We start from the raw sequence: 69,597 nt of genomic DNA, 5'->3' as shown, positions 1-69,597 counted from the left end.
GGCTTGGAGGGAGGTCATACCCCTTCACTACACCACACATTATGTTCTGGTACCATTTTCAAGCCTTACCTATATTACTAATAACACTTTTGATTATAAAAACTGAAAGACCTACAATAATAAAATGTACTGTTTGTTTATTTTCTCAGCTTGGATGATCAAAATGGACTAGTCTGTTTCACTTTTGTTTGTAGTCAGCTTCACTTTCTGAGTCCTAATTGCTATCTTAATACTACAGTGCATGGGTTGCAAACAGTGCAAGCATATGATTAAACTCCTACAAAAATGTTTCATTGAGGGTGTTTTATTTAATGTATTTATTGAATAGAAACATTTATTTTAAATTTTGTCGCATAGCCTCCTCATACAGCCAGCTAGACTCCCTTAGGACTGCACACTCTACCTTTGTACGTAGTAATCTGAGCTACCATCACTTGGACATCTAAGCACCAGAACACCACCTAAGAAGGTGCAAGTTCCCACCATACTTTAATGTACTCTCACATCTTCCTCTGGCTCCTAGGCAGCTAAGTGAGACCCTCCTAGCCTCCTCTACTCATGGACCACGTGGGTGTAGGTCAAAAGGAATCCAAGCTGCTGTAAAGTTTTATATCACCTATGGCATCACCTCTGAATTTGGCCAATTGACTTCAGTGGGGCAGTCACAGCAGTAAGAAAAATGGTTGATAGTGAGTGCGTGGAGGATCTCTCCTTAGATGAATTTGCTGAACCCCACAGTACTTCTCTGGTACATTTATGCTGGGAGCAGGGAGCATTTAACAGCCTCTTGGCCTCTCCTCTCTTCCTTCAATCTCTGCCTGTTCTGTGTCAATTTTAAGCCCACAAGCTGCCTCAGCTGGGTATTAGAGGCTGTGGTATCATAGCTCCTTCAGGACTTGTGAGTTAATAATTAAGAATTTACCTAAGCATTAGAGACCAACTTCCTAGCTAGATCTGGCTAAGACACGGCTAACAACTAATTTTGTTCAGGCAAACCATTTTGTAACTGCAGTAACCATAAGCAGGTAAATCCTACTTATGGGTCTGTGTTTTTGTGTTCCCAGCTGCCTACTAAGAGGTGCCCAGGAGGTTCCGAATAGCATCTTGCCAGGAGCCTTCAGGTGGCACCAAAACTGTATAAAGTGGCCTAGATTGCAGCGTTCCTCATCTTTCATATGATGGTGTGGCCCATGGAGACTACAGGACCCAGCCTTCAATGCTCCATCTAGGACACACGGTTAAAGGTGTAGAGTTTAGCATTGCTGGGACATGAGGTATGCAAATGTGGCACATGCATAATGCATCAGGGCTTTTGGTAGTGAACCCAGCCATCATGAGGAAAGAAAGCTTGGGTCAGATCGTACCTGAATGGGAGACCAGAGACTCCAGCGTACACCTGTCATAAGTTTTCCAGGGACCTGTGCTGGTGATACAATAGGTAATCCCCTTCCTTCTGAGCCACTACTGAACCAAAGGCCCAGGAGGATTTACATCTAGAGAAAATGCTACTAGCTGCCTGTGGCCATTAAAGAACACAAGTCACTTTCTGTATGTGTAGGAGCGTGAACCCAGATGTTGTGGCCAAATTCCACACGAAACTACATCCCACCTACCTACATTCCCCCTGGATGCAGGATTTTGCTTCACATCCTTTCATAAGCTGTTGTGCAGTGCTGTGGCATGGCTGCATTCCATCCAAGAGGTGGCTGCATTTCAGTGGCCAGCAAACTGATCCCCACCAAAGCAGTGTGGTTAATTCATTCACATCCAGAACGCTCTTTGAGATCCCTGGATGAAGAGTGCTGAGGACGAGCAGAGAATTACTCTGTCCCAGAACATTGTGGGGTCATTTTTTTCTTTTTACTCTGCAGTCTGTGGTGCAAGCTGGTGGGCTTGTCTTCTGGAGGGCACATTCTACGGTGCATGGAGTCTGCCTGCTGCTAACCTAGGAATTTGGGCTCTTTAGTTCTCTTTGGCTGTGTAGCTCCTCATGCTTCTGTGAGCGTATTTACAGTGTGCGTAGAGAGTTTGCTGCATTTATCTTACACTTGCCTATCATCTTGTGACCATTGTGTTACTGATTCATTTCCTGTCATCTGACGCCTTGACCTGCCAAAAGATAGATTCCATGACTACTGACCTTCCCTGCTAAACCAGGATAAGCCACAAAGTTTGAAGGTGGAGCCAAGCCAAAAGGTCTGGCTTGGGGGAGCCGGGTCACTGGAGCTGAACTCTGAGCATGGAAAAGGAAGTTCAGAAACTGATCTGTGTGGTCAGTGTGATCATTGGGAAGTGATGCCAAATAAATCTCTGGCAGCTTAGGTCCTCCTCTGGCTTGGACACATAGCTGGTTACTCTGCTCATGCTTAGCCTGAACGTTCGTTGGCTCGCCCATCTCTTAGTTCCACAGTTCTTGTACACAAGGAAAACCCTAGCAAGATCACGCGTGTGTGGACAGAAGTGGGAGGGGGGGGGAGGAGCTGAGAGAGGAAAGCATTAGGAGGAAGAACATGGACATGACAGGCCAGTTAGCATTTCTCTGAGCACTGTCTTCTCCCCCCAGCATACTTTCAGTGTTGGCAGCCAGCACAGTGGGTAGAAGCTTTCCAGACGCTCTTACTGTCTGCTTTACAAACCGGAGGCTGAAAAGCCAGGACAGAGTCAATATGGATCCCTCGCCTTTTGCTGCCCATGGAACATGAACTTAGGTGCATCCGTCCATTCCGTTTCCTTGCAGCATGACGTATCTCTCTGGGCTGGAGCCTGGGGCCCTTTAGCTACAAGAATATTGAGGTTCAAAAACCTCTCGCTTGCTCATCCTCCTCCTGCTCTCATCAGGACTGTGAAATTAAAATTATGTTACTAGAAACCAGATTGTTCTCCAGAAACTACCCCCACCATGTCCCATGCACTGGGATGATGTTTTCCCCTCATGCACACAGATAACTTCTTTGGCGTTATTTTTATATTTAGTTCCTCCCACACGGTTTCCCTCTTTTCGCCAGGGAACAGCAATTCCTTTTAACCCTTCAGGAACCAAAACAGTAACTGAATAAATCCCCAAAGCCCCGATCGCCACACACAGCAGTGGATAACAGTCAAATGATGGGTACAATTTGAGGTCCTGAGGAAGCACCTCACCAGCTCTGTCCCACCAAGTAACCAACCCAGAACGCTGGAACTTGATAAAGGAGCAGTTTTGGGGGCTGAAGTCAGACCAGACTCACCCGCTCTAGAGTTCACCCCTGTGCACTGCAAGGCCTACATACCACTGAAGCCCTCGAAAACCTGGCATCTGGTTCAAACTGAAGTGGGTGGGACCATCTCTGTATTTGCATCTAAGCCTGGGCTGGATGCCTATTAGGCTCTACACTGCCCAGGGCAAGGATTCTCCCTTCATCTGTGTGTGTCCAGTGCCTAGCACCATGCAGAGCCAATCCCGACTGGGGTCATGGGCACCACCGTCATGTAAATGATCAGTAATATTATACCCCTCTCTCCCCTCCACTCCCTTAGTGGAGAGCACCCAGGTCTTTCCCTTTGAGGTACTACAGGAAGACTGCCCAGCCGGAGGCAGCCTATTGCAGGAGACTGTCCATCACGGAACAGTTACCAACAGGGTCTGTTTATTAGAGATTTCCTTAATCCTAGTGGGGCAGGAGGGTTCAGAGCTACCACACAGGAGGATCCCGGATTCCCATGTCCAGGGCTAATTCAGTAACCATAGCCCATAACTGCACTCACGTGGTTTGCAAAGAACATACGGGTTAAGATTTTAGGCTTCCCTCCCGCCCGCTCTGCAGTCCAAGGCAATGCCTCCAAGAAGCCTGTGTGTAACAATCTCCCCAGAGAAGTCCTCGTACGTGCCATTCCAAACCAGATGGGACAAGGCCTTAGAGACCACTCCGCAGGAGAAGGTCCTGCACAGGTGGAAGGAGCATGGACTTGCCGGATGGACTTGCCAGTCTCTTCCAGCTCTAGTTTCCGTGACTACCTCGCCACAAACAGCAGCTCGGCTTGATTTTGCAGCGTTTAAGCGGGCGAAGCGCCCACTGACTTTGACTGGAGTTTGATGCAAGGATGGCAGGGCCCAGGGCGGCCAGCAACTGAGGGCATTGCTCGCTTTTCCCGTGACGGAGACTCCGTCAGCTTTCACTTTAAACAAACCCAGTTGCTGGAATTAGTGGAGTTAGGCTAATGCTCCATACTACAGTCAAGTGCCAAAAGGATCCCTTGAGGGCTGCAGCCTGGAGTCAGCAATGAACATGAGCTCCGACTTCTTCTAGATACTTATCTGGCCCGCCCAGTCATGAATGGATTTTTTCCTCACAGCACCCCAGTGTGATAGGAAAGGGTTACCCCCATTTTACAGATGGGAAACCAAGGCACAGGTCAGATGAAGTGACTTGCCCAAGAACACACAGGAAATCCGTGGCTGTGTGGGCAATTGAAGCCATGTCTCCCAGTCTAGTGCCCTAGCCACGGGACGAGCAGTCAAGCAGTGCAGGACAAAATGCTTCTTGGCCACATGGCTGACCTTCCTTTTCTGACCCTGCTCCGCAATCCTGGGGTTGCGTAGGTCACCATGCCGCTAGGAGTGGTAACGGTTTGGGATTCACTTGCAGTCCGGGTCTCTGATTCAGCACACTCCCTTTTGCCCAGGCAACTCGCCACACCCGCAAAACTGGACAGGAACGGGCATCATGTGGGCAATTTTCTGTACATGTGCAAATGGGACAGCTGGGTTTGGGGTGCACAAAACATATGCGAATGGTGCATTCCGCTGCCGGGATCAGAACCGGCTGTGCATTTTCCAGGGGAGGCTGAAAATGGACCCCTTAATGAGCCCCAAGTGCAGCCCACTTGCCTTCACTGGACTGCTCCTTGGTAACCTTTACCGGCTAAAATGATGAGATTACTCCTGGTCATTCAAACCCGAGCTCTCAGACCCTGCCCACCTACGCCCTGGAATTGCTGCAATTAGTGCTGTGCTTACAGCTGTCCCTGCTCATATACAATTCCACAGTCGTTACAATATATGGACCAGTGCAGCAGCTGGGGGGGCGAAGAAGAGGGCTTGGTTAAACCTGCCTGTGTTTGTCGAGCTCGGAAAGAGTTAACAGCAGAACAACCTGCCATTGGCTGGAAAGGCAACGCCCCTTTTTTCTCTTTTCTCAAATTATTATCGAAATAACAAGTCTGGGCTGTTATCACGCTGGGACCCGGGTGTCAGCTTGCAGGCTGCCTTTTTTCCAATCTTGTTTAATCTTTAACATAAAAATGCTGAGCTGGCTTCTTTAGTCAATTTAAATATTATGCAACCACAGCTAATGTAGTTTGCAGCTGTTTCACAAGAGCTCCCCTGCATCGGGAGCCCACGACACAGACACCCAATCTGCCTTTACCCTCTGGGGCCGAGGGGTCTCTGTCCCGGCTACCTTGCTTCTCCAAGGGGTCTCCAGGATGTTATTCTGCTTCCCCAGGAGATTGCCTTGTTGGTATCTTGTCTGGGGCAGACCAGATTCTCGCTGGAAAGGAGAAGATGCTAGATGGACAGTCCTGGGGCCTGACCTCCTCTGACTGTCCACAGAACCCGTACGGGAAAGGCAGCCGTGGCACAAGCCTCCCCCATACGACCCCATCAACAGGCCTCACCCCTAATTTGGAGTCACCACCTAGATAGGCAAGAGGGACGCTGTAACCTTTTGTCCCCTCTTCCGCCAGCTCAGCAGGGCTTTGCCCTTCTCACTGCCTGCAGCCGGCTCAGCCTGCTAACACCTGTGGAGAAGGGGCATCTTTCACCCTGCATCTTGGATTGGCACATTTTCCTACCCAAAGGACAGAAGTCTGTTTTCCTCAGCTTGGAGATGAGCCACAGGGATCCCCCGAGAAGAGCCTAAGTTGGACAGTGCCCAGTATAAACCAAAGGCACTGAGAAAATCAAAGCAAATGGCATTGCTCTACATGCTCCAGGAGGGCCAGCTCCACTCCTCAGCTCCCTAGACCTTGGCCGTTACATCCAACCTGGCTAGTCTACGCTTCTGGCTCCCCCTCAACTCCCTGGCTGCAAGATGGAGGCAGCTCTGGCTCATCAGCCCCCTGCTGACCAGCTCCAGGAACATGCACCGTGCTCCGTTTAACTCCCCCTTGTGGGGAAAGCTGGAAGGTTGCAGCTGGGCAGGTCAGAGACCCAGAATGCCGGGCTCCCAGCTGCAGCAAGGCAAACCCTGCCGCGAGAAAGCTGAATTCTGTGGTATCTTGGGGACATGCCCAGTTCTGCAGCATGGCGGTGTCTACAAAGCCCTGATCATACCTGGGCAAGTCCCACGAGGCGCACGGTGGAGAGGAGCAGCTCTCCACAAGGGTTTAGGAAGAGATGGGTTTGTGCTGCATGGCTGGACCCCAAACACGGCAGGCACAGTTTCCATTCAAACTCAGCATCACCAACCTCAGATGAGTCAGGCCCCCAAAAATCATGAGATTGAAAAGAAAATCTCCCGATTTTTAAGTCAAATCATAAACTTGGGGTTCTTTTCACTTGGTTTCTGATTTTTGAGCCATTAGGCTGCACTCGGGTCATATTTTGACACTTTTCTACACCTTCACAAGGATTAGAAATTTGTTCTTTTTTTTCATTGAAAGCTGAGATTTTCCCTTAATCCCTGGACTCCAGGAGCTGGGGCTTGACAGCAAACTCCATATACCATGAGGCCGGTGACAAAATCATGAGTACTGGCAACACGGCAGACTGCACCTTTTTCTCCAAATGCTGCTCACACGATGCTGCTCAGAGTGGGTTTGGGAGACCCCTGGTAGTCACACCATTTAATGTGAGCAATAGGCCCATTGCTGGCCTTGGCATAAGTGGGTCCAATTCCCATTGAACTCATCTGACCACTTCCCAGAGCTGTGTGGGAGCCGGGCCACTGGCCCGACTCCAGCATTTTAGCCTCGGAGCGTTGTTGGGTCTTCCAGCCACCGGGCTAGTGAAGTGCAGGTGTGTTGTGGAGAAGAATCCAGACCAAGCTCTTTTCTTTATTCCAAAGACATGTGCAGCCTGTGGGGGGCAGGGAAAGACCTCTGTCTTTCTGACCCTGTAGACTGGGCTAGCTAATGCTTTTAACCCAGGACACCCACAGGTGAAACCTAGACTGGATTCTTGTGCCCATGTGGAATGGATTCTGGTTATGAGACCAGGTAGGAAGAGACTATCAGGAGCCTATCAGGGAAATATGGGTGAAGATGCTGGTTAGGAGGACAGGGTATATCAGAAGAGCACTGTTCTTGGTACCAGATGCCAATGTGAGTGCGGATTGATGCCTCTCCACAATACACTTAGGCCTATTCTGACGAAGAGGCCTGGTCCGAAGGCACACACACCATGGCCCCACAGAGAGACCTTTGCTGCACAGGAATAGGCTGGAACATGCACATCAGAAAAAGTCACAAGGCAAATGTTGATTAAAACGGTCCAGCTTTTCCCCCAGACCACACAGATGCAGCTATTGTTCAGGACATGAAGCCAGCAATTCCCCTTCTACACATCTGTGCACAAAGCCATACGACAGAGATGGGACTATCCTCTTCTTTCTGATTTCTTCCCCATCAGAAGAAGAGAATGGGTTCCCTTATGGTGAGAGAAAGCCCCAGTTCCAATGTGAAGCATTCCAAACTCCAAACTAGGTTTGCAGACATGACGTTCATTTCCTTCAGCGCTCTCCAACCTTCGTTCTGATAACTTGCTCGGGACACCATTTCCCAGCAGAAAATCTTGTCTGTAGCAAGGTCAAAGGGGCAATCCTTGGATGAGCTGAATAATGAAACCATCCCACTAGCATTAGCAGAGCCATGAATCTTAAGGGGCTTTGCAGAAGTGGATGGGGTCAATAGTCATATCACCCCCTTTCCAGGGCACACCATGGCCTGTCTCCCTAAAGTCAGAGCCCCAGTGGGGGCAGTTATGCAACATGCATAGACATACTTGACTCCTTTAGGGGGCCAGATCCTGCAGCCCCGGGAAGTCCTTGGAGCCAGGGCAGTTCTGACGCAGTGAGAAGAACCCAGCCACAGGATAGTTACGCAACCGGCTTCTGTGCACCCGAGCACTCGTCCACGGTGACTCTCCCTGGACTGCCCGGCAAGGGACTTTGCGGGCCGAGCCAGGGTTGTGGCAAGAGGTGCCAGGACTCCCGTGAATCCTGCAGCAACAGGGGGAGTGCAGGAACCACAGATGTGAATGCAGCCCTGAGGGTGTGAAGCTTCACTCCTGCAGTGAACCCTGGATGCTGCCTGTTTGTACAGGATTCACACATGGCTCAGGACTGGCCCCCACATCCTCAGCTATATGTCCGATGGCTCAGCAGGTTCCTCCCTTGCTGGGAAGCTAGCTGAGGAAAAAAGGGTGCCCTGCCAATTTGCACTTTAATCTCTGCCCAGCTTCCGAGCCCACAGGGAGGGAAGCTGTTCTCACCCAGGTGCTTCATGCCCCTGGGACAGTTCACATTTCAGGGCATGTTGCCTTTGCTGGCAGTTAGCCAAATCTAGTGTCTTTCCAAGAGTTTCTGAGCCCACCTAGGTCCTACCATAGCCCATAGGCTCTGGACGTTCCCACCGCGGGTAAACCCAGCCAGCTTGTGACAAATAAAACAGTTGTGCAGCGGGACAGGTTTCAGAGCTAGCTGGCCAGAGATCTGGGTCCTGCTGTAGCCTGTTTCATTGCCATCCAGGAAAAAACAGAGCTGTGAACTGAGCACTTTTGAAGATCTGCTACCCCCTGCCCCCCACCAGCACTTTAAGGATTAAAAAGCTTGTGGCCATTCAGACCTTGCTGAATGCTTTGGCCAGCCCAGGCGTTGCAAACCAGCTGCTAACGAGGACAAAAATCACTTCAGAGCACCGATTGAGATCGGCTAGGCATGAAAGTCAAGCCATTCCCAATGAGAGTTTCCACTGCTCTCGGAAGACTTCATTGTCTTTGACAGTGTATGCTGCTGTCATTGCAGTCAATGAGGAGGGGAAGCAGATAGCTCCTGAGGAACGGGCATCCTAATCCTCCACATCACTATCTCAGCACTGTAACTAACAAACTAGTTGAATGCCCAGGGCCAGAGGCTCAGCTGGTACCAACTGACGTCCCTTCACTGAAGTCGCTGAATGACGACTTCAATAGCCGAAACCCTGGCCCACGAGCGCTAATGTCACGGCACTTGGTTTGGTTCCATCAGCATCATTATTACTCAGGTGTGTTACAGGAGCAGCTGGAGGCTGTACCCAAGAACAGGGCCTCGTTGTGCTAGGCCCTGTACGCTCCGCTAGTGAGAGAGAATCTTTGCCCTGCAGAGTTTACAATGCACAGAGATAAGAGAGACCAAGCATGGGAGAAAAGGAAGATTAGTAGCCCTGTTTTTACAGAGGGTGCCCAGGGTTGCTCAGGAAAGCTCTGGCAGAGCCAGGAATTTATCCCCTCTCTCCTGAGTCCCAATCTAGCACCTTAGCCACATGCTTTTAAATTCAAAGCAGCCACATACAGCGTGCTAATGTTATAACAGGCTCACGATCTGATATGTCCCCTATCAGGGAACTGTGTCTGGCAGAGAGATGGGACCAGATTTCTAGCAGGGCTTTTCTATCGCTAAAGGCTGTGGTTCACCAGTAAGCATCAGTCTGACAAAAATGCACGTGAAGAATGGCCCATTAACTCCCTGCTGCCTGGAAGGCTTTTAGGCTTAACGTACTTTGTGCATAGCGTTTTTAAAAGAAATTCAATAGAGGGTCAAAGCCACTCGGAGATGCTATGTGATTTCGATCCTGTGAAACGGAATGCCGGCTCCGTCTCTGCACTGGGCTTGGGATTTGGGCACTGGGCTTTGGAAGACTATTTAGCCTAATTTCTGCATCATTTAAAAGTCGAGGTGTTAATACAATGGTGAAAGGTCACCAATTGCTTGGTGCCTTGTGCTCAATGTCTATCTTGGCAGGATACTGCTTTGCCAGTTACCATCAAGGGTGCCAGGAGAGCTGGTAAAGGTCACCACTGTTTCAGTGTTTGCAAAGAGGTGCCGCTGCAGGCCTATGTACCCTTTAGCTAAACTGAATGTAAACAAGATGGGAACTTCAATCAGAACCAACTGGAATTAAGCTGATTCCACCAAAGTAACTAAACCACATTCAAATATGACCATATTTGCCTGTTCCCCAGAATGCACGAGGGGGAAACATTTGATACGCTATGTTAATGACACACGTTTGTTGACCCTTGTAGATTGCCTGCTCTGATCACCAGGGGAAATGAGAGTAGTAAATATACCTTGGGACCTGGTGTGCATATTTGTGCATCCCGATTCCAGGGCACAATGGCTGCAATTGCAGTAACACACAGCAAATGCACGCTTTGGCACCTGAGAACGAGGTGCGCAGGTCTGAACATCTGGGCCACGGCACCTTGATAACTCATGGGCAGCTGAAAGGCAGGTAAGTGTTTCCTTAGCTTAGGATAGGACAAAGTGTACAGCCTAATCTATTTAATGGCCTTTGAAGTTTCCCCCATCCCTGAAACATTTCCCTCCAGCAGGGATCCAGAAACTAGCCTACTCATTTGATGCTGGAGAGAGACAATGAAGTGCAAACCCAATTGTCCCAGCTGAGGAATGCAGCGTTTTACCTGTATCAACATCAAACCTTCCCAGGGCAAATCCTGACTCCGCCCAGACGGGCCCACAGAGCTCCAGGGGTTGGGAATAAGTAGGATTTACAAAACTTGGCAGAGGGGTTGCACCTCCAGCAGCCCACAATGCACCTCAGGGCTTTTCAAATGGTCACGCAGGCGCGTGCGCAGGGCGAGGAGGGAGGTGTGCAGGCCTGAGGCTCTCGGAGTGGCCTGGAGTCCAGAGCTCCCCACTCCCTGCACGGCCTGGTCCCTCCAGCTGTGTTCCGGGTTCAGGTTTGTCACAAAGGGAACCATTGCATGGGGCAAATCTACACCATTTTTAGGCTCTGCAGAGCCACTTGTCGTTACCTTTGCATCCGAGCACTTTGGTAATGCAAACATGCTGGCACACTTGAAATGCCGCCACTGTGTTTATTTGAACCCTGAAGCCATCCTAGTGGACACGACAATAAAGTCTGGGTGGGTTTGGGTGGGTTTGGTTTGTGTGTTACAATGTGTCAGGAAAAAATACCCCAAAACAAAACGCAACCACAAGCCCGTTTTTTAGGTGAAAGTTTAAAAAGATGTTTGCTCCAGTATAAAAACACTCTCAGCCCTTTAATGATATTATTGTGTTATTATAGCAATAGGAAACTGAAGGGGGCTGCAGGCTTCCTGACCTTCAACAGCCAGCAGGAGACATCTAGAAGAAAAACAGTAATCCCTGAATCTGGTCATCAGTAGATCTCAAAGCACTTTACAAAGGAAATCAATATCATTATCCCCATTTTACAGATGGGGAAACTGAGGCACAGATCAGCAACGGGACTTGCCCATAGTCACCCAGGCCAGTGGAAGAGCCAGAAATAGAACCCACATCTCTTCTGAGTCCCACTTCAGTGCTCTCCTCACTAGGCAACACTACCTCCCAAAGTTACCTTCCAAACTATCAAAGCAGTGCATGGAGGTTTGTGATTTCTGTTACAGGGTAAGGGCTTTAAAAGGGTGCTACGTTACACAGAAACGCTACATACACAGCACACATTTTGAACAGCACAGCTCGTCAAGCTCTCTGGAACGCAGTCCTCGTCTCCGCTGGGATTCCAGCCAGTGGTGGAAGCCCCCAGGCACGCTTGTCCCGGGCACTGCATGATTTGAACAGTTTCCTTGCAGGTAAGCCGTGCCAGCGGGCAAATCAGAGCCGCATTAGTGCGGCAGCACCAGTGGCTGGAATCCCGGCGGAGACAAGGCCTGGCTTGCTTTCTGGGCAGAAGCACCATTTCTGAGGCGCCATGGGGCAGAGTCCTCAATTCTCTCCTCCTTTGCTGGACTGCGGATTTCCTTACACTGGAAATGCTTCTGTGTAGACGCTCATGACAGCGGGGTGGGGGGTCCTCCCATCAGCGAATTTAATGCACTTCCCCCGAGCGGCGGTAGCGAGCTGACGGACGAACCCTCTCACTGATCGAGCGCTGTCTACGCCAGGGGCTAGGGCGGTTTTACTACGTTGCGAGGGGATGTGGATCTTTCACGCCCTGAGCGACACAGCTGGGTCGATTTAACTCTTGAGTGTAGACCCAGCCTAAGGCAAGGCAGCTGTAGTGTGTGTGTGTGTGTCCACCACGAAAGGGTTAATTTGTACACAGCCCTAGTTTCCCCAAGCAGCAAGCACCAGTGTCTGGGGTTCTCAGGGTATTGTCAGCCAGCGTGGGTTCCTTGTATTAATACGTTGGTTAGTGAGGAGAGGAGATTCCTAGATCCACATAGGGCAGGCGTTAGCCCTCACTCCAGCTCAGCCCTGCAGTTCTGCAGAAATTCTCTCTTAATAAACAGTCCTTATTTTGCTAATTTGTCTCTGGACTCTTCAATATTCCAAGCACTAGAGGAGCCAGTTACTCCTTGTAACCCGTTAGCGGGGCCCCCAACGATAACTCCCAAGCTTGGCACATGGGCGTTCTGGGCCAGCTGCTCAGCCCTCTGTCTGTCTGGCATGCACGGCTCTCGCAGAACAAGCAGTGCACCTGGGGACGCCCCTGACACTGGAGAATCCCAGGGTGGCGTAAGAAGGGCATAGCTGGTTCTCAGCCACCACCAGGGAAGGCTGGCAGCAGGAAGGGCTGTGGCCAAAGTGGCAGTCCCTGGGTAGCGTAACAGGACCTGGAGGACCGTTCCTGCTGGTACTGTTTTGGCTAGGGGCTGAAAGGGCCCTGCTCAGCCCAAGGATGGAGGAGGTGTACAGGTGACTTAGAGCCACCCTTTTCCCCCTGCCCCCAGGCCATGCACTGAGCACAAAGCTATCTGGCTCCAAATCTGCTCTACCTGCTGTGCATTCAGCCCCAAATGGCGAGCTCCACCCATTCACCGCACTGCCTCAATTTCCTGTCCTCTCCTTTTGCCGCTCCAGAGCCTGTGGCCTGCGCCCTCCAGCCTGACTCAGAAGTCTGGCCAACGTTTGCCTGGTTTTGCTACCCCTGAACTGTTATAGCCTTGGGCAGCTCAGGCTGATAATGAGAGCTCCAAGAACCTGGACGGGAAACCCTCACCGTCTCAACTGGAACAAACTGGCAATGTTATCCCATTAAATGTGCATTCTCAGGCAATAAAAACCATCCTGTTTCTGGGTATCTCAGTTGCTGCATTGTTAGCCTGCTGGCTGGGACAGATGCAGAAATTCAGAACAACAGGATTAAAATACATATGGGAGAGTCCTCTTTATTAACTCAGCTGCCCCTTTCCTTAACTAGGTTTCTGTGCCCAGCTTCACTGGACCCTGCAGAAAGACTCAGGCAAGAGAGGTACCTGACCTGGGTGTCTGTGCTCCTAGAATGGGCACAGCCCCCAAGCAATGCCAAACTCCAATGGGCACCTATTAGAATTACTCAGTTCTTTTGCCTGTAGTTTTCAGGTCACCATAGGTCCATGTAGCCCAGCGAACTGCCTCAGACAGTGCCCAGCACCAGCTGCTTCAGAGGAAGGTACAAGGATTTCTGCAGAAGGAGCAATGGGATACCTGGCCCACAGGGAAACTCCCATTAGTGACAGGTTGGCCTGAGACCTGAGGCAGGAGGATTTAGAGCGGGTTGATGTTTTTAGTATTTACCGTTGTGGTGTTGGATGTTCTTGTTGTGCCTCGCCATGTGGCTGAGATCTGAGACAGCTGGAGGTCTCGGTGGAGGAGCACAGATCGTCCCTGGAAGGGGGCAGCTATGCATAAGGGGTTATAAGTCTGTCATGTATATCTCCAACCCATTGGGAGCCGTCAGGGCAATTGTGGTCCTAGCGTCCCCTTCCCACATTTCGCTGATGCTTTCATACAAGTTCTCAGCAGGGCAGTTCTTGGTAGACTTGTCCCTTTTCTTGGGCTTTTTCCAGTTGACATCTACCGCCTCGTAGGCCGGTTCTGGGGCTGGGTTCCTGCTGTGCTCAGTCCAGGATCCAACACTGATAGACTCATAGCAGGGCTCAGTGCGTGAGACTTGGCCCGGTGTGGACTGATACCCCGCCCTGACATCTCCAAGATGGGCAGCTGGCCACCCCTGTTCTCCTTGGCCCGTCTCCCCAAGGTCCATTCCTTCAGAGAGGGACAGAGCAGAGCCTTGGTGTTTCTTCTTCTTGCCAGCTTTGCACACCGTCGAGTACATTTCTTCTACCTAGAAAAGAACACCTCCGGTTACTGGGGATTCCTGTACAGCAGTGGGACAACAAAACCTGCCCGTGTATTCCTGCCTGTGACTCACGCTCTGCCCACTTGCTTTATAAAGTCACCAGTCCCACCCACAGAATTAAGGGCATCCAGGCATTTATGCAGCAAAGGTCAATCTAGACCAGAGGGTAACGGAGCCATGAGACAGAAAAGGTCGAGAACAACTGATCTAGACGTAACAGGCCAAATTCAACCCTGGAGCAACTGAACTGCGCCCATTTATGCCAGGCCTGGTTTCGCCCCAAGACCTGGATTTCAAAGAGGCTCTACATCTACCCGACCTGCCAGCAGGATTAACAGAGGCCCAAAGCACTTCCTAAATCATCAGCCCCTGACCCCTGTAACAGGGGTATTATATCAAGGCACGTTAACTTGAGGGCAATAGCCTAGTACTAATTCAGCAGAAGGCGCGCCCAGCTGCCCGGGGCACCTGAAGCAAGGGTGTGGAAATGGGGGAAGTTGCCTCCATCAGCCCCAGCCCAGATTTGTTACAGGGAATACTGGGCAGCCGTTTCAGTCGCCCTGTTCCTACCCGGGATGATCCTGGGAATTCAGTTCCTTTGATTTGCCTCCCATCCTTCCCTCCGGGGAAACATCTGATCCAAGAGAAACACAAGGAGCCTCCTCCCAGAAGCCTTTAGCCTTGGTGATGGACTGACTCAGCTCCCAATATAAACCCCTGAACAAAGTGCCCAGTATTTCTCAGTGCCCACCACAGCCCCTCCTAGGAAGGCTCATGGTTTTCCCATTAGGACACCATCTACTGGTGAGGTTTCAGGGTCTAAACTTGGCGAACAACCCCCTTCTCCTTTCACTAACTTCCTCTTCGGGCAAGCCCACAAAGCTCCCATCCTAGAGGGATCCATTTCAAAGTCCTGTCCTCACCTGCCTCTTGTGATTATTCGTATTCCTCTACTGCAGGAGGGCCCGGCAGCTCCCCTCGTGGATCAGGGCCCCACAATGTTGGCTGCTGCGCAGACGCACACTAAAAAGACAGTCCCTGCCCGTAAAAGCCCACGATCTAGGTTACAGCAAGAGAGCAACGTGCCACAGGGAGATGAGATGAATGGGGCGGGGGGTGACGTAACAGCAAAGTGAGTAAATTATAGCACAAAAAGCCAAGGTCCTGGAACATCCTCTGCCGAGCTGCGGTCAGTGGCAAGTCCTTTGCAGGCATCACGGTAGCAGCACAGAGGGCCGGGGGCTGTCTGCAGTCCAGCCTGACAGCTTCTAGCGAGGAGACTTTGGCACATGGCTCTCCAGGCAGGTGCAGCATCCTCGGTGGAGGGCTGGTGGCTGTGCAACCCCCCCGCCCCGTGCAGTAACTCAGCCCACGTCTGGCCAATTTAGTCTCACTTTGGGGAGGCGTTTTTCTGACGGGGCTGGGTCTTTGGGACACAGGGTCTGAGCAGGGAGGAGCTCTGCTGCCATGGGGGGGGTGGGGGGGAGAGCCTTGCCCGTATAATCGCTTGTGTACGGCCCAGCCCAGCGCTGCACGGCTGGTCTGTGTAGCAATGCACACGATGGCGCGTTACACCTTCACACTCCACCCGCATGCCCAGGCCCAAGCGAGCTCCTGCACGGGCAGAACAGGCCTCTCTTGGCACCGTTCCCCCAGTGTGGCGTGGCCAAGGGAAGGCCCGCGCCTTGCTAACGGGATGGCGATGCTACAGCGGGGAACGAGCCTCCCAGCCCGGGGAGACAGCCGTGTGCTAGCAAGCTAAAAAGAGCCGGGCGGCAGAGGCTCCGACTAGCCACCCGAAGCTACCCCCTCGGTGCAAGCTCGCGTGGCTAGCCCGCGCTGCTGCCAAAACACCCGCACTGCTCTTTATTAGTGCTCAACAGGAGCCCCGCCACCGGCCATCTGTCTACCCAGCTCACATACCCAGAGCTTAAGCCCCGGCACCTTTGGCCCCAAAAGCCAGGGAGTGGGAGCTGCTGTTTATATTGCTATTTAGCCGTGGGGCTCGGCAAGCGAACGTCACTGGCTCTGGATGCTCCCTCGGGAGATAGAGGAGGAGGAGTTGCTGGCACTCACATTCCCCCGCCCCCCCCCCCCCAGCCCCACCGCCCCCGCCGCTGAGGCTTGAGATGGTAACAATCAGCCTTTTGCTTTCTCTGAAGCTGTTAATGCTCTTCTGCCTTCTGGTCCCTGTAAATGCACAACCCTCGCCAGGGCTGGCTGGAGATGCTGCCATGGACCAGCCAGCAACAGTCCAGGAAACCCCGCCGGACGCTGGAGCCAGAAAGCTGGCGAGACAGGAGGGATTTTAAAAATAACCCAGTGCGGAGACAGAAGGACTGGCAATCTGCTGTTGAATTCCCTCTGTCTCTACACGCTTAGTGGCTCGGTTCCTCCAGTTTGGACCATGGTTTGGCTTCTTGCAAACTGAACCAAGCTGGCCTCCCTCCCTCTCTCCTCCTCCTGAGCCACTTTATCCCAGCCCAAGTCACAGGTGTAGCTAGCTGCTCCTCTGGGACTGAGTCTGGAGTCCTCCGCTCTGCAACCAGAGGTCCACCCCCTCCTGTGGAGAAGCCACTTTTACCCATTGGCCCCTCTTGCAGGCTGCACAGTTATGTATGAGACGTCAAATCCTGTGACTCCAGAATTCCTGAGCTCTTAGTTCCGTGGGGGTAAAAGTTCATTGTGTCATTGCCCGGAGCTCACTAGCTTCCCACAGTTCCACCATTGTCTGCAGTGGAAACAATCTACCTGTCTTCTCCCTGCCCGGTTGCTGGGTCTACCCTCTGCTAGCAGCTCTCAGCTGAGCCATGGCCAGGTCAGCGGCCATCATCCCAACTCACCAAGGGGAAGGAGCATTATCCAGATGGTGCCTGCGCTCTGACAACATAAGGAAGGAGGAGGGAATTGGGCAAGGCTGGAAAAAGGCCTCCTGGATTTCTGATATGTGCAGCCCTATTAGGGGATCCCTTGCCATAACAACAGTCACTGGGCAAGTTCAGCCCTGCTCAAAGTCACTGGCTTACACCTGCCCTGGCCTTGGCCCGTTCTTTGCAGGGATCGCCCTCTGCAAAAATTCAGACCTGGGGTAAACGGTAGACAAACCAACTGAAGTGAATGGATTTGCCTCTGTCCCAGGGACTGGCTTCTGAGGAGCCAGCCAGCCAGCCAGCCTCCCTGTGACCGGCTCTTACTAGGGAGAGCAAGTTTCACCGGCGCATCGTTAAGTGGACAAGTTGCTGAGCTGCAGTTAGTTAGTTAAGGAACACTGGGTTGCAAGGGCTCACAGGTGCCAGGCACCTTCCCCCCAGCCACCACTAGGCAGGCCACCCAGAACAGCTGGAAGTGAGGGGCTAGCAGAACTCGAACCCAGCCCACAGGCACTGTCCACAAGAATCCAGCCTGGGGACGATGACTGGCCCCACTGATTGGCCTGACCAAACCATTTAAGCCAGAAGGAGGCGCAAGGAGTTGTCCAAGAAACTGAGCGATTTCCCAAGTGGCTACTGCTCCCCAATTCCAGCTCTGACCCCTGGCTTAGAATCTGGCTCTGACCACCCTGGCTCTGACCACTAGATCAAACTGTCCCAGTCCTGACACTGGGCTGTATAAAGAGTTATAAAGCGCTCAGTCAGGAGGCCCCAGGACGGAGGAAGCTCCTGGGGAGAGAGAAGCTACTCCCAGTGATGCCACCCTGGAGAGCAGAGGCATCTGCTCAGATCCCCCCCAGAATGCAAAGAGAGAAAACTCCCAAGGAGAAAGACAAAGACAAAGTTGTACAGGGGAGAAGTTACAGAGCTCCAAGCAGTGGAGAGGCCTGGAGACTTAGAGCAGGAAGAGACAGCTTATTTACCTACCATGCTTAATAAACCAGACTCCAGAAGTGGCGCTTTTCACTGTATGCAAGTCTCATTGAACGTACTGAAAGCTTACTAGGGGAAACGGAGGCAGGCAAAACTGTGGTTCAACACTGGGCTGCCAGGGGGCACCTCTGGGATGAGTGCCTGCCATTACAGCCAGGTCTGAATCCAGCACTTTGACTCAATGAAGCTTACACCCAGCCAGCCAGCCACCCACCCAGAGCCGGTATTTGTTAAAAAGGTCAAATATATTTCACAAAAATGTCGACAGAAACAAAATGTTTTTTATTTAATTGAAATTTCCCACAATGTGTGTTTATTGGTGAAAAGACTGCCAATTTTCTGTGGATACAAACATCCCCCACTGGTTTCAAGTGGAAAAAGTTTGGGGGAGGAATAAAAACAAGGGGGAAGAGGCTGGGATTTCACCCACAGCTCAGAATGGTTGGCTGAAAAATTTTGATCAAAATTTAAAATTTTTCTTTTGCAAAAAGTTTTATTTTTCTGAAAAACACTTTCATCAACCCCTCCCCCCATCTCACCCCCCTCCACCCCCACCCCAACTTTTTATCGGAAAGACTTTCACCAGCTCTAAGGGCTATATACACATGCAGATGTGTGCACATGTTTAAGGGAAGTGTTTTCCCTGGGTCATTCCAAGGGGTCTCGCCCTCCCAAACCAATTTTGTATCCCCTCAGCCACCTGTGAAGTTGAATCCCGAGGGCCTGAGCCACGGCTTACCTAAAGCAAAGCAAAGCCTCCTGTTTCCTCCCATCAGCTTTGGATAAGGCCCTGACTGAACTGCCCGATGCCCCAGTGATCCCCCAAGGTCAGATCTGCCTTAGGGATTGTGGTGAACCCTTGTACCCTGCTGCACAGTTGATCCCCTGCAAGCTCATGGCCTCCTGAACTCAGTTGATAAGCTACTCATCAGCCCGGCAGATGCCCGGTTACAACAGCGAAGACAGGATAAACTGTTTTACTCCCTTCCAGAAGCACAGGCAAAATCCAGCCTAAGCCTAATCCAAATCCAGAGTTAATCCAAACCCCCTCCTTCCCTTCTGACGTGTGATTAAGGAAGGTCAGCTCATCAGTACAGGCAGGGACTGTTGGCACTCCTAGGAGCAGAGGATTTAATAGACCTAGAACCTTAGTCCAATAGGCATCAGCACCAGCACCAGCCCCATCAAGCTTTGTTTGAGGCGGACCTGGAATCTTCCTGTAAGGAAACCTTCTAAGGGTCATCTTGCAGCTAGTCTGCACCCAGACTCCCCCAAGAATGAAAGCAACAATAACTGGTTAAGTGTGTTCTTTAGTGGGGAAGGGAAGGAGGTGAGAATCTAGTTTAAGGGGGAAAGAAATCAAGGCCCACGTTTTCAGAACGGCATGCACATTTGCATGTGCATTTACTAAGATTGCGCACACAATTCCCAACGCTTGGGCCTTTCACAGGCACAATATTTACAATTCTGGGGCCCCAGGCTCTAGTTCCACTTAGAACTTTCTGAAAGCTTAAAAATTTTCCAGAGCTTCTGGCTTCCTTCTTGCGTTCAAGTTCTCTTCCCCCATTCCACAGGGGGGACCCAATCTCCATGACAGTGGGTTTGCAAGTCAATTCTCACCTCCTTCACCTTTCGTTACTAGAGGTGATGAGTTTGGATGAATATCCTCAAACTCGCTGTTCCCACACTGTTTGCTTCGACTAGTCATTATTCATGGCGAGTAGTTGGCTGCCAAAATCACATTTCTGCTCCTTGATTGAATAACTGAAACATTTCAAATGGAAGGAGCTGACAAATAATGAATAAAATAGGTAGATTCATAAAGTTTAAGGCGAGATCATTTACCCTGAACCTCCTGTATAACAGGGGCCAGAGAATAAAGCACTCTGCTCTTTGGGGCTTGTCAGTCCTTGAGCTCTGAGTTTCTGCAGCTCCCAGCAATGGCCCCCTCTCGGTGCTATCGATAATAAATATACCCTTCCTGCTGACACTCAGGAGGCTGGCAGGATTTGTAACCATTTCCACAGATCTCCCCAGCCACCTGAATCCCCACAAATAAAGAACAATGCGACCCCCTGGATAATGGCAAGCCAAGCTCGGGGCTTCCATTCAGGGCCAGGCAGTGTGTTCCTACCCACCTAGCACCGACACTGCCCGTCTCCCATCCCACAGCACTGTGAGGCTCAGGGCGGGAGGAGGTGATGGATGTTACTGTACCTTCACCGCTGGGGGGTTACAGGCAGCTCCTTCCCAGCCTTCTGGGTCCGCAGGCCCCACAAAGGATTCACTCTGTGTCTCGTCCTGGAGCTCTGGCTGGAAATTTTTCTTCGCCTTGCGGACGCAGGCGTACTCAGCCGTCACTGCCTTGTCCGCCTCGCTTAGAGGGGATGCCTCCACTGGGGTTCCCAAGATGGGCATTGGTTGAGGCCCTTCCTGAGTCATGGCCGCACACCCGTACAGCGCCTCCGGGGCTGGTTTCAGCGGGGCTGAGAAGAACAGGTTCGAGTAAGTCTGGTCAGGACTCAGGGCATCAGCCGAAGGGTTGGAATGGGGGATCTGGGGCAGCTCTCGGTGCAGCAGGATGCTGAAGCTCGAGCTATGCGCAGCTCCTTCTCCATCCCCCAAAGACCCTGATGGGTAAAGGAAATCCACGCTGGCTGGTCTTTGATCTGGGAAGAGAAGAGAAGAGAAGAGAAGAGAAGAGAAGAGAAGGTGCGTAAGGAATCTGCACTGGCTCTTGTAGGGGACACTGGCTGGCTCTTTCAATGGACTCACCAAGCAGAGTTAGAAAGATAAGTGTTAATAATACCCTGCCCTTGTCAATACCCCTTCACTGGGAAGCTCATTCACAGCGTGAGCGAGTGTCATTGCTCATGATAACGAGGATGGCTTGCACGTGCAACTACCCCGTGTGGACACGTGTGATCGCAGGAATACACCAGCCATCTAGTAGCAGGCAACGCGGCCCTACCAGAGAGGATGTTGGGAGAACCACTACCCTATCCCTGCAACAGGAAGGCTGCGCTGCTCCTCAGGCATAGACACCATCTCCCTTTGCATCGGCGCACTCCCAGCCCCAGAGCCGCCAGATCTCTCTGCACATCAGCTCCAGCTACGGTAGAATTTTACAGCCACTCACGCTCATCCACGTGCTTCACCCTGTTGAGCTCATGCAGTTTGGTGTCAGATTTACTGAGTGATCGGAGCTGCATCTGCCTCAGCAACGACTGCAAAGAAAGGAGGAGACGCACCGGTGAGACTCTCAAGAGCGGCCACACTGGGTCAGACCAAGGGTCCATCTAGCCCAGTGTCTAGACTTCCGACAGTGGCTGGTGCCAGATGCTTCAGAGGGAATGAACAGAACAGGGCAATTTACAGAGAGTGATCCATCCCATCATCCGGTCCCAGCTTCTGGCAGTCAGAGGCTTAGGGACACCCAGACCATGGGATTGGATCCCCCACCGTCTTAGCTGATAGGCCCGTCAATGGCTATCCTCCATCAACTTATCTAATTCTTTTTTTAACCCAATTATACTTTTAGCCTTCACAACAGCCCCTGGCAATGAGTGCCACAGGTTCACTCATTGCCAGTGTGGTGAAGTACTTCCTTTTGCTTGTTTTAAACCTGCCGCCTATTCATTTCATTAGGTGACCCCTGGCTCTTGTCCTACGTGAAGGGGTAAACAACACTTCTTTACTCATTGTCTCCACACCAGTCATGATTGTATAGACCTTGATTCTCTCTCCCCTCAGTCGTCTCTTTTCCAAGTTGAACAGTCCCAGTCTTATTAATCGCTCCTCATATGGAAGCTGATCCACACCCGTAATCAGTTTTGTTGCCCTTCTCTGTATTTTTTCCATATCTAATATCTCTTTCAGATGGGGAGCCCAGAACCACACGTAGCATTCGAGGAGTGGGGGTACCGTGGATTTATATCTTGTCATTGCAAAAAGAACAGGAGTACTTGTGGCACCTTAGAGACTAACCAATTTATTTGAGCATGAGCTTTCATGAGCTACAGCTCACTTCATCGGATGCATACCGTGGAAACTGCAGTAGACATTATATACACACAGAGACCATGAAACAATACCCCCTCCCACCCCAATGTCCTGCTGGTAATAGCTTATCTAAAGTGATCATCAAGTTGGGCCATTTCCAGCGCAAATCCAGGTTTTCTTACCCTCCGCCCCCCCCCCCCCCACACACACACACAAACTCACTCTCCTGCTGGTAATAGCCCATCCAAAGTGACCACTCTCTTCACAATGTGTATGATAATCAAGGTGGGTCATTTCCAGCACAAATCCAGGTTCTCTCACTCCCCTCCAAAAACCAAACACACAAACTCACTCTCCTGCTGGTAATAGCTTATCAAAAGTGACTCACTTTTGATAAGCTATTACTAGCAGGAGAGTGAGTTTGTGTGTTTGGTTTTTGGAGGGGAGTGAGAGAACCTGGATTTGTGCTGGAAATGACCCACCTTGATTATCATACACATTGTGAAGAGAGTGGTCACTTTGGATGGGCTATTACCAGCAGGAGAGTGAGTTTGTGTGTGTGTGTGTGGGGGGGGGGGCGCGGAGGGTAAGAAAACCTGGATTTGTGCTGGAAATGGCCCAACTTGATGATCACTTTAGATAAGCTATTACCAGCAGGACAGTGGGATGGGAGGGGGTATTGTTTCATGGTCTCTGTGTGTATATAATGTCTACTGCAGTTTCCACGGTATGCATCCGATGAAGTGAGCTGTAGCTCACGAAAGCTCATGCTCAAATAAATTGGTTAGTCTCTAAGGTGCCACAAATACTCCTTTTCTTTTTGCAAAGACAGACTAACACGGCTGTTACTCTGAAACCTATCTTGTCATTATGATATTTTTGGTCTTATCTGTCCCTTTCCTAACATTCTGTTTGCTTTTTTGATTGTCGCTGTCCATCGAGCAGATGTTTGCAGAGAACTATCCACAATGACTCCAAGATCTCTGAGTGGTAACCGCTAATTTAGACCCCATTATTTTGTAGGTGTACTTGGGATGATGTTTTCCAGTGTGCAGTACAATTTGCATTTACCAACCCTGCCTGCCATTTGCTTGGCTAGTACCCATTTTGGGGGATCCCTACAGCCAGGCTGCACTGCCCCAGGCCCTCCCCAAACGGCTCCACCCAGCAAGCCTGCTCCATCCGCCTAGTGCCATGCTGGTGAACTTTACCTTCTGATTTAAGCACCATCCAGCAACAGCTAGGGCTCAGTGCCTTCTCCCTGTCACATACTATGCTTGGTGGAGGCTGGTCTCTGCTTTGTAACGAGCACTCCAGCCCCCTGCTGCTCGTGTTTTTGAATTAATGCCTGGGAATAAAATAACTCAGCTTTCCAGTGCATCTCTGGACACCAAAATATGCTGCTTCGGCTACAACCTGGCTCCCAGCTCAGCTGGTCCCTCCCAGAGCAGTACCACAGACACCTTTCGACAGGCCGTCCCAATTCCCCTTCCCGCAGGCTGCTCACTCCAGGCAGAGAAGACTCGCTCCACCTTCCACTTTGACAGCTCTTCCCCAGAGGCTTCCAGACAGTCCTCGCGAGGTGCTGAGCACCCCCAATTCCCACTGAGCCAGAAGGTGCTCAGCACCGTGCAGGATGGGGCTCTAAGAAAGCCCATTTCTAGAGCTTTTCCTGCAACAGCTGCTGTCCAGGAGACGGCCATCCTGGCCCTTTCCTAAGGCAGTGCCGCTGGGCTCCCCCTAGGCCACCCATGCTCCCCTGGAGCAGGAGTAGCAGCTCCCGCTGGTTGTTGCGTGACTTTGGGGCCATAAGCTTATCTAGCCAATGTGCGCACTTACCACATCTACCAGCTTCACCCCGTCCGGTGGGACCACCTTCTTCCTAGTTTTCCTGCAAGGAGAAGGATTAAGCCAAAGGTTGGATGGTGGTGAAGGATCCGCCAGCAAGCATCCTGTGAGAAGAGCTCTCCTGTGGCCTGGAGGGCAACATTTTCAGACGTGACCAGTGTTTCTGGGGGCCCTTGTGGAGAGGCCTCCAACAGGCCCGATTTTCAGCCTGCCCCTGGGAATCAGGCCCCAGTGAGACGTCTCTAGTTGGGCACCCAAAATCACAGGTCACTTTCTAAAGCCTCGGCTTTAACGTATTGTTTCTGTGCAGCACTGGTGAATGCTAATCACCTAAGGAATCTGCTTCTCATGGCTAGCCCAGTGGATCCAGGTGTATTGTATCCAGGGTCTTACACCATGCCCATCACCGTTATATCTAAGACCACGTTTCCTACTGCAGTACAGTGGTCACGCGGACATTAGGAGCATATACCAAATGCTGGGAATGAGCCTAATGAGAGCACCATCGGTGAGCGCTCTCTGCTTCCTGAGACTACTCAGTGCATCGTGCAGCTGCGCGGATCAGTCAGACGAACACACCACATCCTGCCTGCACGGGCACCAGCTGCAGCATGCCCGTGACCTGGTATCTTGTCGGCACTGCACAGCTCCTAAGCTTGTACAACACGGTGCATCACATTTGTTCCCGCCTCACTGCACCTGTGCCTGGGAGCCTGCCCGCCACTCAGGATCTATGCCCACGTGCTCCTGTGAGCACGCCCGCCACTCTGAATCCACGCCCACACGCTCTTGTGAGCATGCCCGCCACTCAGGATTCACTGTGCCCATACACCGCTGTGAGTGTCCTGCCTTGTATCTTTCCAGAGCCCCCTCTAGCCAGGCCTGGACACTGTGTGAGGTGGCAAGCCGACTCTCTGTGCTTCCTGCAGCACTGCTTTCTCCTGAGGCCCCCACTTGGCCCCCACTCCCCTGCTCTTTGCCCTGCCTGTCTGGGCTCTCCGACAGCCTGGTGCTGCAGAGCGCCCTGCTGCGCTCGACGTGGGAATCCTGCCCACTCCCTTTATCTTGACAAGACCTTCGACACGCTCAGTTGCATCTAACCCTGATGGAAACCTCAGGGCTCCCTCTTCAAAGGGCCTGGCATCTCCGCAGCTGTGCCATGCCCTCCTTAGTTTACACACCAGTCTATGGGAAGTGTTTAATGAGGATCCGGTGGGATTGACACATGCCTCCGGGCCCTGGCAGCCTTCCTGGGCTCATGCTGCTGCCAAGGGGCAGAGGGGTGTTGCTAGGATCACTTCCCCCTACATTTCAAACTCCCCTAACCTCCCTGCTCTGAATTTCTATGGTGGCGTAAGGGCCAACACCTCCTATTAGCCATACCCCACCCCACATGGCATGGTGACACTGGGGGCAATGGCCCAACCCCACCTCCAATGGGCAGCCTTAAGCCTCCCTAGGCCCTTCCCAGGACAATCCTGTCTGGCCTTTAGTTCAAGCCCCGCCTCTGCAAGAAGGGGGATCTTTACTGGTCCCTTGGGTGGGGGGTTTAAGGCAGGTCTCACTGTACTCAGCCAGGACAGATATGTCCAGCCCCCTTTTTATGACAGCGATGGGCAGCTGCTGTGCCAGGCAAGTGCTGGGGCCAGAAGACCAGGCGATGGAGAAGCATGGGGAGAGGCCCAGTCGTAGCTGAGAGCATAGGGCTGATTCTGATCCCATCCCCGCCCTGGGAGCCTAGCTGGGCTTTGTGGCTTGTGGTTTGGGTTGGCTGGAAGAAGCCGCCAGTTTGGGAGATACCAGCCTCTCCCTAGCCTGTGACTCATCTGTTTGCAGCCAATGCAGCGCTGGCTTGGAGCTTTGTTCCTGCTTTGATGCTGGGGAACAAACCTGGCAGGGATAGTCCTTGGTGGAGGGGAGAGGAGTGAAGCAGGAGGGTGGGAGCTTTTGGAATCTAGTTGCATGTCTGCAGCAGGGGGTTTCAGGCAACTGAAATCCAGGCACTGGGGTCCTCACACTCCTGCACTGCTGAGCAACAGAGATAGGTGGGTATCCACACAGCATCAGCATCAGCTAAGCTCCCCCAGCCTTGCCCCAGCATGCACGGCTCCATGGTTGGTTGGTTGCATTTGAGGGACAGTGGGACGGGGTGGGGGAGAGGGGCTGACATACAGACTGCCACTACTTAAGCCAAAGGAGATCCATGTATGAATTAACCCTTCCAAGACCCATGCAAAACTCCTGAGGTTTGTTCTACCCTGACGCGTGGTTTACACTGTGAGAGGGAGGCTCAGACACGTACCTTCTGCAGGCAGCACACAGGGCTGAGAGGAAGACCAGGACACCGAGCAATGCCAGTCCCAGGGCGGCAGTGAAGGAGGGCGGATGGGGCCCAGCCATCCTTTCACCACGATCTGGAGCCACTTCAGAAATCCACTTCACGCAGAGCTCTGCAGGAAGAGAACATTGGTAATTAGTGCACCCGAAGGAGAATGCAGAGGGCAATGCCATCTAATGTCCCCGTCTCGGGCTGGGGCAGGCATGGGATCACGCCAGCGAGGGAAGTAATAGTGTCGTGCTTAAAAATTTTATTAAAGCTAAAGTTAAAAAAATTATAGACTACATAAGTTGGGAAAACAGTGTCTGTACATCTGGGTGTACTGCTTAGATTATCCACAAATATAAAGTTAGTTTTTAAAAGTCATATCATATATAGAGTACATAATCAGCAATAACCCAAGTTTAGGTGAACAGATTTAACAATACAGTTTAAATATTAGAATCTGAATACTCGGGTACATCACTCATGAGAAGTTGTACAGAGATTTGGTTGTGGAAAGCAAAGATATATCCATGAGTGGAGATTGTCCCTCAGTAATTGAGAATTCGGTAGGTTGTCTGTTTAGAGCCAGGTCTGAGCATGATGCCAGAACCCAGCTACTCCTGTCCTCCTGTCTATCCCAAGCACAAAGCACCATAACAAGCAGTTGGTTGGCATGTCTTGAGTTTACAGCAATGTATCCACACTCAGTAGCCCAGCCCAGGATTCAGGCACCGATTGGCCCAGTGGGTCGCATCACCTGAGCCAAGAGTTTCAGGTGAATGCAGCTACAATAGCATCTTCCCAGCGTGGATGGGGAGCCACAATCCTTGCAGCCGATCTCCTGCTCCTCCTACCTCCGCTTCCCAAAGCGCCACCTCTCCCGCTGCAGCTACTGTAAGTTAGGAAGTTTAATTCAACAGCATAGACATGGAGTCCAACAAAAACGGATCAAACCCCAGCACAGAGTGCAGCTCCACCCTGGAGGTAGGTACTAGCCGCTCAATAGCTACCTATAGGATCTGCCTCGTGAATTACACTTCGGCAACCTGCATCTAGCTTGTCCTGCCAATGAAGTCTCCTAGAACTGAACTGCTGAAATTCGTATGGATTTGCCACCAGGGGGAGCCAATAAGGAAGAAAAAGCAGCCGTCGTCAATGGACGCTTTGAGCCAAAGCATTCCTGGGGGCTGCCACTGTCTCCAGATCTGGCCCAATTTCCCCTTTTCCTAGACAAATGCTGAATGGCTGGAGTAAACAGATCTCCCTCCTTGCTGAGTTTCTGGGGCTCCAGGGCTGTATCTTGTACGTACTCTCTCTCAAGTGTCCTTTCGGGCAGAGTGGGCCGTGAGCCTGTGATCTCCCAGGTAGAGGTGTTTTGGGGGATGGATGCGGTTCCTCCCCCGGAAGGCAGAGTTGCAGCTCAGCAAGAGGGCACCCTCTTCCTTACTGCTGCTTTGCACCAAGCCATGGGAGAATCCTACGCGGCTGTTCCTGGCACAGCCCAGCCAGGTGGATTCCGGCATCGCTAATTCTCACCATTCTATCACGAGTCTGGCTCAAGTTGGTGCTTTTCTTTAAGCCCCAGCTCCTGGGGGCATCACGTTATTAGGTGCCAATTGCAGCTTCCATTTAAAAGAAAAAGTTCCCAGCCCTAGAAACGCTCAAGAACTTGACTCAAGTGCTCCCTAAAGACTCAAACAGCACGAGGCCAAGAAAAAGGACCCCAAATGACAAGATTTTGAAAAATCTTGGCATTTTTAAGCCACTCTTATGATCTCTGGGGGCCTGACACCTGATCTTCAAATACTTGGGGCTGCCAGTACTAGGATTCCAACTGTAAGCCAGGGAGTCTAATGATTCCGGGGCCAAGTGGGCGTGACAACACTGAATTCTGGAGCCGTGGCACTTTGTCCTGGAGCCAGCTCGATGCTGGAGTAATGGCACCTGCTTGGAAGAAAGGAAGGGAGGAAAAAGAAGAGAAAAAGATGGGAGCCCAGCGCACGAGACTGCATTTGAACTCTGACCCACCTAATGCAGTAGAATCAGAAAGGGAGGTAGAGGGAAAGTTTCAATCTAGCCCATCAGCAGGTTCTTAACAGAGCAAGCACAGGGGTGAGGTGCTTGGAAATGAATATGGAGTCAGATCAGCCAGGTATTTACACTGAGCGGGGCTAAGAACAGGGCATCTGCTCTGCATTCAAGCGGGCATGGGAGTTGCGGGCTGAATCCAGGCTGGGATTCAGGTCCCATGGTGCTGCTGTCTCACAAGCCATTCTGGTCTTCACTGGTGGAAACCTTGCAAGATCGTCTGTTCTCATGAGATTTCTCCTTAGGTTCAAATCTCCCAAGAATGGCTGTTCAGCCCCTGAGATCTCAGTGGGTAACAGGCTCCTCCTGGTTCTGATCCAAAACTAAAGGTATAATGGCGTGGAGGAGAAGCTCTGATCCAGACAGTCAGATCCTCCTGAAATTCAGGGAGCTTCAGCCATGAGGTTCTGGGTGGGGCCCAGCTTTTGGTTTAGATTCAACACATTTTTAAATCTAAAATGAGAGGCAGCCCCCAAGCCTGAAATCCCCAAGCTGGGTATTGGGTCCATGCAAAGTTGGGAGCCTCAGTGTAGCAAAAAATTCACGAGGGAGAGTTGGGTTGGCATTAAGTATTGCCATGGGGAAAAGTCCTGGGAGTTCCCATTCCCAGCCCCCGGAGCATCCGGCCTTGGTCTGGTGGTTGCATCACCAACCCCGCCCTGCAATCCCACTGTCCTTCCTCGGAAGGACACAGCTCGTACCCCCGTGTGTGCCTGCTGCCGGACTCTGCCAGGACATCCCAGAAGCCCTCTGCCATTAACAGCCTGCCTGCCTGCACTAGCCCAGCTCCTACACCGTCACGCGCCCCCTCCTTGGGGCAACACCACATGGCAGATGGATCAGCCCGTTGGGATGTGGAAGGGACACTCTGGCTCTGGAACCAGGTGCCCCAATGTGCGCGTATGGCTTGTGTGGACAGGCCTGACAGGGCCAAGTCCAGCTGGGGCCAGGGCCTACCTGCAAGACACTTTCGTGCTGCGTGCGTCCAGGTCACCCAACTGCTCTTTCCCCACGCCCTCCCCCCACTCACCACTCTGGCCGGCACATCGAGACCCTGGTCTCGTGGCTCCGGGGACGGGGTGGCGAGTGGAAATGCTGTGCCCACCGTCAGAGAGCTCAGCAGCCGCACATCTTCATGGCCTCTTGCAGAAGCAGGCTTGAGTTGTGGGGTGAGTAACAATGGGAAGGCAAACAGGCTCTGTGTCAGCACACAGGAAACCATGAGGGCTTCACAGTTAATCGCACCGCCCGCTTCCCACAGCCCAGCCAGCCACCAGACCTACTTTAGCAGCTGTGTACAGTGGGAGTGGTTCTGGTATTCTCCTTGGGGCCTGATCCTGAGGCCTCAGCAGGCACTCCCCGCTCTCAGGCTTAGGCCCTCAAGAAGTTCAGCTCTATAGAGCAGCAGCTTGCCAGTGACACGAGTCCTGTAGGCAAACCAACCCCTGCGAGAGCCATACTCCGAGCTGGTGCAAGCAGGTGCAATGCCGCTGGCTTCATGGAGTTAGGGCTGGTTTAACGCAGACGGTGGAGCAGCATCACTGACACCAGCTCTGAGTGTGGCCCCAGGCCTTGGAGTCCAGGTCACACCAGCCGGGGAAAGCAGCCCCTCTCTGGTCTCTGATACTTACCGTGAGAGCTGATCCTTGCCAAGGTCAGAAGGGGGCTTAATAGGGAAGGGAGAACAAATGCATGTGGGACAGAAGAACAGGGCTGCAGGCTCACCGCCCTTTGCCCTAGATATGCAGCAGGTTTTGAATCTCAGCCCGCCCCGGTGCTATTTCAGAATCCAGTGCTGGCCTTCTGCAAACCTGCTATGGCCTTTTTCCATTTCCCATGCACATTAAGTCACCACTGTATGAGCCCAGCCACATCCTGGGCTCAAGGTATGGCCCCAATGACTGGTTCAGATGCTGTCTGTGACTGGGGGGCCCAATAACCAGGATGGGTTTTTTGGAGAGGACTGGCCAGCCGTTCCTCTGCCTGGAAAAGGCAGAGACAAGAGGCAGCCTCTGCTGGATGGATTCTCCGCTCCTGCACACATCATATCTGGTACTGGAAACAAATTCCTTTCCTGGCCCGGCCTTTGCTAATTTCCCCTGGCTGTGGCAGCTTGCCCAGCCCCTGCTGGCATGAGGCATGAGACCAGACTGGGGCTTCAGCCCCTGGACATCCTCGCTGGCAGCGCAAGGCACCAGCCATTCACTAGGTCTGGGTTGTAGCAAAAGTCACACGACTGGGGCGGTGCTGACTTATGGGGCTGGGGCGCAGCCAGATGTCTCACAGGAGCTTCTGGGGCCTGCAAACCAGTGGTTGTGTCTCGCTCCACCCACAGTCCACAGACAGACCCACACTGAGCAGTACCCTGTTCCCAACTGCCCCCTTCAGAAGGGCTGAGTGCTTCCACGCAGCCACGCTGGCCAGCCTGCGCCTCCCATGGCACACAGCCAGGCTTCGGGCAGTACACTGAGGGGAAGTCTCGGCTGCTGTCCCCTCCTGCCCAAGCTGCTGGAGCGAGTGGCAGAGGACTGGGGACGTTCATCACATGGCACAGGGGATGTGGGATGTTCTCCCACCCAGAGGGATAGGAGGGAGAAGAGCCATCTTAGAACCTGCTTCAGCCTGACTATCGCCTGACCGCCCTGTTCACGAGAAGGCTTGGAACATGGCCCACCCACGTGAGTAGGAGCCAGGTGTTAAACATGGCACATAAGGACTCAGCCACATCACCAGCTCAGTAACAATCTGTACTGCTGCTGACCCTTTAGCAGGCCCCCCAATGCCGTCCCCAAAGGGCTGACGCTTTCCTGCATGCAAGCAGGCAGGCATGTAGTCACATCCTCTCTTTCTGGGCTGGCTCCAGTTCCATCTATCAGGGCAATCAGTTTCCTGTACCCCCCTGCACCAGGCGTGCTCCTTGCAAAAGGGACCACAAAACGAAAAAGCCACAGCTCCCCTCCACCTGGCCTGCCAACCCCCCGAGCGCGCTCACTGTGGTCTCCAGTGCATCTGACGGGCTGCAAGAGAAACAAGACGAGAGAGAGAGAGTGTGCGGCGGTGCAAGGTTTTGCAGAAAAGAGCAAACTGTGCAACAGCACAAGGGATTAGCAAAACTTCCTGTGATGTGGGACATGAACCTGCTGTTGCCTCTTACCAACTACGGGCCTGGCCCTGAAAGGGCACCAGCAACTGTGTCTAAGCAAGGTGCTTGCACGGTTTCCATCATCACCGTGCAGAGGGGTTTCTCTTAGGCCACGGCTACACTACAAAATTAAGTGTGTCTACACTTAACTCCTTGTGTCGGTGGTACGCGTCCTCCCTTGCATCAGTTGTACTGTCAGTGCAGGGCATTGTGAGATGGCTCCTGAAAGACAGTCGACGTAAGGGACAGATAAGAAGACAGAAAATGTCACATTGACTCTAAATAAATCCATGGTACGTCCACATCTTGAATACTGCATGCAGATGTGGTCGCCCCATCTCGAAAAAAGATATATTGGAATTGGAAAAGGTTCCGAAAAGGGCAACAAAAATTATTAGGGGTATGGACCGGCTGCCACATGAAGTGTGATTAATAAAAGACTGGGACTTTTCATCTTGGAAAAGTAGACGACTACGGGGGGATATGATTGAGGTCTATAAAATCATGCCTGGTGTGGAGAAAGTAAATAAGGAAGTGTTATTTACTCTCTCTCATAACACAAGAACTAGGGGTCACCAAATGAAAATAGACAGCAGGTTTAAAACAAAGAAAAGGAAGTATTTTTTCCACACAACACACAGTCAACCTGTGAAACTCCTTGCCAGAGGATGTTGTGAAGGCCAAGACTATAACAGGGTTCAAAAAAGAACTAGATACATTCTTGGAGGATAGGTCCATCAATGGCTATTTAGCCAGGCTGGGCAGGGATGGTGTCCCTAGCCTCTGTTTGCCAGAAGCTGGGAATGGGTCACAGGGGATGGATCACTTGATTCCCTGTTCTGTTCATTCCCTCTGGGGCACCTGGCATTGGCCACTGTTAGAAGACAGGATACTGGGCTAGATGGACCTTTGGTTTGACCCAGTCCAGCCGCTCTTAAGTTCTTAAGCAATGCAAAGTCACTGTGCTGATTCATAGCTGTGGAGGATGTCGCCCTGTGTTTGTGAACTGGATGCCAGCACTAGAGTTTACCTCGTTATGGCACAGACTAGGGATGGGGTAAGATTTGCTTCAGTGCCACCCACATGGCAAGAATTAGCCATATTTGAACCCACCCAGGCTCTCCATTGGGCAGCACTTCCCGTGCAGAAAGGAGCTCTGCGCCTGTTTATAGAACACTTGGCTGTAGGGCACAAGTCACAGGCAGTTCTAAGGGTGGGAGTTTCAAGGCCACATGCGTGTTGTCACACCACCGTTGAAAATGCATTTTCTGCCTTTGAGGTTTCACCCACTTCCCTCTTTGCAAAAAAGTCACCTCTTGGGAGGGGGACTCTCCTGCCTTAGCCGTTCTCTTGTTAAAGGGAAAGAGCAACCCAATGAGCTTTAGAAACACAGATGTGGACAATGTGTTGGGCTCTGAGACGACTGTGAATCCTCCTTGTCCTATTCTCTCCTCCTTCGGCCAGGGGAGGCAGTGCCAGACAGCATGGAGAGGCCAGAGTGTCAGCAGCAAGCTCTCCAGCATCCTCTCTGCCACTGATTCTCGGGGGGCCCATGGGAAGGTCACTTACACTATGTGCCTTGGATCTCCCTCTCTTTAAAAAGGGGATAATGGTATCGAAGCTCTAGGAAGCTTGGGAGTCTTAATGTCTGCCAAGGGCCTAGAGAATCTTGGAGTGCTGTAGAAGGACAAAGTATTTTATTTTGCATAGTCCTATGGAAAATAAGTCACACCTGGCCTAAGCCTGCTTATCTGTGGCTGGCCCTCCTCCCATATCCACGCATGCAGGCCAAGTGTCCAGGCAAGGGCCCTAGGCAACCCAACAGACAGCATAAACCCAAGGACCACACTGCCAAGGTGGATGTGGTGCTGAGTCCAGGAACTAGGAGAAGGCGAGAGTCCTATTTTCCAGGGCTCTTTCCGGAATCCCACCTTCCCCAGAGGATGTGGCAAAGCACAGTTGTTCCCCAGGTGCATCCACAATTCTCTTTCTGACCCCCTAACCTCTATGGGCAGGCTGCAAAATGAGCCGGGGGTTCCCACCCCGATGCAGATGGAAGGATGGGGGTTGCAAGAGAATGACTTAGGGCAACCTCCCATCGTTGCAGCTGCCATGCTGAAAGGAAGTCAGTGAAGGAAGGACAGGCAATGAAACAGCTACTGCTCACCTCAACGGACAAGAAGGCACAAAGACAGATTCACTACCTAGAAAAACAGCTCGCAGTCTGGATCGGGCAGCGCAGAAGCACACAACTTCAACAGCATCCCTGGAGGGGAAAGAACCAGCTCAGCCATGCCGTTGGGCCCTGTGTGTGCCTCCTAAATGCCCCGTCACCCTGCCCAATACTAAAGTACCTAGAAAAGGAAAACAAAGTCAGGCAACTACCCGACTTCAGTCAGCCCATGGCAGGCCCTAGTGTCAGCCCCACATGTTGAAATTAGGGCCCAATCTTAGAAGGTGCTGATCTCCCTCATCTCCCCTTGATTACAGCGGGAGTGCACTCAGCAGCTCCAGGATCAGCCTCCTAACAAAGCAACACAATCTCCAGCCACATCACATTGGAAACAGACGCCCTCAACCCTTCCTCAGCAGTCGAAGGCCATGTGCCTGGGGAAGCCACTTGAGAAATGGGAGCCAAAGGAAGCCACAGCTCCCATAGACTGACCGATCTCTTCACAGGCTTGCGCACCCGAAGGTACAAGCCAATGTGCGCGACAAATCCTTGCCCAAACAAACAGAGTGCTGCCCTCGGACAGCACCTGCCACCTGAGAATCTCACTGTCCTTTGAAAATGTTAGTGACCAAAGCCTCAACACCCAGAGAGGAATTATTCCAAGTTTTACAGATGGCAAAGCTGAGACAGAGGTTAAGTGATTTGCCCGAAGAGACAGCAAGTCAGTGCCAGAGCTGAGAAGATAACCTGAATTTTCTGACTCTCCGTTTGATGCTTTTACTGGACAATACTGCCTCTCTCTCAGAGGGGACAGGTCTTTTATGGGATACTCGCAGGACAAACCCTAATTTTAGTCAGTTCCCTTAGCTAGCACAGTCCTAGTGCAGCCTTAGAGTGTGGGTCCCGCAAAGCAAACCAAAGCTAACGCTCAAATGGACGGATACCTGGTGGTGCACACATACTATGCATCCTCTAATATTTTTCACCCCTTAGCAGCCTTCCAATGCTGCCAAGTGTAGCTGCGGTCCAGAAGCATGAACACGGAGTCAGGTGTGCACTACAGCGCGCTGATAGATTATTCGTTTGCTGCACAGAGCTACCACAATATCTACTCCCATCTGTTTTCGGAAGACCCAGTGCCTTAGGACCATACAATACAGATACAGCCTTTAGTACAGGGATCGGCAACCTCTGGCACACAGCCTCTCAGGGTAAGCCCCTGGTGGGCTGGGCCGGTTTGTTTACCTGCAGCGTCCATAGGTTCGGCTGATTGCAGCTCCCACTGGCCGCGGTTCACCATCCCAGGCCTATGGGGGCTGCAGGAAGTGGCGCAGGCCAAGGGACGTGCTGGCTATCGCATCCCACAGCCCCCATTAGCCTGGAGCGGCGAGCCTGCGGCCAGTGGGAGCGGCGAGCCTGCGGCCAGTGGGAGCGGCGAGCCTGCGGCCAGTGGGAGCGGCGAGCCTGCGGCCAGTGGGAGCGGCGAGCCTGCGGACGCTGCAGGTAAACAAACAAGCCCGCCAGGGGCTTACCCTGACAGGCCGCATGCCAAGGGTTGCCGATCCCTCCTTTAGTATCAACGTACCAGTGTGAGGAGGTAAACATTACTGTCTATGTAGCACCAGCGAGCTGAGTCCCCAGCCTCACGTTATAGGCAGCTTTCTTCCTGAAAGTTTTCAGCCAGGTTTTAACATTTCCTCAAGGCCCATCAAGTGTCCAGATGGCCTTGTACAATAATTCCATAAAATACAAATCACAACAGTCAGAACACTCAACTAGCAAAAAATGATCCCAGAACCCACAATGAGATAATGCTCTCATCTGGCCTCAAACTCTATGAATTTAAGAAAAAACAGAAGAACAAGGCAGGAATGAGGAGGGGAAGGAGAATCCTACATCTGTTGACAAAAGTATGATTACTTTTAAGAAAAAACACTTTTGGGAGGCTGGAGTCAGCATTATGGACTATGAATCGGGGTCATCTGAAATTTTAAAATTTACCGGCTGACTCTGCTTACCCTTACTTACATGAGGAGTCTCTTCTTCTGCGAGTAGCCTCATGGAAGTCAGTGGGCCTCATTGCATGCATAAGGGCATGTCACACAATTAAGGGTTTGCAGGATCAAGTCCTTAAATGGACTTTGAAATGTGCAATTAAGCTCCCTGGCAATAAAGCTATTGACCCAAGCCCCTGCAGCTGTTCTCTAAGGTAAAGACATACAGCAGTGCTGCACAGATGACAAGCTTTACAGGCCATAGCAGCTTTGATCAGGCAATTACCATTATTAGCATGTGTTCAGAATACAGAAACACCTAGGCACTAGGAGAATTAGTAAGGAAAGCATGCAAAGATAAGTTCTAATCAAGCATGAAAATAGTTCATTGCTGTTGATTCCCCCCCACACACTTTTTTTTTTTTTTTTGGGCTGTTACAAGTAGGGCTTACATCCAAGCTAGGCTGCAAGAGTACCCGAAATGAAATTCACTGGGAGATGAAATTCGACAGGTTGTGTAAAAAAGGAGGAGATTAGACCAGATGATCCAATGGTCCCTTGTGGTGAAAAAAAAAAAAATCAATGAACATGAATCCACATTTAAGAAATAGCAGCTTGAAAAGAGAGATGCCCTCAAAATCCCCCAAAACATTGGCTCAACTTTTTGCTGTTATTTGAGGAGAAGGAGAGAGGAAGGTCACAAGCTGGGCACCACCAGAGATCATCAGCTGGACTGTGGCTGACACGGCTCTCAGGGACTTGGGGCGAGGAGGAGGGGGGTTATTGAAAAAAAGACGGTTTCTCCTTATCAAGAAGCCAGAGAGGTTCACTTCAGCGAGAAGTGCAGTCAGCCCAGGACAGTATCATGGGAGGCTGCTAACGATAAAGCACTAACAAATCCGAGAAGAACTTTTCAAACCTGAACTGAGCACAGAAGCACAGCAATTCAGCAACAGAACCCATGAGGAGATGGGCAGGCTCTGAGCGACAGCTTTGGCTAATGGCTGGGAGTGGTGTGGTTTGGGTTTTTGAAGAGCCGTGCTGGATTTATGAAGGTTAGTCTCAGAATGGCCAGGGCTACGGGCACAAAAGCACAAACACTTCCGATTGCAGTGCTTACTGCTCCATGTAGGGTGGGGTTTTAAAAGGCATTCAGCACTGGCCTAACTCTTCTCCCCTGGAAGTCCATGGCAAAACTCTGAATGATTGCCATACGGAGCTGGGCCAATGCCAAGTACACATTAGGTGCCCGACAGCTTCGGCCCTGTTTTTGATCACAGCATAGGTGCTGCTGTTTACACTAAAAATAAGTGGAAAAAATAAATAGAAGTTTTAGTAAAGACACCTGTGGTTTAAATGTTAGGTTGCCCTCCTATACCTTGAACACCATGAAAAACTGGCTGAAACCTTGAGATTCAGAAATTTGATTATTTTGTGCCTCCCTTCTGCTGACTGAGACAATAAAACTGTTTCTGCTGAACTGTATGTATTTTTAAAACATGAGGCAGGCACTGCTAGAGAGGTTTCTGATGCAAATATTGGGCTGGAAACAGCAAGGTAGCAGTTCTGGTGAGAATTCTCATTGCTACGTTTATAGAAAGCCAGATTACAAAATACCGAGTCGTGCTGTACGCCAGGAAGGTGCTTTTAGAGAGATGTGTTTGGTAGTTACTAGAATCATTCACCTGCTTCTGAAACCTCCATTTACACAGTTTGAAATCCCGGATATATGCTGTTATTTCTGTGATCAGTCTCTCCACCCCTCACAACCTCAACTCCAGTGGTGTGGTCAGTGATGCTGGGGATTTCTACAAGAAGGTGGCTCAACCCAAACAATCAGGGGCCTGACTTTGCTTCTCTCCCACCCCTCCACCCCAGGTGCTGAGCCTCCAGTTTCAACTGATTCCAAACTCAGCATTTCTGAAAACCAGGCACTAGGAAATGAAACAGCCCCCACTGTTAGGGGCTGGAACACATGAGTTATGAGGAGAGGCTGAGGGAGCTGGGATTGTTTAGCCTGCAGAAGAGAAGAATGAGGGGGGATTTGATAGCTGCTTTCAACTACCTGAAAGGGGGTTCCAAAGAGGATGGCTCTAGACTGTTCTCAATGGTAGCAGATGACAGAACGAGGAGTAATGGTCTCAAGTTGCAGTGGGGGAGGTTTAGATTGGATATTAGGAAAAAGTTTTTCACTAAGAGGGTGGTGAAACACTGGAATGCATTACCTAGGGAGGTGGTAGAATCTCCTTCCTTAGAGGTTTTTAAGGTCAGGCTTGACAAAGCCCTGGCTGGGATGATTTAACTGGGAATTGGTCCTGCTTCGAGCAGGGGGTTGGACTAGATGACCTTCTGGGGTCCCTTCCAACCCTTATATTCTATGATTCTATGTTCTTAACAGGGTGTCAGTTGCAGGGCTGTGAAGTTCCACTCATGAGATGCCAGACACATTATCAAGCTCAGCGGACCTTTCTGTGCATTTAAGCCTAGATGCTCCAATGGGTATAAATCTTAAGGTGCACAAAGCTGACAGCCCTCATTGGCCAGTGACTAACACATGGACATTTGTTAAGTAACCTGACCAATACAGAGATAATTGGGGAGCAAGAATCTTGCCATTCCAGCAGTGCCAGCCTAACATTCATGTACAATACTTAGAGGGTTATGAACAAAACTGGTTCAGATACAGGAGATGCAGCAATGTTTTTCAGTAGTTGATAAGGGGATACCTGAGTTTGCTTGGTAAGAAACAAGAAACACTTACTTTACAGAGACTCAGAAGAAGCCAGATAGCATGAAAAGCAGAAATCCATCCATATCCTCTTCCTTCCATATTCTTCCTTACCTTCTATGCCTGCTCCCCTTGCACTGCAGAATACAACTGTTCTGAACTACACATTCTGGAGTGTTTCAAACATCTTGATTGTGCCTCTTTCTCAGGCTGCTCCTTTGTTCAACCCTGATTTTCAGCCGGAGATAGAGATGCCTTTGAGCTGAGACACCAGGCAGTCTAATACCACAGCTCATTTCCTGGCCTGCAAAAGTCATCATATCACCCAACTGACTTACTTTCTCTCTACTCTGCTTTTGCAGAAAACATGCAGATGGATGGGATCAGCAGGACTATGTGCAACAGCACCCACGCCTGGCCATTCATCAGTACTTGACCTTATTTCTATCACCATTTACTCCTGGGAAAATTCTGTGCCACAAATTAAAAATTCTGCGCACAATATTTTAAAATTCTGCAAATTTTGTCAAAAACAACACTACATAATCACACCAGTTTCAATTATTTTGGTAATTTTATTTCAAAATACCTGTCAGTAAGTATGTCTGTAACAATACAGACAAAAAAATTCCCCCAGGAGTAGAGTTAAAGAAACCCCTATGACAACCCGCTTCCTGTTTCTCTGGCACACCCCCCTCCAAGCCCAGCCAGGTACCCAGACACCCACAACCCCTCTCCCCCAGAGCCCAGCTGCGGGCCCCCGCCAGCCAATATACCTGAATCCCATACCCCACCCCAAGAGCCCAGCTGTGAGGTCCCCCCTTGCCCAGATATCCGCTCCCCTTCCCCCTCCCATAGCCCAGCCATGGGACCTCACCCACCTTGACACCCACCCACTACCCCTCAAAGTCCAGTTGTGGGCACCCTTCAGCCCAAACATCCATCCCCTGCCCCCCAAAGTCCAGCTGTGACCCCCCCCCAGCCCAGACACCCGCCCCCGTCCCCTCAGAGCCCATGGATCCAGAGGGAGAAACAGCCTGATGCTGGGTCCAAGGCTTATGTGGAGTTTCCTGCATGCTGCAGTCTCCTTCCCTTAATGTGTGCTGGGAACTGCAGCTGCTAGGAACTCTCTACTCTTCCCCTCCTATTCCCCACCCCACAGCAATGTCTTTTATGTGTGAGCTGGGCTCTACCAGGTCCAGCAGCCCCTAGTGGCAGCCAGCAGCCCATTTCTGTGGGGGAAAGGAAACTGCATGCACATTAATTTCTGCAAAATTCTGCATTGCGCAGTGGCGCAGAATTCCCCCAGAAGCATATAACACCTGTAGGGGTTGCTTGATTTGTTTTGTAGATTAATATAGTGAAAAAGAATAAGTTACCTTTTGGTATAGTATTGTTCATTGTGAAGGATCACAAAATGCTTTACAAAGAGAGATCGCTTTATCCACCACTGACATGCAACCATCTCAAGGTGAAAGTGTTTAGGATGGTATGTGAGGAGGCAACTGAAACCACTTAGAAAATTCAAGGGACTTAAAATACAGTTATGCTTATTGGATAACGGAATTAACATACCCACTCTCACAAAATAAATAAATAAAAGATGACATGCCCATGAATACTGGCAAAAGAAGTTCCCATGCAAGACTCCTCCACCCTGACATGCTTTTCCAGTACCGGATCTCTCAAATGGAGACAGATAGCCATGTGGAGCTGTGAATCTTACCACAAATTGTCACAAAGAGCACTCATGAGACCACTAACTGTAACTTGGGAGCTAAGTGCGTTAACCTTCTTCACCACCTGTCTCCCATTTCCCAACCCAAAACAGCTTTGAATTAACCCAATGCAGAGAGAAGACCCATACTTAGTCACAGAATGATAATGCTTGTGGTGTTGGTGCTGATTAGTTGCAGGCTTGGAAGGAGACTGATGTGTTCAAGACAAAATCCACATCACCTTCATTTACATTGTAAACAGAAGAGATGAAACTTCAGCTCCTGTTTAAGGTCTTATGATAGTGCCCATTGCTGTAGGATCAAGTATTTCTCAGAAAAGGACAATCACGAAAGACCTAATTTTCTTCCTGCATCCCTGAAGTAGGCAAGAAGTTAGCATTTTTTTTAAAATATATTTTCTCTCTCTCATTCTTGCCATCACTTCCTTTTCTGTCTCCTTTGCTGCTCTTAAGTCATGGGGAGGAGCAGAGGAGAGAAAACTTCCACACCTCAGTCTGAGGCTGTGAAAGCTGTGGTCATTTGAATTCAATTGCCCTGCCCCTGCAGTCAAGGAAGCACTGTCTGCAGCTCTCGTGACTGTTACCCCTGAGGTTGACAGCTCTGTAATCCTTCAAAGGCATCTGAGAGGTGGAGATAAAAAAGCAAAACAAGTCTCTTCTAAGATAACAGGGGTCGGATATCTTTTACTTAAAAAAAAGTGTTTTCTCAAGACACCTGCAAAAATTACAGAATCAGAAAATAAAGGTGCACTAGAAAACACTCGAATGTATAGGCCTCTGCCTAACACAGAACGCCTGATAGAATCAACACCTCCTCTACAGCAAGAGCTGGCCACCACCGACAGAACCTGTCTGGGAGATTTTTCAACTGCCTGAGATTGTCTGTACCCACTGCAGGGCAGGAGAGTCTGCTCTTTCACAGGGATAGGTATGTGTGGTGGGTACACCTGGATCTTGTGTCATTTTGTATGGTTCTGTGGTGTTTCATAACAAGAAGAACCTACTTGTTCACATAGAGATCTAGAGCAGAAAAACTCAAAGCAGCCAGAGCAAAAGCAAAAGGCTGCCTGAAGTATTGTTCCTGGCCGGCAGGTATGTAGCTGACCTCTTATGTACTTAGCTACTTATGTGGTTGCCACATTCCCCTACCTCTGGCACTCAGTGCTGTGATATGGAATGGGGCAGCATTCCATATTGTCACCATTAGCATGCAGGCTGACTTCACAGGGAGGGCCTTTTGTACTAGTTTGGGACCCAGTAATACTTTTGCAGTCAGCTGGCAATAGTGCAAGGCCTGGGGATCTCAGAACTTAACATGGTCCTGCCTCTTCTCTTTCTGTTCAGCGTGCTCGTGCTCTAAAGAGCTACTTTAAATATCACAGCAACATCAGAACTAATAGGGACAAACCCAGCATTGACTCCTGTGTCCCTGAGTGACACCCAGAGCCAAGGATAGAGGGAAGCTGATAGCTGAAGTGACCCGCCCTGGTTTTCACCAAAACCAGACTGTCTTTTCTGCAGTACTGAAATGTGTTTGGGACTCAGTTCCCAGCCTAGTAGATAAACACACAGAGGCACAACCCACTGAGTCTCCAAGGCAGAGTGACAGGCCATGGGGCTCCCATGGTTCTTCCCACCAGCTGATCTGTGAACCACCATGGTATCACCTGGGTGGCTATAGACTCTCTGGACGGAGAGAAGTGCCATGGTGATAACTGGGAAAAGGGAACAAAAGCAGGGTGTAGTGGCCTTATTTCTTTATAGCAGGCAATGTAATCAGTTTGGGCCTTCTGAACACCTTCAGGACTGAGCAAGTACTCACTCCCCCCTCTCCCCATCCAGGAAAGCTCAGCTCAGACAGCATCTGTTTTTTTGGGAGAACTGCTGCTTTTCACTCCAGTTTCACAGCTGGGTTGCCCAAGACCAGAGGAGATGGCCCAGCTCATCCTGGTTTCAACGCACTGAGTGCTGGCTCAGACATAATGACAACCAGTACATCACATCAACAACTTTCCTTGAAGACTAAAACTCAGTCATTTTCTTGTGTGTCTCTGCTTTTTTCTGCTCCTGCTGCAGGCTGGCTTCCTGGGCCCGCAACTGCCCCAGCTGTCTGTGAGCACCAGCTAGTTTCTCCTGCAGCTGGGCTGTGGCAATACTGTGCCTGAAAGCAGAAGACAGGCACATTAAGGATATCACAAAGGTTCCTCATTAACATCTCCATTTTACTGCTAGGAATCCCAGTCTCAGCAGTGGGGTGGATGTAAATGACCTGCTGGGAGCCATGAAGTGTCAGATATCAAGCAAAACATGAGCCAGAGAACTGTGATTGTTCTTGCCAGAGTACTACTCATAGAAATACTACAAGGATGGCCCCGATCAGTGTAAAAAAACAAAGAAAATTCTGCAGGACTCTGGAGAGTTCTCCTCCTTCCCCAATTTGGATTCTGGCCCAGGGGTCCTTGCCTTCTTAAGGCAGCAATCAGACACACAATCTGGTCCAAGTCATGGTTTGGAAGCTTTTGCATACCACTTTATTCTAGGCCTCCTCCCATGCCAGTGGGTAGAGTAGGAACAGTGACAAACACCTTAGTATAAGTTCAGCTCTTCTCCTATAGAGAGCCACCTCAAGAGGTCATCTAGTTCCCTGCACTCACGGCAGGATTAGGTATTTTCTATCTAGACCATCCCTGAGTACCCATTCTGAGTCCTCTTCAAAACTCTTACTTTTTAATGTAACATAATCCAACTCTTCACCTTCAGCTCCCATGACCTGCATGATCCACCCAAAGCCTAAGTAACAGGCAACCCAAAATCATTCTGGAACCCCAACTGGGGGTTTCCCCATACCGTCCAACATTGCGTGCCAGGGCCTCCTGGATTCCCTTGATGGTCTTCTGCGTTTGGTCAATCTTCTCCATTGTCTGGAAGAGGCGGACACTGAGGGCCTTCTTGGTGCTCTTACTGGCATGGTAGATCTCCTTGTTGTTTCTCTCCACTGGTGTCATCCCTCCATCCTGCTCCCCAGAGCCCTTCCCCTGAAGCTTCTCATTCAGAAAGTCAAAGACATTGCGAGAGGTCTTGCGGCTCCCTGCAGAGGGACGGCCAACATGGTTTGCCTTCACTCGCCGTTTCCTTGACTTAGCTGGATCCAGCCTCTTCTTCTGAAGGATCTCGGCACATTGGTCAAGGGACTTCCCTTTAGGCAGCACTATGGCTTGCACTGGCTCCACTCGGCCCTCAGCATTCTTCCCCAAACCTGAGGGAGGAAGAAGGGCACAAGATAGAAGCCAAATGCTAACAGTGGAGTCTCTTCATCCACCAATGATACCTCCCATCCACCTCTGCACAGCCACCAGGCTCAGAACAACAGAAAACAGTCTGTTGGGGCTCAGTGCCGCTACCCTTGACGTCAACAGGAGCAGTGTTGGACTACATACGTGATGGCAACAAGAGATAAGATGCACCTGCCCCCATACACACACGATTCACACTGTTACGCACACATGAGCCTCAACAATACAGAACAGGGTCATGCAGCTGAGGTGTTGCAGCGAAGCCACGCTTGGATCTGCACTGTCACCTCCTTGAGCAGAGAAGACACTCCCCTTCAAAAGCAAGTTCAGTCTCGCCACAAGAACAGGAAGCAAGCATGGGCAGCAGGCTGGCTTCCCAAGCCCACTGGGCTTAGCAGAACTTCAGTACAAGTTGTCTGGAATCAGAAGCTGGCTTTGAAGTCTGTGTTCAGGGCTAGAAGTCCCTGAGCCAGATCCCCCATTACCTAATGCCCTACAGGACAGCTGAATAGCTAAAGCTCTGCTCTAACAGCTTTAATCATTTGGCCATTGCTTTAAAATCCCCCGCACTGACGTATCACTGAACATGAACGTCAACAAGCACACACCTGCATCCCCCCAAACATCGATATTAAAACTTTATCCCTTAACTGTACTAGGTCATATTTCAGCACCACCACACGTGTAAGCCTGCATTTAGAATTGAATGCATACCCCATTTTGGGCCTGATCCAAGCAATGCTGATTAGACTTACTGTCAATGGACAGAGGATTTAGTGTCACCCCATTCCCCCACTCTGCAGGAACAAGCCCCTGGTCCCTTTGTGAGGCTGGGATTAAGCAGCAGGCAACACATGCAGGCTTCCTGTCCTGCGGGTATTTTATTCTTCTGCCCTTACCTTTTCCAAACTCATATCCCATTTGAGCGAGTAGTTTGGAGCCGATGCCACGAGTATGTGCCTCCCAGCCACCAAAGGAGGAGCTGCAAGCTGGAGCCCCTTCCCCGTTCTCCAAGGGCTCTGAATCGATCACTGTAGCACAAAAAGGAGATTGATCAGTAAGGCTGAGGAAGCAAAGCACCAAGTGAAAACCTCAACAGGTATGAAGCTGTGAGCAATGTTGCAAAAAACAGCAACCTCTCCCTCCACACAAGCACTCAGCAACTTCGCAGCCTCTTCTTCAGACCTCCGGAGTACAATCAGTTCTGCCCCCCCTGTTCCTACTGAGCAGCCACTCCCTAATGCATCAGCCCAGGTGAGGAGCATGAGGAGTAAGCAGGGTTTTAAATGCTGGGGTTCACGAGGAGATCCCTATTTACTACACACAGAAACCCCTAAGTCAAGCAGAATCATCCAGCAGTGTGAATGGATCCTTTCCATGCTCCTGGGGTCTGGCTAGATTTCACAGTTTCATCAGGACAGAATTCAGCATGCCGAAGAACATCATTCTGTGCCTCTATCGTACTTTTAACAGGTTCAATGGCACGGAGGAGCCTTTTCTCTATTTACCTAAAATTAAGGATCCCAGGACACTCCCTGTTTGTTTCTACGATGTGGTTAGGGCACTAACCTAGGACTAGGGAGAGCCAGATCCCTGCTCTGCCAGACTCCCAGTGTGACCTTCAGCAAGTCACCTAGGGAACTGAGGCACGCAGAAGCACCTGTACAGTGGCGATAACAGCACTGCCCTGCCTCACAGGAGAAGTGCATTAAAGATTTCAAGGCGCTCAGATATTACAGTGATGGGTGCCATGTAAATATGTAAGACAGATGTCCTGGTGTCCTAGCAACGTCCTTTGGAAATTTGAAGTCTCCTTGTTTTTCATTTCATTTTCAAAACTTTTTTTAGTAAATAATTAATTAGCTCGCCCAGAGTCACACAGCAAAACCGCACCACCACCACAGGGGTTCCTACTCCCAAACTCCATTTCACTCCGGTATGCTCTCTAGTCCCATTGGGGGTGAACTATGTTTCTTTTTCATTTAAGCTATTTATCTGCATCAGCTTAGTGAAAACTATTAGCATGAAACATCACAGAGATTTTAACTGGAGACAGTGATATGCATGATACTTAATGTCCTCTCATCTCCTCCTGCAGCAGAACAAGAGGTAAAAAACATTGTCAAAGTTCTGACAAGTCGGGCAATGGTCGAAGAGGTCCTGAATTAAATAGCAGACCTTGATCACGGACAATTGCAGTTCACTCTCTGCCTTGTCTACCTTTAGCATAGCCAGAGTCATCTACATTGTCTTCCTCAGACTCGGGAGAGGAAGAGTCTTCCTCGCTTCTCAGTGGTGGCATGATGCCATCTCCCTCCACGACAGCCTCCTTCAGCAGCAATGACTCAAACTTCACCGTGTAGTAACCACTGTCAACATCTGTGGGAGGAAAAGCAATGGACCACATGAGCAAATCTCCACGAAATTACTCCTGGGGGGAATTCTGCGCATCTGCGGACATGCAGAATTAATCGGTCTCATATAATTTTGTATTTTCCCGCATAAAAAACATTTTGCCTCAGAAGTGCTGCAGTTCTGCCTTTTGCCCACCAGAGGCTGCTGTGGCGCCATAACAGCCAGCTGCCATCATGCCGGCTGTTCTAGCACCACAGCGACCTCTGGTGGGCAATGGGCAGAACTGTGGCACTACTTAGAGTTTTGTATTTTCCTGCATAAAATAGATTTTGCCTATGTCCAGCGTTGCAGAATTCCCCCAGGAATAGAGTTCATCACAGCACCCTGCCCACGGAGCCAGGTTAGGACAGAGTGGGGCACACAAGGCTGCTGGGGGTTCAGAATGGCTAGTGGGGGGGACAGATTGGAGCATGGGCTCAGGAGCTAGTGGGGTGACAGTGTTGAGACAGACTGCAGAGACCCATGAGGAGGAGAAGTGTGGAAATAGGGGCAAAAGTGCCTGACCGACAGAGAGGCTTGGGGTCAGACAGGGTCTGCATGGGGGAGGCTTCCCAACATCCTAACAATCCCCCCCAACCCCAAAGAAAAACCTCCCCCACTCACACCCAAACCCAACAGGCTCATTCCTAGGCTCCTTCCCCCTCCCTCAGCTCTTCCGTTACCCCTGACCCCCCCCAAAGCCTTTGCACTGCTTCTGAAAAGTGCAGGAAATACAGTTCTGTATTGTAATTTAAATGAATTACACAAAGTTCTGTATTAATATGCCTAGTAAGGAATCTATTTGTCAAAAAAAATTACCAGAATTTTTTTTTGGTCTGTATTGTTACAGACATACTTGCTGACAGATATTTTGAAATAAATTACCAAAATAATTGTAACTGGCATGATTATGTTACGCTATTTTGACAATATGTAGAATTTTCAAATATGTGCAGAATTTTTAATTTTTGGTGCAGAAGTCTCCCAGGAGTACAAAATGTAACTAGAGGACCATGTTCATCCCATCTTAGCTAATCACACTGACTTCAGTGGAATGACACCTATGATGAGTTTAGTCCAGGAACATGGATTTAAAAGTCTCCTCTTGGCTTTTTCTGCTTCATCTATTTTGGGTTTTCTGTTAGAAGGTGGATCTATCATCACCCACTGCTACCATCAGATACTGCCACATGGTACAAACATAAAGCTAGTGTCATAATAAACAGTACTAGGGTCATCATTTATCTTCAGTTTCTAATGGTACCAGTGTGTTTTACAGCATCTGAGCACATTACTCAGAGTTTGTTCTTACAGGGGAAGGACGACACATTTGGAGAAATATGAGAAATGCTACTTCACAGAGCTTTGAGATGAAGTGTGAGGAACAAATCCAACCTCCCCACACACACAGTGAAGCACCAGTCTAACACTCCTCTCAGTGACTGGTGTGCAGGTGAAGTTCTCTGGCTTTGTTTAAACTGGAACTGGATTAAAACAGAGCCAGTGGTTCCAAGTATCGAATTTCAGTATTTGACAAGATATCAGGACAAAGCTGAACAGGGGGTAGGAAAATAAAGGACAATTTACTGAATGTCTAGTTGTTTGTATTGATTTTTTCATTCTCTCTTTCATTTATATGTCCTCTGCTCTGCTACTATTCTCTTCTCCCAAGTCTCCCAAACTTTCCCTGTAGATCCCTCCCACCACTTTTATGCCTTCCTATCCCTAAATCCTTCTCTGGTTCCCCCTTCTTAAAGATCATCTGCCTTTGAGGATCTCAAAGCACTTTACAAACATTAATGAATTAAGCATCACAACATCTGAGATCCCCCATAAGCCACCCCCAAAGTCTGTGGCAGAGAACTCAGTTGTCTCGGACTCCCAGTCCTGGGCTTTAGCCTACAAGACCATCCTTTGCTCCGTTCTGTCTTAGGAGTTTAGTTAGAATGAAGATTGACATACTTCTGTTCACCTTTCAACACCCACCCAGATAAAACAAGACTCACCAGTGATTTTTGCAGCATACCATATTCCATCATGGTGCTTTGCCAAGCAAGCTGAGCCCACTTCTAGAGAGCTGAGATTGGGCTCCTGAAATGGATGAAGCTCGTCCATAGATACCACTTGCCCATGGGAAAACCTGCAGGGGATATAGGGAGAAGCAATCAGATCTGCCCTTGTTCGAAGGGGATTCTAGAAAAAGTTTCCTTCCCTTATGGAATTATGGGCAAATTGTCTGCATCGTTCTCACCAATAACTATGAAGATCTCACCACTAGAATAGTTTCAACTGCATAACTTATTCTTCACGGTGTCTTAAAAAGAGACTGTTTTATAGCATTATTGTGTTCTATTAACCAAGTGTCACATTTGACCCCAGAAGCGGCTGCATTTCATGGGCCAGTGACAAATCCATTAAAAAAATGACAAGGCTCACATCTTTTAGGATGAGATACACTAGCTAAATGCAAAGTTCTTATTAAGATGTGGTATTTTCCCTACAGTAGATTTTATTTTTTCCCTCTTTAGCCAATATTCATTTAGCTACCCAATATATTAGAACTAATCCTTGTACTTTTCCCTCTAAGGATTTTCCATTTTCTCCATGGGTTTGCTGAAGGAGTGTACGCGCACTGACAAAGCACAGTAAAATGACAACACTTTAAACAAATAGAAAGTTGTTCGGCAAAGTTGCAGCTGATTTAAAAACCAAGTAAGGTGAGATATTTACAAGTGAGAAGTTGTTCCCACGGGCTGACATTGCCACTAATTGCCCTCTTACTACACAATGGAGATAAGCTTTTTTACCGACAATTCTCTTTAAATCTGCATTTGCCATCCAAGAAGAATGGACATGGCTTCAAGGACTTGTGAGTTGGGTAGAGATACAGCACTCTGACTCCTGCACTGCCATCTTCCAAACACTCTGTCCCCACAATCATGGCATTATGGTACTCCAGGGTACCCCATGGACTGTAGTACGGGGCTTTAACCTTCATCCCACTCACTTCCTCCTCCTCTTCCTCAGATGCTTCTTCCTCTTCACTGTACTTTGATTCATTTTCCCCATCTGCCTCTCCATCTTGCTTTGGAGAGGCCTCATCTTCAGTACTCAATGGCTTGAGTTCAGCAATAGCTTCCTTAAAAGCAGCATACTCCTCATCATTGCCAGACCTGCCTGAATTACTGTCCTGTTTTAGGTGACCTCCTGGAGAAATGAAGGGTGCATCTGTGTCTAAAGTGGCCAGTAGTTTACTCTTTTTCACTGACACCAGGCTGGATTCAGTGAGTTCTATCAATTGTTTCAAATCCTCCTGCAGTTGGATCAAGTCAGACTGCTGTGATGGATCCAGCCCCGCCCCTAAAGCCAGCTCCACTTGCTGCAATTGTGCTTTATAGGTTTGAATTGCTGTTTCCAGACTCTCCTCATCCATTGTTATCATGCAAAAAGCTGTTTTGTTGATTCCTTTCTGGGAATTCAGTACATACTCAAGTAATTTACTAGACAGTGATGTGAAACATTGAATCTTTGTCCCAACTAGTTGTCAATCTTCTTGGTGGTCCTGTGTTTTCTTCCCTTTGGTGCAACCAAATGAAGATCACTGCAGTGAACAAATATTATAAAGCTGTGTTAGAGAAAGGGTTCACAAGGAAGGTAGCCATCCTAAATTGAACAAGGCATCTTTAATGCAGACAGCTACCACCATGTGGCATTATACCCACCTAGCACGAGTCATGTACATTCAACCTGATACATCGCATTTGCAAAACAGAGAATTAAAGTGCAAACTGTTAAGCTTTTAACTTAGCTCAGCGAATTCAAGCATATGTTATCCTCTCTTCATAACTATTGCATTGCTTCTCTGTCCCTTTAAACCTGCAGCCCCATGACATAACACCATCACTGCCTACCTCCTCTTTAATCCTATCTTTCCGCACACTTTGCCTCCCACTCAATGGCATGCAGCATCTCACCTGCTATGGAACTGGGGGCAAAACCACCTGTGCTGCTCTCAACCTGCACCTTTCCAACGCCTCCCACGCTCCGCAGGCCCCATCAGGAGCCCCACACTGCTTCCTATTCACTGGGGACACAGAGTCTACCCTACCACCTAGGTGAGGCGCTTAAAATCCCTCTCCCTCATTGCCTCCCACTCACTGGGGTAGAAAACAGGGGGAACAACTGCCAGTACTCCCCAAGGGGACCCAGTATTCCCCAGCCATGGAGACCCCAGGGGAAGGGTTACTTCCACCCCTCCCATTGAGCCCCAGGGGAGGGGGCCACTCCCAAACCCCCCAAGGGGGCCCAGCCCATCGACCCATCCCCAGCCACGGAAACCCCCACCCTGATGGAACCCCCGGGGGGGGGGGGGGAAGGGTAACTCCCAACCCTCCCAAGGGGGCCCAGCCCCTCCCCAGCCATGGAAACCCCCACCCTGATGGAACCCCCGGGGGGGGGGAGGGGTTACTCCCAACCCTCCCAAGGGGGCACAGCCCCTCCCCAGCCATAGAGCCCCACCCCCAAGACCCCACTCACCTCAGGCCTACGCCTCCCGCTCAGCCACCGCCACGACACCCTCCATTACCAGGGTTTCCACCGCCCCGCACCGAGTCCGAACGATAGATACCGCCCGACTTCCGGCTAGATCTGACTTCCGCCTCGGCCGCCATCTTGGGCGGGAGGGGGACGAGTCCTCCAGCTCCGCCTCCTATAGGATTTCCGGCTGGCCGAGGCAGGGACGCCCCACGTCACCTGGGCGCGCGAAGCATTCTGGGAGTGGTAGTCCACTAGGCCTCCTTCTTCCGAGCCGCTGGCGCGGGCCGTCTCAGCCGGAGGAACTCCGTTTCCCAGGGTGCCCGGCGGGACGCGGGTGCCGCCCACCCAGGTGGGGGGGGCTGATACGGAGCCGCAGCAGGAAGCGGGGGGCTGTGGGGCTGCCGAGACCCGTCACCCAGGTAGGGGGCGGGGCCTTCACTGCCCCCCCGCTCGCCACCGGCCGCGGGGGGCTCGGGGCCTGGCTCGCGGCCGGGGCCCGGGTCGAGCTGGGGGGGGCCCCGGCGGGCGGGGATGGGTCGATGGGCACGGCCCAAATCCCTGCAGCCGGAGCCGGGTGACCCCGGGGATATGGGCGGGAGGGGGAATCACCTGGGCCCCGGCCCCAGCTCGGCAGCCGGAGCCGGGTGACCCCGGGGATGGGGGCGTGGGCTTGTGGGCCCTGCTGTAGACTCTGCGGGCTCTGTGAGATGCTGTGACTGCAGGCCTCTGGCTCCCAGGGAGAGGCCAACACCCCCTTGTCATAGGTGTGGAACGGCAGGCACCTTCAGTCATCGAGCTCAGCCTCCTGCCCTCACAGGCCGCCACATCATATCGTCCCGTTCATAAACTTGAAGTAAACTTGGCCTCGGTTGGGCGAAGCGTGTGTGCGCACCCCTGCTAGGCAAACCCCATGGAAGAGTGCTTGTTTGTACAGCAGGTTTCAGAGCAGCAGCCGTGTTAGTCTGTATTCGCAAAAAGAAAAGGCGGACTTGTGGCACCTTAGAGCTCACTATAGCTCACGAAAGCTCATGCTCAAATAAATTGGTTAGTGTCTAAGGTGCCACAAGTCCTCCTGTTCTTGTTTGTACAGCAGCCATCTGGCTTTGTCTGAGTCTGCCACCCTCACTCAGGGTACCGACTAGTCAGTTTCACGGTCTGGTCCTCATGCAGGTGGTGATGCAATGTGTATACTGCAAACACAGCAAGAGGAGGTCCTGCCCGGGAATGTTTGAATTCTGACAAGAAACTGTTTTCGTAGGTTTTTAAAACGTAGGTCCTGTCTGCTCCGTGTAATCGTTAAGTGTGCCCCAGTATGTCTCATCAGAGTTAGGGGTTGCCCTCTTCATTCTTAGTCAAAATACCCCCTCTCTGCACATGTGTGGGTGCTACGCATCTGGCTGTCGCCCTTGCTTTGCGGAGGTAGCTACATTTCAGAGCGCTATCTAGACTAATACTCACGAGTGCTCAGCTCCCATTTAGTCACCAAAATAAGTGGTTAGATTTTTCAAAAATGGTCAGCGTGAGGGGTGCACATTAGGTGCTGAGCTCTTTGGAAAATCTGGCCATCGGTGTCGTGACAGAAGCTGCTGGGCGCTGAGCGTGTTTGAAAATCTGGGCCTATTTAGATGCCTAAACAAGAGTTGAGCTCTCTTGAAAATCCACCCCCAAGTATTGAGTTTGAGCACTTGGAAATCTGGCCTTGAATTCTTTTTAAGGTCCGTCTCCTAGAGTCTTTGAGTTGCTCTGTGATCCCACAAGGTGAGGTGCTATATAAATATAAAATTGTATTATCATCTGGCAGTGAACAAAATTATACAGTTGAATGGGAGGCCCTGGGAAGACTCATTTGCTGATGTCTTGATATTTGTTGCAGGAGCAGGATGTATACACTGCTGTCTGGACTTTATAAGTACATGTTCCGTAGGGATGAGTACTGCATTTTGATCCTTGGGCTGGACAATGCGGGGAAAACGGTATGTGCTTTTAGTTACCCGTTAACATGGAGGGCACATGCAGCCCCACTCACTCCTCCCCAAAAACACAACTATGTTAGCACGGGCCAATTTCTTCCCTGGTGTCACTTCAGTTGTTTCAGTGGTGTTATCCCAAGTATGAATTTGACTCCCACACATCTAATTTTAGTACAATAAGCCTTCAGACACACACCAGCATGGGCTTCGCTAAGCGCATAATCACCTGTGAACTCTTCCATGGCTCTGTGCTATAGTGGAAAACTAAGGTCTGTGTTGTATTCTAAGATTTCATGGTGAATCCTGATCCAATAGGGGGAAAACAGGTCTTGGATAGGATTGTCCTTGCCAATAAAGAGTATATAATAGTAGCTAGTTTTATTTCTTCTTCCCTTTCAGACCTTCCTTGAGCAGACTAAAACCCGATTTAACAGGACCTACAAGGGGATGAGCTTATCCAAAATCACTACCACTGTGGGCTTAAACAGTAAGTGAATCTGTTTAGAGGTTCTTTGCTGCCTCAGACAAAGTTAGACAACAAGTGATCATTCCAAGAGTTTACACTGTGAAAATAGTTCCTGATAAGAGCGACCCTACCAACACCCCCCCACACACACCTGCCCACGCATGCTTTAAAGAGCAAATGGACTTCTCCATCAGATGGAGAAAACATGCTGGATCTGAAGGCAAGTGTGCCTCATTTAGTGATGCTAAGCCAAATTCAGCACTGTAACACCATTGAAGTTAGCCTGATTCTGATCTTATTTACACTGGGGTAACTCCACTGAAATCAATGGGTTTGTATCTGCTGATACAAAGGTCAGTTTAACCCACTATCTGCCAATGATAGGTACTGCTATCCTGCTGAGGATTAACACTGCTCTTCCAGCCTGCCTTCCCTCCTGTGGGACTATGCATGCCTGCCTGCTTTAGAGAACAGTCAGTCTGCATTGTGTTATTTTTTCTTCTTTCCCTGCTCTAGTTGGTACTATTGATGTGGGCAAAGCCCGGCTAATGTTCTGGGATCTTGGAGGACAGGATGAGCTGCAGTCCCTCTGGGACAAGGTAGGGGAAATAACTTCTCTATTTTAAATGTTTTGTGTCTCAGAGTTGCAGAGAAACAGGGATACTTTATAATTAGCCAGCCCTGCTCCTTAGCACTGACCCTTGTGCTGTTGTTCCACTTCTCTGTTTGAGAGAGTCACAAAAATTAATATTTAACAGTTACACGTATAGTAACTCCTCGCTTAATGTTGTAGTTACGTTCCTGAAAAATGTTAAGCGAATCCAATTTCCCCATAAGAATTAATGTAAATGGGGGGGGGGGGTTAGGTTCCAGGGAAAATTTTTTTGCTAGATAAGACTATATTTTAATATATACACACACATACACAGTATAAGTTTTAAACAAACAATTTAATACTGTACACAGCAATGATGATTGTGAAGCTTGGTTGAGGTGGTGAAGTCAGAGGGTGGGATATTTCCCAGGGAATGCCTTACTGCTAAATGATGAACTAACACTCGGCTGAGCCCTTAAGGGTTAACACATTGTTGTTAATGTAGTCTCACACTCTACAAGGCAGTACAGAATGGAGGGTGGGGAGACAGGGCTGACCCCTCTCTAAGTACATTGCCTTTTTAAGTAGATCAGCAACTTGAGACAGCAGCTACTGTCAGCAAGCTCCCTCCATCCTGAGCCCTGTCGTGTCCCTCCCCTGCTCTGTGGAAATGGGGTAAAGTAGCAGGGAGGAGGAGGGGGACACCCTGACATTAACACCCCTCTCCTCCTCCTCCTCCTCCTCCTCCCCCCCCCGCCCCCCACAGCAAGCAGGAGACTCCGGGGGAGCAGCTCCAAGGCAGAGGGCGGGAGCAGCATATGGCAGTGTCGGGAGGGACAGCTGAACTGCTCAGCGCAGCTGGGCTGCTGCCACACAGGGAACTTAGGGGAGTGGGGAGCTGATGGGGGGGGCTGCTGGTCCACCCTACTTCCAAGGCCCCACCACTGGCTTCAAAGGGCTGCTCTTTCTGCAAGCAGTGAACAAAGCAGGCGGCTGCCAAATGATGTTACAAGAGAACATTGCGCAACTTTAAATGAGCATGTTCTCTAATTGCTCAGCAATGTAACAACATGAACTGGGACGACTTTAAGTGAGGAGTTACTGTAGATTTACAGACACTAACTACTTCTCACAGCACCCATGTCAGGTAAGTGCCACTATTCTCATCCCTATGTAACAAGTAGAGGAAATTGGGGCAGAGCTTAATTAACCCAGAAGTTATGTGCACAAGATCACAGAGTGACGTGGTAGTCTAGCTTGGATAGCTTCTTAAAAGATAGGTTATAAAGTGTAAAATAGGGATATTGATACTGACTTTCATTGTGTAGTGCTTCTCATCCATAATCTAAAAGTGCTTTACAAGAGCTAGGTATTATTGCTCCAACAGGAGTTACGGGTTTGATGCAAAAATTATTGGGGGAGCTTCTCTTGCTTGTACTAGAGGAGGTTAAATAGTCCCTTGTGGCCTTAAAAATCTATGAAAGCCAGTATTAGAACTTAGGAATTTTTGGCTTGACCGTGCCTCTTGGTTATTACAGCACTGTGAAAAAGTAATGTCTGTAACTGTTAGCAGCAGCAGTCTCCATCCCTAAGAGCCCTGCGTGCTGGGCACTAACCTCTCCGGCAGAGTCCTGTGTCATGTTATAACCTACATTGCCAGGAAGAATTATTACATACCCTTCACAATAGCATCTGGCTGCTGTCCAATGTAAAATTGAATAAATGTACCCGCAGGTCATCCAGACAAGCCACCTTTACTGTTGGGTGTACTTGTCTGACAAACGGATCCTCATAGCTACCAGATCAATAGTTAATAGAACACTTGATTAAACACCCTTTGTACCATGCTCTAAAAGCCACCCAATCCATGCTGTGGTACTCTGTTGGGTGAGGCCAGCTCAACAGGTTCAAATCTGTTTCCTGGAATAAATGTAATGAGTTTTGTCATCTCTGTGTAGCCCTTTGTGAATTTGTGCACATCTGAAAACATCCGCACAGCTGAGTACCACTGTCAGGCTCTGCTTAAGAGAGCCTGTGGCACTGGACTAGCACAGGGTACTGTAAGTCGAGATTGAGATGTATTGGCAGAATTCAGTAGGAGGCCCACAACAGGAGGAGCAGGCAGTGCATCTTACCTGTCTGGATAGAGGAACTTCGGCAGATCTGCGTAGATGGAGCTTGCAAAATCAACTGCCGGGACCGTGCCTGGCTCTGGCTATTTGATCTTGGTCCATCTCTTTCATGAGTACCAAAAATCATATTAAATCCACATCAATGTTGAAAAGACAAGCAAGCATCCCCAACTGTTAGAGACTAACACCTGTGCTGTGATTTCAGTACTATGCTGAATCCCATGGGGTCATCTATGTTATCGACTCCACTGATGAAGAGAGGCTCTCAGACTCTAAAAGAGCTTTTGGTGAGTACGCTGGGTTTTTACTTGTAGTTACGTCCTTATCATTATATCCTGTGAAGACTTCCTTTTATCTCAGTCAAACCCCTTCCTGCCACTCTGATTGAAATATACAGTTGATTGTATTACGCATGTGACCACCTATGTGCATATCATGGCTTGCATACTTTGCAGGTATATGTTTTGAAATCAATGGGGCTGTTTGGGCGTGTTGCCTGTTCTGTCATTCAGACATTGTTACTGACAAAACCTTTAGTTGTAGTCGCCTTTAGTTCTCTTGGATCTTTCCTTGGTCTTGTTTTCCTTGTCTGTCAGCATTTTGTCCCTTATTCCAAATGTAGCAAATTTTTTATAACCTATCCAATTAATACCTGCATAAAATACTCAGTTGATCAAAGTAAAGGGTGGAAGTTGTAATGTTTTTGTGCCATGACTAATTTGGTTCTAGGTTTGATCAAAGTAAACAGTGATGCACATGGTGGCTTTCACTCCTGTCTATCCAGCCAATGTAATTTTTGTATTTGGAGGAGTCTCTATATGTTCTAGAGTTACCTAGACATTGCCTGTTTCTGTGCTTTACAGAGAAAGTAGTCACCAGTGAAGCTCTGGAAGGGGTTCCCATACTGGTGTTAGCTAACAAGCAGGATGTAGAGGTAAGATCATCTCCTGACGTTCCACCCCCGTAGATTGTGTTCTCAACTGAGCAAATTTCTTGCATATTATTTTAGCTTAAAAAAGGTGGGCCGTGTATTCACTCTGCATTTGTTTCCTGCTCTTAGGCTGAGCAATGGCAATGCTTTCTTGCTATTCGACGTAATTGCTGTGAATTTGATTTTTCAAGTATTTTCCTCTCTCCCCTCCCCTCCCCTCCCTCCACATTGTAAAATGACTCTCTAGCAAATATTTCCATCTTTGCAGTAGCTGTCGTGTACTTTATGTGAACACCAACACAGTACAGGGCTGGTTTTTTTTAAATATTGACCTAATACAACTGATCCAATTTTTGATGAGTAATAACACCCAGTGAAACTCGGTGCTCATGTAATCTCATACCGGTGTGACAAATCATGTGATGAGATGCTCTCGTTCTTCTTTCCTTGAACCAGACCAGCATTACTCAAAGAGACAGTCTCTGCTACAGTTCTCCATTGGAAAAAGCTGTGAATGGCAGAAGATTCAGCCTGTTTTTTCCTGGGTTTATAATTTCAAAACTCTCTTGGATATCTAGAATTACAGAATAGACCTACTGTAGTTTCAGATCAAGTTGTGGATACTGTTTGAGTGACAGTTTGCTGTTCTAAGGAAATGTAAGACTTCTCTCTTTCCTTTTTGCATATGGTCTACCTGGAATTCCAAGAGCTGCAGTAACATCTGTTATCCTCTAGAGAGAGCCAGATACATTTTAATAAAAAAGGAGGACTTGTGGCACCTTAGAGACTAGCAAATTTGTTTGAGCATAAGCTTTCGTGAGCTACAGCTCTCTTCATCGGATGCATCAAGTGCACTCCGCAGATCTCCAAACTTTGCCCACAGTTCTGAGCTTTTTAACTGAATGAGCTTCATTTTGAAATCTTCGACACCCATCCACTGAAATACAGACAAATCCAAGTCACTTTCGTTGAACTTTTCAGGTTTAATTAGAAAAGAAAGCACTGGGCCAAATTGCTGGAAATCTTGAAATCTGTCAGAAAATTCTGATTCCAGTTCTTGTATGAACATTCTAATCTCAACGTCAAATGCAGTGCGCTGTTCCATGTGGCGCTGTTCCATGTGGCAAATCAGGACTTAAAAATATCCCAGTACAGTGGCACTGGAACAATTTTTGAGGTGGGGGTGGTGAGCTGTGTCCCCTCTTGCCCCTGTCTGCACCCCTCACTGCCCCAGGCTGGGGCCAGCTGCAGAGTGGGCTGAGTGGGGCCGGCGGATGGAACCCCAGGCTGGCAGCGGAGCCCCCAGGACCGGTGGCCAGGACCTGAGCAGTGTCAGTGATACTGAAAATCAGCTCGCATGCCGCCTTTGGCACGCATGCCACCTTTGGCATACATGCCATAGGTTGCCTACCCCTGATCTAGAAGAATTAGTATGGGCCTGAGTGCCAGGGCCTCCTGAATTCTAGCCCTAGTTTTGCCACTGACGAGCTCTGTGACTTGGGGATGTCACTGAATCTCTTATTTCAGATTCTCTATCTGTAAAAGAAGCTGCTTTACTGTGGGGAAACTGGAATATAAGCTGCCATGAAACACTGTAATTTACACCAGGGCCCCATAATCCATTTCCATCTTCGCTCTCATATTCAGCCACTCACAACCAGTCATATACACTGGTTCCAAGAACTGTTCCAGTTTTCCCTGGCACTTCAGAGTAACAGCATTTGGCATTGTCAAAAGCATAGAATGCAAGTTCAATGCAAGTAGGCTGCACCGTGCTCACCGGAGTGTGGGACCCCACCAATGGTACAATACAGCTTCTCTTAATATATCCGATGCATAGTCAGTGCTAAGTCTGAAGATTCAGATCAGAACTTTTTGCATTTAGACTGGCTGAAAACAGACTGGTTTGGTGACAGAGCTATGTACTCACAGTTTCTCCCACAAAGATATTTCAAGTGGTTTTGAGTGGGAATCCCTAATGTTTAGACAAGTTTACATTTTTTTGATTGCTTATCCTAGTAAAACCTGCATAAATGTGAGCTTACGCTCTTTTTCCTGTGTGACTGGGGTGATAAAAATGTCAGTGTCATGGGAAAATTGTGAGGCTGAAACTTCATGCAAAAAACATTTTATTTTGGAAAACTGTGACCTGCCCATTTATAACGTATTCTGAGTATGGGCTGTGGTATGTAAATCTAGGGAGATGTGGTCATTGCAAGGGAATCATTTGACATTTCTGAAAATGAAGTCTGAAACCCCAGAGCTTTGGAGAGCCCCCATTTTTTTCTGATAGGCCTTACAAAAAGAGATGGAAGGAGTACTGGTGGATAGCTGTGTGTTCATGGAGGTTGGTGATCTTGCCTCGTAGTTGTTAGTGGTGCAGAATTTAGGAAATTTGCCTCTTCCTGCCCCTACTGGCAATTCCAATTTTTGATAATACCTAGTTTATGTAGCACTTTTCAGCAGTAGATCTCAACGTGCTTAATAAAGGAGGCTTGTATTAATATCCTCATTTTATGTATGGGAAACTGAGGCACAGAGGCAGTGACTTGCCAAAGGTCAGCTAGCCTCTCAGTGGTAGAGCCAGGAATAGAACCCAGGTCTGAGTCCCAGGCCAGTGCTGTATCCACTAGGAAACACTGCATCCCTACTATTTTAACCTATCCATAAAATAAGATTATATTCTAGGAAGCCAAGAATATCATGGCAGATCGGGTATGCTGGTCATGCATTTTCTTTTCTTTAAATGTTTCTCACTGGTAGCGTTGCTACCCATCCTGGAATTAGCAGAACAGTCCCAATCTTATTCCTATCCTGCTAGTCAGTTGCTCGTGAGGCATTTAAAGAGCCCATATTTATTTCAAGCATATTCCCGACACTGTGGCTCTGCGACATCACTGTCTTTTTCCAGTCAAGGACATGAAAATAGACAGGGTCCCTTCAGGTGCAGCACTTCCCCTGGAGCCCTCTCTAGATCCTTCATAAAAGGATTTAAGCCTGCTCCTAAGATTTAAAAGCAAGACCATTCTGGGAAGTGACTGTGTCTTGGAAACAGCCATTCTTCATAAAAGGGATTTTATGGAATTTACTGTTTATGGAGAGTTGAGATGCAGATTTATTCCTCAAGTGAAAACAGTTTCTGCAGTTGTGTGACTTTGCTTTGAAATAACTAATGAATCTGACCTTTCCAGGGCAGTCTTTGTGTGGGTTGTATTGTTGTAATGACATGCTATCCTGTGTGCTTACTGATCTGATTTCCATCACTTTGTTCTTAGTTTAGATGGTTTTACGTCAGAAACAAAATGACGTTCTAAAACATCTCTTTGCAAGCATGGGGGGAAAATAATCTTAAACTATGCTGACGTTCTCTCCCAAGCACAAAACATTCAAATGTGTCTGGCCGAAAGGAATGGTTTTCAGGATCCCAATTCATGCGTTCCTTTTGGAGGCTGTAATAAAGCAACTACTCTGTCAAAAGTGGTGTATCCTTGTATCAACAACCTACTGCTGACCCCGCTGCTGTTCTTCCTCTTGAGACAAAGTGTGATTAAATCCTCAAAGCAGATTCTTCATCCTAGTGCACTAGCTGCTTAATGTAGTCAGCATAAACCCTGCCTTGGTTTTCCTCTGACCTGCGTTTCCATTGAGGGTCAATGATTGCCTGGTTCTATAAGTCACAATAAGTAACCATCATTGCGGGGCCAACAAGAAAGAGAAGTGACCGAAATAGTGTGTAAAAGTTGTTCCTAGCCTCCTGGATGACTACAGCATTCAAAACTACTATTGAGGTGGAGCCTCTCCAAGTTTGTTCGTGCCATGAGTGGTGAAAATATCTCCCCCCAAGTCCTTTGTAGAGATCTGGACACAGTGAAGTAGACTGACGCTCTGGGCCTCTACATCACAGCACAGAAGGGCTTCCAATGGCTAAACATTGAAGTTAATAGATCATGGAGAATGGCCACCCATAGGGGGCTGGTGTGCATGTCCGTTGGAACTACAGTGCTTTTGAAAAGCCTCCAGGCTGGCTATTTTGCACTGGACAGAGGGAGCAGCAGTGAAGATGGTCTTTATTTCTCATCCTGCTTTCTTTTGTTCTGGCCAATCCTCCAAAGCCTGTGAGTGGGAGCCTGGGATATCTTCTGAAAGCCAAATCAGTTTCCAGCTTATAGTGAGTCTAAGGCCACGTCTACACTACCCGCCGGATCGGCAGGTAGTGATCCATCTATCCGGGATCGATTTATCGCATCTAGTGTAGACACGATAAATCGATCCCCGATCGCTCTGCCGTCTACTCTGGAACTCCACCAGGGCGAGAGGCGGAAGCGGAGTCGACGGGGGAGCGACGGCCGTTGATCCCGCGCCACGAGGACGCGAAGTAACTGATTCTAAGTCGATCTAAGATACGTCGACTTCAGCTACACTATTCTTGTAGCTGAAGTTGCGTATCTTAGATCGATTCCCCCCCTCATAGCGTAGACCAGGCCTAATATCAAACTAACCTGGTGTTGTAGCGGTGTCCACTGTACCACCATGGTAAGGGTCAAGACTGTAAAGTCTTGTCCCTTCGGCAGGGGTTAGATGAGAGAAGTCACCACACTACTATTGTAGCATTGCCTCTCTGTTGAGCGGTATCAGATGGAAGCCAACAAGCAAGGCCTCAAGAAGTGGAGGAGAAACCAGTGATGCAGAGTCTGGCTATATTCCAAGTGTAATCTATTGACTGTAGTGACACACATACCAGTCCTGGATGACAGATGCCAGCAGTCTCTTCTTTCAGCAGTCTCAGCCCAGCACCAAAGCCTGATTCCCAGGGAGCAACTTTGCCTTTAGAATTGACTCGAACCAGAGCCCACAGCAGAGAGCAAATGCTCCTGCTTTGCACACCACTCTCTCTATCCCAGAACCTTAGGCAGCCACAATCTAACACGAAAAGAAAAGGAGGACTTGTGGCACCTTAGAGACTAACCAATTTATTTGAACATGAGCTTTCGTGAGCTACAGCTCACTTCATATCCGATGAAGTGAGCTGTAGCTCACAAAAGCTCATGCTCAAATAAATTGGTTAGTCTCTAAGGTGCCACAAGTCCTCCTTTTCTTTTTGTGAATACAGACTAACACGGCTGTTACTCTGAAACCAATCTAACACGAGTATTTCTTCCAAGACAAAAGTTGCTTGCGCACAGAGAAAAAGAACTTGGCAGGCTGGGTGTAACAACAGCAGTAGGTGATGTCTGCTGTAACAATAGTGTGCCTTACCAGCCTGTTTGGATCAGGACAAGTGAATTCATTGAAGTCGGTATACCTTGGGCCTCGCTCGCTGGTGCGGTACAGTTAGAACGCTTGGGGTTGTGATGATGCGTGGGCTGTAGATGTACCTACGCTAGAGGGAGGGGGGAGATTAAAGGGGGAATATGCAGTTGAGAGGTAAAAGCCCCCTATTACTTAAGGCCTAGATCCTGTCATTCAGGAGAGTTTCTACAGATGGGGGTAGCAGGGGTGCATATGTGCATGTGCCCCCTCTGCTCTATCCCAAAATACTAGTCCAGGCAGTAGAACTGTTTTCTTCCCTGAGCTCCAGATCATAACACAGAGCATCCTACAGGGCCCTCTCGCCTCTTCACTTGCATCTTGTTGCTCCTTGGAATTTTTCAAAGATTCTGAAAAGTCACATCGGACGTTATAGCCAAATGAGTCAGTGCTCTGTCTACCCATAAGCCTTCCGTGGAGAATCTGATGTAGCTTATCAAAACATGATAAGCTGAATGGTGTCCCTTCAACGTGAGTTACCTCAGAGGTTTTAATGTCCAGCAGCTTAGCATTGCAAAGTCGCACTTTCCAAATAAAAAAAAGGTCATGTTACAGTAAATACTACGCATTTCCTAGCGGGCATTTCCTGGTAGGCAGCGCTCTTCATCTTCACTAGTACGGATCTTGGCCTGAATTTCCATTTGTCAGGAGGTGATTAGCTCTGCCCTTCTCTTTGCTCAGTGAACATTGTGCCTGAGAGAATGCCTACAAAATCTGTAGGGGCGCAATCATTTCAGTGTGGTGGTGTCTCACTCACCTTCCAGACCCTCTGTTTTGAGTTCTGCCTCTCCAAGGGCCCGTCTGACTCACAACGCAGTTAGGGTTCGAGTGAGCCACACAACAGGTGACTGGACGTATCGTATTTACACGTTGCAGCCGATTAAAGAAGCGGAGAGTTGATTGTTATGGCTCCACGGCTGGCGAACTGTAGCATATGGTCTAAGCCAGGGGTCTCAAACTCAGTTTACCTTTGGGCCAATGCCAGTCCTCAAATCCTCCCAGCGGGCCAATGATTTCACTCATGTTGCCCAGAACTCGCCCCCCAAAACTCCAGCCCCTGCCAGCCTAAGGCTCTGGGAGGGAGTTTGGGTGGGGGAGGAGGTCTGGGGTAGAGGATTGGGGTGCAGGCTCTGGGAGGGAGTTTGGGTGCAGAAGGGGTGAGAGGTTGGGCTCTGGGAGGGAGTCTGGGGTGCAGGTTCTGGGATGGAGTTTGGGTGCTGGGTGCAGGCTCTGGGCTGGGGCAGTGGGTTGGGGGTGGGATGGGCTGGGGATGCAGGCTCTAGGAGGGGGTGGGGGTGCAGCACTTACCTGGGGTTCTTGGGTGGGCTGGGGGGCTTCCGCACGTGGCTTCCCCCAGGCACTGCCCCCACAGCTTCCCATTGGCTGCAGGGGCGCTCGGGGCAGGGGCAGCGCGCGGAGGCACAGCCCGGGGCTGCAGGGAGGGTCCGGCAGACATGTGGAGCAAGCAGGCAGAAGCTGCTCAGCTCCACTGCGCAGCTGGTGCCCTGGGCGCGATGCATGGTGGGCCGGGGGGGGAGCACCAGGGGGTGGCAGGCAGGGCCAAGGGAGAGACCCGGCCCCAAAATTGCTGGAGCCCTGCGGGCCACATTGGGGAGGTTCTTGGGCTGCAGATGGCCTGTGGGCTGGGAGTTTGAGACCCCTGGTCTAAGTAGTACAGTGGATTTGTACACTCACCTTTCGCTGCTGGAGAGCAGGAGTTCAAAGCCCAACTTGGGGCACAAGAGAAAATGGTTTCCTATTAGTCCTGGTTGGCTCACTAGAAATTGCACAATTAACTGTCACTGTTCAAGTGCAAGACAGGGCTAGAATAGCAAGGGGAGGTGCACAAGGCCACAGTCAGGGGCATTGGCTGAGCTGGGCAGGGAAACACATGCTAACCCTGGCTCCAACTGCCAATAACCTCTCGCTTTCAGGAGCACTGAAGAATAATGGTACTCCCTTCCAGCACTCCTCCTCAGAGGACTCCCCTATGTTAACCATGCAACGCCTCAGTGCGCTGCAATAGGTATCAAGGATCATTATCCCCATCTTGCAGACAAGGAAGATAAATTTAAGGTCTAGCCTTGTTGAAGATGGATTTTCATCTGGCGGGCACAATCTGCACAAATTATACCTGTAGTGTTTTTTCCTTGTCTGCATTAATTGTGAGCGCAAAATCCTGCTCCTTGGGCAGATAAAGTCCTGATTTGCTCCTTGAACAAGATACTTAACTGGCTCAAAAGTAGGTTTGAGCCTGTAACTAGCTGCAGGTTCAAACTATGCTTGCAAAGAGGGAGGCTGGGCTAATGCCTAGTTAAAAATAAAGCACTGAAATGACCTGTCCAGGACTACTAAGAGAGCATCAGTGTTGGAACAGGAATTAGGGCGTATGAGATCCCGGCTCCTAGACTTTACTTAGGCCACCACATGTCGTCATCACATCTCCTCTTTTCCACCCTCCTGCTCTAATTTAGAAATGTGGAAACTCTGAACCAAATCATTTCCTGTGGCTAACGTTCATGTGTACATTAATCACGTTTTAATTAAACTTCTCAAGTCTGTTCATGTCTTTTAGAGGCTTTTTAATTAATCACTGCTGGTTGCTGGAGCCTGAGCTCCAACTGTCTTTTGCACAAGCATGTAAGAAAATGTCAATGTGGCAGTTAGCAAGCAGGACACAGATAATTATGAGATCATGGCTTTCCATTGACAGTCTGTGTCACTGAGGGAAGCCAGAGCAAAAATTTCAACAGCTACGCTTTCATTTGACCCTAACGATTTCTAAAGTTTCTGTAATCTGTGTCTGATTAGCAGCGACGGGAACGAGAGGTGAGAACTACAGGATTCCAGTGGTGCCAGGAGGAGGGGAGAACCAAAGGTCTCTTGCCATTCTGACCCGAGAGGTCGTAATCTGAAAGCCTGATTCATTAGTCTGAGAAGGGTAAAGCTTCCTCATAGCAATGTTGTGTCAGGGAAGGTTAGGAGCGGGGAAGGTTAGGAGCAGGGTAGGTCATGTTGGCCTCCTCTTCTTTTTATTCACTTACATGTTCTAAAATCCACTCCTCCTAGCAGTCTGGGCACGTGGACAATGTACCTGCACCCAAGAACTGGTCAGCCTATGTCAACCGAGAACAAACTGACCCAGTAGCATAGAAAGTATGCAGGCAAAGTGAGTCTGAGTCACGGGCCCACTAACAAGAATACACTACTCCCTGCCAGAAGAAAAGTCTAGGGAGGCCACATTAGCTAATGGAAATGTTGCAGAGGCGTGAGCTGAGATGACATTTGAGCCGTTTTCTTTGAGTTCCACTAGTGCACTCAGTGCTGAGGAAACACCATCTCTTTCCCAGGGTCTTCTACAGAAACAGACAAAATGGTTCCTTTCTGTCTGGGATTCTGGCCAGAGCTGGGGTTGGTGCAGGCCCCCTGTTGAGATGGTTTTGGAAAGGCTTTGTGAAGTCCAGGTGTTGTAGGGAGTGATTTGGAGGAGGAGGGCTTGTTTGGTGGATGGGAAGAGGGAGTCTTTCCATGCACATGGGATGGAAAAGGATACAGAGGGTGCTCTGCTCTGTACTTCACTCCACAGGGGATATCGGTCTGTGTCACTAACCCATTGCACAATTTGGCATGACAGTTTCTGCCTCGGAGAGGCCTGTGCCTTGGAGAGCCAGGTTTACGTACCTAAATATAGATGTGCCTGAAGCTAGTGAGGTCATTTCTATACTTTCAAAAACACTAAAGCTCACTCCAAAGGCTAGATCATTCAGTTTCAGATGGAAAGAAAGCAGGGTGAGGCTGTGACGCTCTGGTTAGCGATGGTCAGAGAGCAGAGTTCAAGTGGAGCACCCTGGACAACAGCTGAAAACCTCTCTGCTTTCAGTAGGAGGTGGAATACTGGAAACTGCTCTGGGCACAGTAGGATCCATTTCAGGAAGGTGGGCCAATGATCTCTATCGTAGCATATGAGGCTTATATTTTATGGCTTCCCTTACAGACCTGTCTGTCAATCCCTGACATCAAGACAGCCTTTAGTGACTGCATTAACAAAATTGGGAGGAGAGACTGCCTGACGCAGGCCTGCTCAGCTCTCACTGGGTAAGTGTGGGTCTGGACAGTGTCCTGGGGAAATACTGCCGCAACCGAGTGTACATTGCTAGAATGAGCTAACCACGTGCAGGGTGCTTAGAGAAGCGGGGCAGGGGAAAGGAGGACAGCATTGTGGGCCTCGGGATTTCTGTGTGCACTGCTCGTCTGCACTAAAAGCAGGTACCCTCCCTGGTTCACGAACTTGCTTAGTGCTATAGGACCTTGAGACTTTGGATTGTGCAACAGTTGGTGACGGCTTTATTGCCTAATGACGCAGCACCATGATCCCAGTTGCATGAGTTAACTTTTCCGCAAGGCATTTTCCACAGAAAACCAAATGGGAATATGACTGCGTTTGTGACTCTTGGCAGTGGGAGGGGTGGGTGGGTGGGTGTCTGCTCTCAGAAAAAGAGAAGTAACTACCCTCTTGCCATCCTTCTGGTTTCTCAGGCAGGAGATGTACTTACATTTCAAAGTAGATAGGCCTGAGAACAATACTGCAGCATGCATGCACAGGTGACTGAGGTGCTGCTTGTGCTTAGAACAAGGGGGTCGAAGTCAGGTGATCACCCAGTGTAACCTTGGGAAAAAAAATCACTTAACTTCTCCAAATGTTGCCCTCTGTTCTGTGGGGCTAACAATCACTACCTACTTTGTATAAAGCTCTTAGGATGAAAAGTATTACTCTGTATAAATGCAAAGTCCTATTATGAGTGGTTAGAAAAGGCTACAATGCAGGCTCTGAATCCAGTTCAGGTCGAGCGTACCCTGCCAGCTTTGATTAGTTGGCAGCAATGCTTTGCAAGCCTATGGCAGGAATACCAGAGAGAGCAGGAGAAAAGAACCTTCTCAAATAGGAGAGCTACTGATGTAACCCTTGCACAGAAGTAATTTCCACCAAGGAAATGAACAAAAGCTCGGTATCTAGGTGATGCCTAGAGCAGGAATGGGTGCCAACAGCCATGTGAAATGCAGCCTTTCCAGTTCCCAGAGTTGTGCGCAAACACTCTGATCTCTGCGGAATTTTCTTCCCAAGTGTTGTTCTGAGTTTGGGGTTTGAACGAATGGAAAATTAATTGAGAAACTCAAACGGTGCTGAAGCCTGGCAGAGCTGTGAGTACCCAATCACAAAGGGGGGCCCTGCAAACTGGACTCAGGTGAGTCTGGGAGGTTTGCAGACCTGGGCATAGAGCTGGCCAGACATTCAGAGTAAAGTCCCTACCCTGCCGAACGTTGAGTGATTTGATTTGATGCTTTGCATGAGCCTTTCACGCAGCCACTAAGTACCAGCAAATTGGATCTAAAACATGGTGTACGAGCTGGGACCCACATCAAAAGGCATAAACAGGGAACCGAAGAGAGGAATATTTTTAAAATTTGATGCATACAACTGAATCCTGTTCCTCAGATGCGTGAGGAGCCAGTGTAATAATCCAAATGAAGGATTGCAGGGAATAGAGAGAACTAAACATGCTGGGGTGGGTGGTAGGCATGGCATGGCATGGTGGGGGCCATGACTGCTTTTTGTCTTGTGTTTCCTCAGCAATGGGGTGAACGAGGGAATTGAGTGGATGGTGAAATGCGTGGTGAGGAACATTCACCGGCCCCCCAGGCAGAAGGACATCACGTAAGAAGGTGCTGGGTAACTGAGGCCTGGACAGCTTCTTCCCATACAGACTGCTCTCTCTACAGAAGAAGGTCCACAGGACTCCTATTACACCTGATTCTTTCGTTGTTTGTTTGTTTTTGGAGGCAAACATTCTTTTTCTCTATCTAAAAAGAACTGTAAGAGCAAAGGATTTGGACTAGAAAATGTTTCTAGTGTTGTGTATTAATCCCTTGGCCTGAGAGCACGCAGCCTTCACAGATACTGAGTGGTAACTCATGCTGCAGCCAGGCTGTGCAACTGCAGAGGATTTAGAGATTTGAACTTCATCGCTTTAGGCTGTGGGATGTATGATTCTTGGGTTCTTAATCTAATAGATGCTAGAGGCCAGTTCTTTGGATTCTCATGTTCCAGTCACTGATGGAAGCTACTTCCAAACCTTAATTGTATCAAAGGTGGTAGCTCTGTGTGTGTGAAGGACAGAGGGGAAAGGTCTGCACTCCACCACCCCAGTGATCATTGGAGGTGGTATTACTGGCCTTATTTATGCAGTTGTTAATGCAATGGGTAGGGTCAATGTTGATTATAGTTCTATTTCCACTGTGGCAAAGTGAGCTGTGACTGTACAGTACCGCGGAGATGGAAGCCAGCACCCCAGCAGCTGCGTGATGGCATGTAAGCTCACAATGGGCTATTTTAACTGGAAAATGACCTTCAGAAGTGTCGCCTCGTGTTGATTGTCAATAGCACTATTGTGCTGTCTGTCTAACTGAGAGAATACCTGGTGTCTGTACTGTAATTAGGAGGGATTGAGGCCCTCTATATGTGTGTTCCAGGATGAAAGCTGTGCCTGTAAGCTGGGTGGGATAAGTATACAATAAAGCTTCATGCTGCTCTGCCTGTCTCCCTTGCTGATGTAGTTGTTTAATAGGCCTCCACACTAAAGAGTTAGTGGCACTCGCCCTTTGCAGCAAGCTTCTGGTCACTGGAAATGAAATAGAATGCAAAAATGCCACTCTCCCAGCCAAACCCCAGGCCTGTTGGGTGCCTGCTAAAGTGATCATAAACTATTAATGAGTCAGTACCCTCACAAGTGCTCCGTTAATTCCTCTTCTGAAACAAGACACTTGAGTGAAGTTTATGAGGTGTTGGCAGGGGTGACTGGGTGCTGTGGCTATACTAATATCTGGACATGAATGAGTGATAATTTCACAAGAAGGTAAAGTGGCATTTGTTTAAACCTTTGATGCATTGCATTAACGTGCCAAGTTCCTCTGAGGTTTTTCTGTGTAGTTTAAACTGAAAGCTGTGAGATAAAGGCTACAACTACTCCACTCACCTCCAGGACAAGGGGCTGAACCAGCTCTGAGCACCCTGTAAGAACCTGAGGACACAGTGACATCAGTGGAAGCTGTACGTGCACACTGGAGAGTAGGCGCAGACCTATGCCAGCAGTGATGGGAAAGGGAGTTCAGAAAGATAGTCATCCCATAAAGTAGGATTTTGGCAAATAGTCCTTTTGGAGAGGGAGGGGCTAGGGGTTGTTTTTTCAAACAGGCTGAACCCTATCTAATCCAATGAACTAGATCTGACAGATGTGAGTCCTGTCCCTTAATATACTACTGGAACCATGGGAATGAGGGTGGTATAAGGGGGGAGGAATAGCTCAGTGGTTTGAGCATTGGCCTGCTAAACCTAGGGTTGTGAGTTCAGCCCTTGAGGGGGCCACTTAGGGATCCAAGACAAAAATTGGGGATTGGTCCTGCTTTGAGCAGGGGGTTGGACTAGATGACCTCCTGAGGTCCCTTCCAACCCTGTGATTCTGTGTGAACCTCTAAAGAATAGCTGGGTTGGCTGCTGCAACAGCCTAATGCTATATTGGAAGCATAGATCTGAATCACTGAGAACTGACTGCCTTTGAATTAATCTTTTCTGACAACATCTCAAACCCTGCGGTGAGAGTGTTTAATAGTGGATGTGTTGGCAAATGCTGTGTTTTTTCTACAGCTGACCATAGCCCCAAGATCTGCAGAGAGCAGGGAATGTACCAAGAATCCTGACCACGAGCTGCA

At 49.6% G+C, this 69,597-nt stretch overlaps 3 protein-coding genes across 7 annotated transcripts; 1 reads left to right on the top strand and 2 right to left on the bottom strand.

Moving 5' to 3' along the window:
• Positions 1-11,244: 11,244 nt before the first annotated feature.
• LIME1 (Lck interacting transmembrane adaptor 1) lies at positions 11,245-38,805 on the bottom strand. 4 transcript variants are annotated; one of them, XM_075118664.1, is made up of 7 exons: positions 38,505-38,805; positions 31,727-31,798; positions 26,326-26,473; positions 24,015-24,066; positions 21,313-21,400; positions 20,391-20,842; positions 11,245-14,295 (listed from the first exon to the last, which is right to left on the bottom strand). In XM_075118664.1, the coding sequence occupies exons 2-7, from the start codon at positions 31,758-31,760 to the stop codon at positions 13,864-13,866; spliced, it is 1,206 nt and encodes a 401-aa protein (XP_074974765.1). In that variant the 5' UTR covers positions 31,761-31,798; positions 38,505-38,805; the 3' UTR covers positions 11,245-13,863. The 4 variants fall into 4 exon arrangements, with proteins under 4 accessions (XP_074974765.1, XP_074974767.1, XP_048676504.2 ...); XM_075118666.1 differs by lacking the exon at positions 31,727-31,798 and having other exon boundaries at positions 38,586-38,804; XM_048820547.2 differs by lacking the exon at positions 31,727-31,798 and having other exon boundaries at positions 38,505-38,803.
• A 1,046-nt stretch (positions 38,806-39,851) lies between these two features.
• ZGPAT (zinc finger CCCH-type and G-patch domain containing) lies at positions 39,852-50,572 on the bottom strand. The gene is made up of 7 exons (XM_048820214.2): positions 50,433-50,572; positions 48,704-49,497; positions 47,903-48,036; positions 45,723-45,881; positions 44,402-44,533; positions 43,057-43,465; positions 39,852-42,370 (listed from the first exon to the last, which is right to left on the bottom strand). The coding sequence occupies exons 2-7, from the start codon at positions 49,336-49,338 to the stop codon at positions 42,232-42,234; spliced, it is 1,608 nt and encodes a 535-aa protein (XP_048676171.1). The 5' UTR covers positions 49,339-49,497; positions 50,433-50,572; the 3' UTR covers positions 39,852-42,231.
• A 168-nt stretch (positions 50,573-50,740) lies between these two features.
• Positions 50,741-68,421, top strand: ARFRP1 (ARF related protein 1). 2 transcript variants are annotated; one of them, XM_048820180.2, is made up of 8 exons: positions 50,741-50,851; positions 52,306-52,405; positions 52,802-52,889; positions 53,385-53,467; positions 55,801-55,882; positions 56,459-56,529; positions 65,828-65,928; positions 67,463-68,421. In XM_048820180.2, exons 2-8 carry the CDS (start codon positions 52,313-52,315, stop codon positions 67,548-67,550), a joined length of 606 nt encoding a protein of 201 aa, XP_048676137.1. In that variant the 5' UTR covers positions 50,741-50,851; positions 52,306-52,312; the 3' UTR covers positions 67,551-68,421. The 2 variants fall into 2 exon arrangements, with proteins under 2 accessions (XP_048676137.1, XP_048676138.1); XM_048820181.2 differs by lacking the exon at positions 50,741-50,851 and adding an exon at positions 51,111-52,190.
• The last annotated feature ends 1,176 nt before the right edge of the window (positions 68,422-69,597 follow it).

Source organism: Caretta caretta, chromosome 13, assembly GCF_965140235.1.
Source record: "Caretta caretta isolate rCarCar2 chromosome 13, rCarCar1.hap1, whole genome shotgun sequence".
Classification (NCBI taxonomy): domain Eukaryota; kingdom Metazoa; phylum Chordata; order Testudines; family Cheloniidae; genus Caretta; species Caretta caretta.
This window is presented reverse-complemented; position numbering and strand designations above follow the sequence as displayed.

What these genes read in the sequence shown, in the direction of transcription:
- LIME1 (XM_075118664.1), bottom strand. Translation starts at nt 31,760, where the DNA reads ATGCAAGGGAGGACGCGTACCACCGACACAAGGA. An exon ending in GCGTACCACCGACACAAGGA is followed by an intron (nt 26,474 to 31,726) that starts GTTAAGTGTAGA and finishes CTCTTCCTGCAG; the next exon opens with AGCTCTGCGTGAAGTGGATT. An exon ending in GGTGAAGCACGTGGATGAGC is followed by an intron (nt 20,843 to 21,312) that starts GTGAGTGGCTGT and finishes TTCTCTTCCCAG; the next exon opens with ATCAAAGACCAGCCAGCGTG.
- ZGPAT (XM_048820214.2), bottom strand. Translation starts at nt 49,338, where the DNA reads ATGATAACAATGGATGAGGAGAGTCTGGAAACAGCAATTCAAACCTAT. An exon ending in GTATGCTGCAAAAATCACTG is followed by an intron (nt 45,882 to 47,902) that starts GTGAGTCTTGTT and finishes TTCCTCCCACAG; the next exon opens with ATGTTGACAGTGGTTACTAC. An exon ending in TGACTCTGGCTATGCTAAAG is followed by an intron (nt 44,534 to 45,722) that starts GTAGACAAGGCA and finishes TTTGTGCTACAG; the next exon opens with TGATCGATTCAGAGCCCTTG.
- ARFRP1 (XM_048820180.2), top strand. Translation starts at nt 52,313, where the DNA reads ATGTATACACTGCTGTCTGGACTTTATAAGTACATGTTCCGTAGGGAT. An exon ending in TGCAGTCCCTCTGGGACAAG is followed by an intron (nt 53,468 to 55,800) that starts GTAGGGGAAATA and finishes CTGTGATTTCAG; the next exon opens with TACTATGCTGAATCCCATGG. An exon ending in CTAACAAGCAGGATGTAGAG is followed by an intron (nt 56,530 to 65,827) that starts GTAAGATCATCT and finishes CTTCCCTTACAG; the next exon opens with ACCTGTCTGTCAATCCCTGA.